This window comes from Cervus canadensis, chromosome 13 (genome assembly GCF_019320065.1).
Source record: "Cervus canadensis isolate Bull #8, Minnesota chromosome 13, ASM1932006v1, whole genome shotgun sequence".
In the NCBI taxonomy this organism is placed as follows: domain Eukaryota; kingdom Metazoa; phylum Chordata; class Mammalia; order Artiodactyla; family Cervidae; genus Cervus; species Cervus canadensis.
This window is the reverse complement of record NC_057398.1, coordinates 71,973,465-72,045,553: the sequence shown is the minus strand read 5'-3', so window position 1 is coordinate 72,045,553 and position 72,089 is coordinate 71,973,465. Positions and strand designations below refer to the sequence as shown.

Genomic DNA, 72,089 nt, shown 5'->3' with positions numbered 1-72,089 from the left:
ATGGAAACCTGTGAAGTAGCTTATATCTCCTTAAGTCATTCATATATTCCTACATTCTAGTTAAACAGTGTTCTCTCTTGACTATTCTTCCTTAAGAGAATAACTTAAGTACAAGATCACATGTGGAACTTTGCCATGAGTAAGTTGGCAAGTAAGTAAATCTGTGAAGAACAATTTTATAGTCTTTGAGCACAAAGACCTGAATGGGACTTGGGGAAACTGACTTCAAGATACCTGCATTTAGAAAGCTTTTGTTTTGCCCATCTACAAAGCTTCACCTGGGAAGGAGGAAATGAGACTATAGGTTAGGGTTAGCCAAAATTTGAGAAATTTAGATTTGATTGAAATGAAAAAGTGTTGATTTGGGGTTTGTTTGAACTCAGGTTGGGAGACTCAGATTTGGATGCATGAGACAAGTGCTCAGGGCTGGTGCACTGGGAAGACCCAGAGGGATGGGGTGGAGAGGGAGGCAGGAAGGGGGATCGGGAAGGGGAACACATGTAAATCCATGGCTGATTCATGTCAATGTATGGCAAAAACCACTACAATATTGTAAAGTAATTAGCCTCCAACTAACAAAAATAAATGGAAAAGAAAAAGATATACTTGAATATTGTTCCTCCAGACTTCAAAGCAGGAGAGGCTTATAAAATGCAACAAGAACAACAACAACACCTGCAAGGTTAGAGTTATCTAATTTGTTTATCAAGAATTATATTAGAGGGACTTCCCTGGTAGTCCAGGGGCTAAGATGCTGTCCTCCTGGTGCAGGGGGCCCAGGTTTGACCCCTGGTCAGGGAACTAGATTCCACATGTCACAACTAAAGAACCCTCATGCTGCAACAAAAACTGAAGATCCTGTGTGCCAAAACTAAGACTCAACACAGCCAAATAAAGAAATTTTTAAAAAGGAATTATAACTGGAGCTGGGAAACAGTCACAGAGTTTGTTAAGGAAGTATTGGTTGGTGTACAAAGTAGTTCCATAGTTGCAAGGGAAGACTTCCAGACCATAAGGTTGCAGCTGTCAGGTGTGGTTCTGAGTATGGCTGCTCGTGTCCTTGGGTCTGGTACAGTTCAAAGCGAGTTCAAATTCTCAGAGGTGAAGAGGTATGTCTGAGATCAGATCTCCAATGGCCCTTTAGACACCATATTGTATGCTTGAAGGACGATTACTCCATTTCAATTTAATTTAATTTAATTTTTTCAATTATACAAGTTTTATTTATTTATTTTTTCCATTTATTTTTATTAGTTGGAGGCTAATTACTTTACAATATTGTAGTGGCTTTTGCCATACATTGACATGAATCCGCCATGGATTTACATGTATTCCCCATCCCAATCCCCCCTCCCACCTCCCTCTCCACCCGATCCCTCTGGGTCTTCCCAGTGCACCAGCCCCGAGCGCTTGTCTCATGCATCCAACCTGGGCTGGTGATCTGTTTCACCCTAGATAATATACATGTTTCGATGCTGTTCTCTCAAAACATCCCACCCTCGCCTTTTTCCACAGAGTCCAAAATTCTGCTCTGTACATCTGTGTCTCTTTTTCTGTTTTGCATATAGGGTTATCATTACCATCTTTCTAAATTCCATATATATGTGTTAGTATACTGTATTGGTCTTTATCTTTCTGGCTTACTTCAGTCTGTATAATCACAGCAGGATCCTCTATGACCCACCTCCCAGAATACTGGAAATAAAAGAAAAAATAAACAAATGGGACCTAATGAAACTTAAAAGCTTTTGCACAACAAAGGAAACTATAAGCAAGGTGAAAAGACAGCCCTCAGATTGGGAGAAAATAATAGCAAACGAAGCAACAGACAAAGGATTAATCTCAAAAATATACAAGCAACTCCTGAAGCTCAATTCCAGAAAAATAAATGACCCAATCAAAAAATGGGCCAAAGAACTAAACAGACATTTCTCCAAAGAAGACATACAGATGGCTAACAAACACATGAAAAGATGCTCAACATCACTCATTATCAGAGAAATGCAAATCAAAACCACAATGAGGTACCATTACACGCCAGTCAGGATGGCTGCTATCCAAAAGTCTACAAGCAAAAATGCTGGAGAGGCTGTGTGGAGAAAAGGGAAACCTCTTACACTGTTGGTGGGAATGCAAACTAGTACAGCCGCTATGGAGAACAGTGTGGAGATTTCTTAAAAAACTGGAAATAGAACTGCCATATGACCCAGCAATCCCACTCCTGGGCATACACACCGAGGAAACCAGATCTGAAAGAGACACTTGCACCCCAATGTTCATCGCAGCACTGTTTATAATAGCCAGGACATGGAAGCAACTTGGATGCCCATCAGCAGATGAATGGATAAGGAAGCTGTGGTACATATACACCATGGACTATTACTCAGCCATTAAAAAGAATACATTTGAATCAGTTCTAATGAAATGGATGAAACTGGAGCCCATTATACAGAGTGAAGTAAGCCAGAAAGATAAAGTCCATTTTAATTTTAATTTATCATCAGTAAGGTGATCATACCATTTATCATCCCAACTGCGACACTTTGAGAATAAAATACAGAACTCATAATAACTATGCACCAAGAAAACAAGTGAAAACTGACTGCCAAGGTGAGTTGGGACGTATAAGTATTATTATTCCTTTTTTATATTTATTCATTTTTGGTTGCTCTGGGTCTTCATTGCTGTGCACGCGCTTTCTTTGGTTGTGGTGAGCCAGGCCTACTCTCCAGTCGCAGCTCATAGGCTTCTCATCGTGGCAGTTTCTCTTGTTGCAGAGCTTGAGCTCTAGATGCATGGGCTCAGTCGTTGTGATGCACAGGCTTAACTGCCCCACAGTTTGTGAAATCTTGCCAGACCAGGCACTGAATCCATGTCCCTTATATTGGCAGGTGGATGCTTAATCACTGGACCACAAGGGAAGTCGTAATTATTCTATTTATAACCAAAAATATTTCACAGATTTAAAAGCCTTAATGTTCAGAGTTTTTCTTTTCTTTACCCTATTCTAGATCACATTTTATAGGAGATTCTCTGAAAATAATTGATATTCAAAGAATGTTAACTATAACTTAGAAAACGTCCCCTTTCCTCATGTCTAGCAAATTGGATCTCTCATCTCTAACTACAAAAATCTCTGAATATTAGCCATTGCACAGTTTTCATGAGCATGAGATAAGAAGTGATATATACGTTGGTTTCTGCTTCTGGTTCCTGCTAACATTTGATCTTTGACTCCAGTTCCTGACATAGGGTTTGTAAAACTCTTGTGATTTCTCAAGTGAGAGAAGCATCTGACGCAGAGGTCCTGATCCCCTTGAACTTCCTGAGTGATAGAAGCATCTTTTATTCTAGAGAGGTAACTCTTGGTGGACTCCTGAATGGGGACTGGTCATCAGAAAGACCAAGTCATAATTAGAAGTTTGGAACTTTTAGTTCCATCCCCCATTCTCCAGAGAGAGGAAAGGACTGGAAATTGGGTTAATGATCAATCATATTTAGGTGTTGAAGCCTCTGTAAAAATCCCTAAAGTGTGGGGTTCGGGCAGCTTCCAGGTTGGTAAACACATCTATGTGTCAGGAGGGTGGTCCACACCAACTCTACAGGGACAGAAACTCTACAGGGCTTGGGCCCTTATAGACCTTGCCTTAAGTATTTCTTCTTCTGTCTATTCATTTTAAAATATCTTTTCTAATAAATTAACAATAGTAAGTAAATCCTTCTCCTGGGTTCTTTGAGCCCCTCTAGTAAAATATTGAACCCAATAAGAGAGGGTCATGGGAACATCAGATTTGTAGCTAAGTCAGATAGAAGCTGCTGAAGGACAGGTAAGCCTGGCGTGCTACAGTCCTTGGGGTTGCAAAGAGTCGGACACGGCTGAGCAACTGAACAACAGAGAGAAGTTGTGGTTAACCACGTCTTAAAATTAGTATCTGAAGGGGTAGGGATAGTCTTTTGTAGCTGAGCCCTTGACCTCTGAATTTTGCATTAACTCCAGGTAGTGTCAGAATTTCTTGGTGTGGAAAACCCACTTATCTGGTGTCAGAAGTGTATGAGTAGAGGAAAACAGTGAGTTTTTGCCATAAAATGAGTCTACTGAATGAACTACCTAGGACTCTAGAATATCATTCTCCAATAGAACTTTATTTAGTGATGGGATGTTCTATAGAACATTTGTCACAATATTGGAGAGCGTCCCTTTCAAAGTGTCAGAGGTGGGAAGATAAATTATATGGTCACCCTACTGATCATAAGCTTTCCATCCAGGAGGAAAATCTAGTACAGTAGCCACTGGCCTTAGGGACTATTGAGGAGTTGAAATGGGTTAGTATGACTGAGAAACTAATTTTAAATGAATTTAAAGGTAAATTTAAGCAACTATATATGGCCAGCAGCTACCATACTGCATAATGCCTCTCTAGATCACTGGGAATAAAAAGGGTAACACATGAATGGTACTAAGATAAACCAGAACATTTTCCATTCTTTCTTTCTATTTTTAAAACCCTGTGTACATACAGCCTGGATCCTAGTAGGCCAAGGTCTCTTTTATTTGACTCTTAACGCAAGAATCAATTTCATCTCTATTAAATGTAAGTAAAACAAAGACCGAAAAAGATATAGAAATCAAGAGCATTTGTAATTCAGAGTGCTGAGTTATATATACGATGTATTTGAAACAGGCTTCTCTGGTGTTTCAGATGGTAAAGAATCCACTTGCAATGTGGGAGACCTCGCTTCCATCCCTGGGTTGGGAAGACCCCCTGGGGAAGGGAACAGCTGCACACTCCAGTATTCTTGCCTGGAGAATTCCTTGGACAGAGGAGCCTGGCAGGTTACAGTCCATGGGGTCACAAAGAGTTGGACACAAGTGAATGAATTTCAATTTCACTTTTCACTTGTGCTTGAAACACTATGGGAAATATTTCTAACTAGTGGAAATAATGAGGAATATAATCATAGGGCTTCATTCTGTCATAAAATATTTTAAGGAAATCCAAATTTCTAAATAAAATCCCATTTCTGCCAGACCCTTCTATAAAAGGATTTTAGCCCCAAATCTCTAACTCTAGCATTTTATTCTTCTTAATGCAAAAAGGACAAAGCTCAAAGAAATTGATTTTAAATCTTCCCAACTCAAAAAATGTGTTTCTTTGTTATGTCTTCTCCTTAAATTATTTGTATCCCCTGTGTGTCTCTTAATACTTTCTGTTATGTATCAGCTGTGCAACAGCAAGAAGTGGATGCCATGGAAGACAGACATTAAAATCTTACCCTGCCTATTGCAGAGTAAGTGCTTTGTGGGCAATGGTTGTATTTACATAGCACCAGGCACAGTTCTTCACACAGAGTGGGTACTCAGGAAATGTCTGTCAGTTCATTCAGAAACATTTTGTGTAGATAACTCAGATTCTATAAAAACTAACTTTCTGGAACATGAAGTGGGATAAGGCAAAATCTTAACATTGACAGTAAGCCTATTGTCAGAGAATTATGGGAACTCAGAGTGCCCCCCCCAATTATTAATACATATATTATAATTGAATATAAATTTGAGAGTGTGGTAAATAAATTTTTAAAGACATTTATTTTAATTTTGGATATCACTATTTTATTGAGATAAAATTGACATATTATACTAGCTTCAAATGTACAAAATAATGATCTGAGGTTTGTATATACTGTGAAATGATAACCACAGTAAGTCTAGTTATATCACCATACATAGTTGCAATTTTTTTGTATGTGCATTGATTTTCCTTTTTTCTCTTTGGGTGGTGAGTTGGTATAATTCTTTTGGAAAGCAATATGAATTTCTATTAGAAGACGTAGATGTAATAATTTTGTATTTGAGACTCATTCTTCCCAAAAATCATTTTAAAACCACTTTATTGAGGTGTGAGTGACATACAAAAAGCTCTATACATTTTATATATACAACTTGATGAGTTTGAGGATAGAATGGCATACACCCATGCAACCATCACCAACACAGTCCATGCTGCTGCTACTGCTAAGTCACTTCAGTCGTGTCCGACTCTGTGCGACCCCATCCCTGGGATTCTCCAGGCAAGAACACTGGAGTGGGTTGCCATTTCTTTCTCCAATGCATAAAAGTGAAAAGTGAAAAGTGAAAGTGAAGTCACTCAGTCAAGTCTGACTCTTCGAGACCCCATGGACTGCAGCCTACCAGGCTCCCTGTCCATGGGATTTTCCAGGCGAGAGTACTGGAGTGGGTGCCACTGCCTTCTCCGAACACAGTCCATAGGGCTGCAAAAAGTTGGACAGTGACTAACACTTTCGCTTTCATATCTTTTTAGAGCAAAACTTTGTTTGTTTTCTGACCCGTATATATATATATATATTTTAAGCGGCCAATATTTGTATAGGATGTACAGCAGAAGGAAAAGAAAATAGCAAGTGGGAGAAAGGGAAGTTTTGGAAAGTCCAGATGTAGTTGTGTAGGTGATATGGTAGTTCTGGCAATCTATTTGGAAATCTGAATTCCCACCAATTCAAAGTTCACTGCACAAAGCTTTGCACATAGTAGACAATCAAGTATTGAACTAATTAAAAGTGTAGGCATTTCAATAACACTGTTGATGGGACTGTAAATTGGTACAGTCACTACAGAGAACAGTATGAAGTTTCCTTAAAAACTAAAAATAGAGCTACTGTATAACCTTGTAATTTCATTCCTGGCATATATTCAGAGAAAAACATGTTCTGAAAGGATCCATGCATCCCATGTCCATTGTAGTACTGTCTCCAATAGCCAAGATATGGAAGCAACTGAAATGTCCCATCAACAGGAATGGATAAAGAAGATGTGGTTTATTTATATAATGGAATATTACTCAGCCATTAAAAGAAGTAAAATAGTGCCACTTTCAGCAACATGGATAGACTTAGAGATTGTCATTCTGAGTGAAGTAAGTCAGACAGAGAAGGAGAAATTTTGTATTACATCACTCATACATGGAATCTGAAAATAAACAATACAAATGGACTTATTTAGAAAATAGAAACAGACTCACAGACTTAGAGAATGAACAACTCATGGTTAACCAGGAGGGGGAAGGATGTGGGAAAGGGGTGGTTAGGGGGTTTGGGGCTGATGTGTACACACTGCTGTATTTTAAATGGATAGCCAAAAAGAACCTACTGTAGAGCACATAGAACTCTGCTCAATGTTATGTGGCCAGGATGGGAGGGGAGTTAGGGGGAGAATGGATATATGAATATGTAGTATGGCTGTGTCCCTCCGCTGTCCAACTGAAACTATCACAGCACTGCTAATTGGCTATACTTCAATTAAAAAAGAAGTTAAAAAAACGCAATAAATAAATAAGTAAATAAAATTTCTCTTGAAAGCAAAAATTTTTTTTTAAATCAATATGATATGAAAAAAAAATGTATAGGGCGTTCATATTTCACCTATCCAGACTATTTGTTCTTTAGGGTTTTCTTCAGGTGAAGTTAGCCTTTTTGCTAACAATATGTAATTTAAAGAGTAGCAGCTAAAAAGAAGTTAAAATTGTAGAAAAATCTGAGAAAGGCATAAACAGTCTTTCCCTGGGGGATTTGCCGTTTAAAACCGCAGTTGTTTTTAGTGCCGGTGTCCTTGGTGGCCAGCACCTCAGGAAAGCACAGAAGCTGCAGGGAGCAGGGTTCACGCGCTCCCTGAGGGCATGGCTGTAGCTTTCCGCTCATTATGGACTCAGACCTTGAGAGTCGGCCGCCGTTCTGAGCCCAATGCCCTGCTCTGCCAGAGAAAGAAGAGCGGTGAGAGGATCTGAAAAGTATAAACTGGAAGACATTTAGACAGTTACCAAATTTAAGAAATCTAATTATTGAAACATGTATGTCTCATTTGGACATGAAGAGAACAGTAGACAAACCAGTAGCTAGGCTGAAGAAAGAGGTCGAATATAAGGCTGACTGAAATTTCCTGTATAGTATCCCTGGAAGTGTAACAAGCATGATAGTTTCCAACTCACTGTTGGTTCACATCACTTTTAACTTAATCAAGTCTGCTTGCATGAAAAGAAAAATCTGGCCCCTCCGCTACCTCCTAATTGTGTGTTCTTGGGAATTTACTTAACCTCTCCGGTTTTCAGTCTTCTTGCGTGGAGAAGGAGGATAAATACTACCCTATTCAAAGAACTGTCCAATAACCCAGTGCCTGGTGCCATAGTAACCACACAGTGAATTTTGGTTGTTCCTATCTGCTCAACAAACAATATATTTCAAGCTCTATATTTACTTACTATATGATATCTACTTAACATATAGGTCCTTGCTTTCCAAATCAAGTTAACATCAAAGGTAGGCAAATGCAATGCAATGAACAAGCCTAGGTAATTGAAAAAAACAACAACAACAGTATATGGCATGACGATCCAAGGGAGAAAGAGATGATAGGGATGAGCCATTCTCAAACCTCTCATTTCATTTGACCCTCAGTGCAATTGTGTTTTGGAGGCAGGGAAGGGATAAATACATTTGTCAGAATGGAAAACTGAAGCACAAGCAAGTCTCAGCTCCATTTCAGCCACTTTGAAATGAACTGATGGATTAAGAAAATTCTGGTTTCTTCTAAGTCTGCATTTCTATTATCCTTTGCCTTTCCTAAAGAAAGACTGCTCATTACTATGCGATTTGATACTAGCACTCACATTTCTTGATTCTAAGCCCGGGACTTTGTGCCTAAGTCAGAAGTAAGTAGGAGAATTTTGCTTCAAAGGAAAATTAAAATTCCACCTGGGCAGAAGTGTCCCTTTTCCTTTTCTATTGACATCATTTTCACATAGGCTTAAAATCTCAATACAGTGGCTCTGGCTATGTGTGTTTAAGTGTGATCACGCCTGAATAACAATTTCCATCTTCAGACATCAAAGTACTTTCACTGTGTTGTAATTATACATTCTTCCTACACGCTTATTGATGTTTGTTCTATTCTTTCAAACTCCTCCAAACTCAAGCTTTCCCCTGTGCCGAAAGAAAAGTTCTCCACCTCTTGGTCTTACTTCCTTTCTTTTTAGTTGTTTACTAAAAATCAATCTTGCTTTCCAAAATAAACATTTACACTGAAGTTCTATTCTTCTGTCAAAAGACAAAATAGACATACCAACAGAAGAAATCCCTACATAGTTAGAATACAAACAGTGGGAATCCAGCATTTATATTGAGAGGGTGCATCAGTGTATGTGAATGAATACTATGCTTCTAATGTACTTTATGGTTGACTTCTTTAGACTCCAATTTAATCTAAAGTCCAAAGTGGCCTCAACTCCCCAAAGACCTTGGGGCATTATTTTGTTCCAAGAGACAATGCCATAGCAATATCATGTTTGCTTGGTTACAGAGACTTCCACAGAGGCCAATATATTCCTGGCAAGGTTTAGCAGACACTGAATTTGAAATAATTATAGCATCTCTATAATTTGGTTCTGACTGCTTTTATTCAATGAGTATGTCAACAAGGATGTATGTAATGCATCCTTACTGTGTGGATAAAGGGAAATATACATGACTTTTTAAATGAATACATTACATTTGCATTAAAGGTAAAAATTGCTTTTGGGTGTGCTATGTCATCTATTACAAAATTAAGCATCTTGAAATGTGAAACTTGCTCTTACTGCCCTCATTGAGGATATAAAATAGAAATTGGTACAGGATGGATGCTACATGTTGTATGATCCACATAAATGTTAAGAGCAACCTAACACTTACTATAGAGTTGAAAAACAAGAGGCCTTGAAGATGTGTTTGGGACCTAGTTTCTTTTAGTTAAAAACTTTGCTAAGGATGTCTGTGAATCTTTGTGCTTCATGGAATCATTTTCTATAGAAAATAAATATATAGATGCTATTAATTAATGAACTAAAATGAATTTAAAAGCATTTCTGTTTCTACTTGTACAGAAAGACAAATATATGATATCACTTATATGTGAAATGTAAAAGATGATTCAAGTGAACTTATTTACAAAACAGAAACAGATCTCACAGATTTGAAAATCAAGCCTATTCTTACCAGAGGGGACGAGGGGGAAGGCACAAATGAAGAGCTTGGGATTAACATGTACACACTACTGCATATTAAATAATCAACAAGAGCCTGTTGTATTACGCAGGGAACTCTGTTCAATAGTCTATAATAACCCATATGAAAGAAGAATCTGGAAAAAATTAGATACATATGTATGTATAGCTGAATCACTCTTCTGTACACCCAAAGCAGACACAACATTGTAAATCAACTATACTCCAATATTAAATAAAATTTTGTAAAAAAACAACAAAAATATTTCTGAATTCATGATAGCTTTTAGAAAATAATTGTATATACTTTTAATCAAGGACACTAAAAAAGCAAAGCTACTATTTACACAAGGATTCAGGTTTTGCTATTGAAAAATGTTTCTTGTATTTGGTTGGAAAACAAATTTTTCAGATTGATAGCAACTGAGGGACTGACATGCTGGCTCAAGAAACTCCTCAATTCAAGTTATGATAGTCCATGTGTTTCCCAATTAATCCAACAGCACACTTTCATAATAACATTCACAAATTATTTGATAACTTCACATAATTATTAATTTAATTAAAAAATCCCCCACCCACGGATAATCTGGAAATAGTGCCAATCAATATTACAACATACAGCAAAACAAACCAGGGTCACATGTGGAATTGAGGTCTTTAAGATGGAAGACAGTCCCCTGAACTTCAGACAAACTGAGGTATGAGAGAGTAAGATAATCAGAAAATAGAGGTGCTGAAAACCCAAAGTCCTGAAGAGAAAACCTTCTTCAAAGAAAACGACTCTCTAATCATTGGTGGGTCTTACAGAGCTGGGCTCAGCTAATTCTTTCGAGCTGAAAAGTTGTTTATCCTTATACAGGTCCTAGTAGGCTGCAGTGAGGGTTTCTGGTCTTGTAGTTACAGCAAGCAGTCAGGGGTCAGAAGTTTTGGTTTCTGTCATAATTTATGAAGCTGTTATCCACTCCTTCTCTCCCTCCTCTGCTAGCTTGGTAAGAGACAGGCAAGGATTGCCGCCCTTCAAAATTTTAAGCTTCTTTAATGAAGATATATTTACATATGACAATTGGGAGGGAGTAACACACAGAAATTATGAGGGACATTAACAATAATTTGATTCCTGTATGTATTAGTTTGGTATTAAATATATGTTTGTAGGTGAATGTCAGGAATACAGCCCTCTATTGTGATGTTAGCATATTAAAAAGCATAGACATTACTTTGCCAACAAAGGTCCGTCTAGTCAAAGCTATGGTTTTCCCAGTAGTCATGTATGGATGTGAGAGTTGGACTGTAAAGAAAGCTGAGTGCAGAAGAACGGATGCTTTTGAACTGTGGTGTTGGAGAAGACTCTTGAGAGTCCCTTGGACTGCATGGAGATCCAACCAGTCCATCCTAAAGGAAATCAGCCCTGAAAATTTATTGGAAGGACTGATGCTGAAACTGAAACTCCAATATTTTGGCCACCTGATGCAAAGAGCTGACTCATTGGAAAAGACCCTGATGCTGGGAAAGATTGAAGGCAGGAGGAGAAAGGGACGATAGAAGATGAGATGGTTGGATGGCATCACTGACTCAATGGACGTGAGTTTGAATAAACTCCGGGAGTTGGTGATGGACAGGGAGGCCTGGCATGCTTTGTGACCCTGTGGGGAGGCAAAGAGTCAGACACGACTGAGTGACTGAACTGACTGAACTGATTGTAATGTTAGATACATGACATAATCCAGACTTATTCTGCTAGTCATAATTAGACCAAGAATTTCAAGTCCAAGAATAAGTGGGCATTATAGAAGATCAACTAGAATGCCAAAGAGGCTATATGAGAGACTAAGAAAAAGGCGATGAAGTCAGAGATTGCCTGAGTTTGTCAGAAGAAAATACAAAACTACCCAATACACAACTTAGGCAAAGTCAATATGAAGATGCTTTTCATTTACATCTTCTTTTCTTTCCTCTATTGCCTCAAATATTTATTGAAATTTTATTATGTCTTGTGTTCTGTGGTAGGTCTTAGATTTCAAGAGCAAGCAAGACAGACACGGCCCCTTCCTTCCTGGACCTGACATTTGCTTCTTCTCATCATTTCCACATACATACTGCCTGGAAGCTGGGGAATGAATCCCACGGCCAGAGCAAAGCCCAAAGGTGGGGAGAGGACTGACCTGCAGCCCTAAAGGTTACAATTATGGTTAGCCAAGAATTTTGGTTGTTACTGTTTTGTTTTCATTTCCTTATCTTTTAAATTTCCCCTTAACCACTAGGATCCCTTTATCTACCACGAGCTTTTCAAAAAATTTGACACATCAGAACAGCTTGGCATGATAAGGTTGCCAAGAATAAATGGAGGAGAAATTTTCTAAGTGTGGCCTGCCCTACATTTATCCCTGTGCTGAAATCCAGCATGACTTTGAACACACATGTCCATGTGTTCCAAGTGGTGACTGGCAGCTAAGAGAGATTTTCTCCTGGTGGGGTTAGGAAAGATAAGGAGAAACAGACGGTGCAGTGAGGCAGCTTCCAAGGGGTCAAGAGCCAAAGTGTTCCTTCTTCACCCTGGTGAAGTGAACTTTAAAGTGTGTTTCCAAAATTAGGGAAAATCCTCTACTGAGAGTTAGAGAGAGATGTGTTGAGTGGAGGGTAGATATTTGAGAAAAGTGGAAAAAGTATGAAGAGGGTGAGATAGAGGACATGAGATGAGATATGATGGAGGACATGAGATAGAGAGATGTGATGGAGAAACACAGTTCAGATGGTTTAGTATCCATTGGGTTGTCTTATCTTCTCTAGTATATTACCTGAGGATTTAGAAATGGGCTGCAAGGGGGTTCACCCCCTTGGTATTTGGTCAAAAATGTACAATACAATGGGAGAACCGAGAAGAAAATTAAAGGCATTGGAAAGGAAAAGGAAGTGAGGAGTCAGAGAATCTCAATCAGAAAAGGAGGGATTGTAAACATGAGCTGAGAGAGAAATAAAAAGTAAAGAAATCTATGAATTGAAAGTCTCACTGAAGACAAAGAATGGTAGACTGAGAGTAATTGATTAAAGGTTATGTTCAGAGTTTGCTCTCTAAACAAATATTTTTAGAGCTGGAACAATTCTAGGTGAAGAGTTCTAGGGTGTGTCTATGCAACTGGGTGGCTGAAATGTCACTGGAAATGAATATATCATGGAAATAAGTGTCTAGGACGGTAAATGTGGTTATGATATCATCCTGAAAATAAGTGGATGTTGGGTGGAGGAGAAGACTGTGAGGATGCCAAAGCCTTCAATGAATCACGAGGTCATTGAATGGAGGTCAGGAGCTGACAGCAAGCAGAAGGCATGGAATAGTATTTGTTCAGTAGAACTGTTTCCATAGAGGCAGGTTACTTTTTAAATAGTGGAAGAGAAAGAATATGAAATTGACAATGTGGAACAAACAAATTATTTACTAATAGAAACCCTGGAATTGGCAAGGATGAGTTGGTATTTTTATCTTTTCCTTTTTGAAACTTTTAAACAGAAAATAAATTAGCATCATGTAAATGACATGCAGTTAGTTCTCTAGCTTGTATATTTTCTTTGTCATGTTTTCTGCCTCTTAAGTTTATCTTAGTTTTTGTCTATCTTAAAACTGATCTGTTCTGCTCTGTGCCTGGTAGAAGAGCTTCCTTGTTTGTACAGCCCTGTGGTATATTGTGACAGAGCATATTATGTACCACACCCAGATCTCTGTGACTTCCCTGTTCTTCACCATCTCCCGGAGCTTGCTCAAACTCATGTCCATTGAGTCGGTGATGCCATCCTACCATCTCATCCTCTGTCACTCCCTTCTTCTTCTGCCCTCAATCTTTCCCAGCATCAGGGTCTTTTCCAAGGAGTTGGCTCTTTGCATCAGGTGGCCCAAGTATTGGAGCTTCAGCTTCAGTATCAGTCCTGCCAAAGTACATTCAGGGTTGATTTCCTTTAGGATTGACTGGTTTGATCTCCATTCTGTCCAAAGGACTCTCAAGAGTTTTCTCTAGCACCATAGTTCAAAGATATCAATTCTTCAGTGCTCAGTCTGTTTTATTGTCCAGCTCTCACATCCGTACATGACTACTGGGAAAACTATTGGAAAGGGTTGAGAGATATTTAACCACTCATTTCCAGCTAAGTGATCTGATATTTTATTATTACAAGACCATGAAAGGTGGCTGCTATATGCACAGCCCTTGAGAAAGAGAGCTAATGAAAGGAAAGAGAATTTAATCAAATCTCTGGTCCTTGGCAGCTTCACTCATTTGCCCATTTATTCACATGTTTGTTGAAGGTATCAGATGTCATACACCACTAAACAAATAGAAAGTTACTTGCAAGAAACATAAAGATGATTAGTTCCTAATCCTTATTCTTGAGAGGCCACAGTCTGGTGGTGTTAGCAAATAGAGCTGGCCATTTAAAAAGATTCGTTTGAACCTTGTGGGTCCACTTATATAGAATTTTTTTCAGTAAATACTACAGTACTAGATGATGGTTGAATCTGGGAATGGTTGAATCTGTAAACCATGGATGTGGAGGGCGAAATATGAGACTTGAACTTTCACAGATTTGGGTATTTGCAGTGGTTCCTGGAACCAATTGTTTATTGTTCAAGAGTCAAGTATAAGTACAGATCACTTAAGTGCTGTAATAGAATACTGAACAAAGCGTTATGAATGTCTGGGTGGGAAGATCGCAAACAAATCACAGCTTACCTGAATCTTAAAATAAGAGAACCTTAGGTAAAGAACCTAGTGGTTGAGGTTACAAAGAGTACAGCACAGAGGAAAGCACATAATTCAACTAGGCTTAAGCATCAGGTGAGTGAGGAAAGAGGCAAGTGATTCAAGGGGAAGGTAGAGAGGGAGCAGATCCTGAAGTGCCTTGAATGCTATGTTCAGAAGTCTGAATCCTAGTCTGTGGAAAGTTAAGGCTATGTAGGATTTTAAATAAATTCCTTTAAGGTGGAAACGCTTGTAGCATGGATTGAAAATAGAGTGGGGGCGAGGGTAGGGTTAACTCAATGCCAGAAGATAACATAACAGATTGTTACAAAAGAAAAAAACTGGTATGGTAAAAGAGAAAAGGAAAAAAAAAAAATAGATGTCTAGAAGGCTGAATTCATAGGACTTGGTGAATGATATATATGTTGAAAATGAAAGAAAAATAGAGGAATTCTAGAATGACTGCTGGAGTCTGGCCCAGGCTGATTGGTATCTTATTGTGCCATTAATTATGATTAGAAGCACTAGAGGAAATGAAATTTTGGTTGAAGAAGAGGTTAGAGTTGCTGGTTGGACACGGGCATGAATGTATAATTTTTACAGGATAGATTTGAGATGGCTTTAAAAATTCCCATTCATGGTCTCTTTACAAAGCAGTTGGTTATGTGAGTCTGGAACTCAGGAGAAAGTTCATATTGAAAGTACAGTTTGGATGTCAGGGTCTAGATTTTCACCAAGATCATGAAAGTAGATCCTAGAAAGTAGGCAGAGAGCATTCAGTCTGAGATGAACTTTGGAGCATCCATGAAACATACACAAACAAAATTATTTTTTCTTTTAATTTCCTTCCTGCTACTTTGAAAATTATCTTTGTTGTAAAGGAAGTATTGTTCCCCTGACAACACGAATAGGATAGAAGAAGGCGCTGCTGGTGCTGGATGGCATCTCTGACTCAATGGACATGAGTCTGAGTAAACTCCGGGAGTTGGTGACGCACAGGGAGGCCTGGGGTGCTGCGATTCATGGGGTCGCGGAGTCGGACACGACTGAGCAACTGAGCTGAACTGAACTGGGGTGCTACTGTAGAGTCTGACAGCCTACAGTCATAACTGGATGAAGGACATGGGGAGTGTGGAGAGCATTCACCAGCCAAAGGAAATAGTCTCCACTCCACCCCGCGTGGCTGTGAGCCTGGGAAGCCACAGACCCGGTGGGGCCTCGTCTGACTTTTCAAGGAGAACATTAAACATGATATTTTATAAGAAATCTTCTGATTGAAAAAAACTTTGTGCATGAATTCATTATTTAACAAATATATGTTGAGCACCTACTGTGTTAAACATGATTGTAGGTTCTGGAGACTTCTCAGTGAATAAAGAAGACAGCAATCTCTTTTCTGGATAAAGTGTAAGTGTGGAGACATATACAATAAACAAAAGAAATGAGCAAATTCCTTGCTTAGTGAGTAGAGAGTCCAGTGCAGCTGAAGCAGTGAGACCTAGAAAGAGTCTGGGGAGAGATGAGGTCAGAGCAGTAAGAAAGAACAGGATCCTACAGGGTCTCGTTGGCCATTGTCAGGGTCTGGGCTTTTATCCTGGTGGAGACAAGAAGCCACTGGTTGCTACCCTGAGAGCCTAGTTCTACAGAGTCAGGACAGACTAGGAGATCTGGGGGGAAGCTACTGCAGGCACCCAAGTCAGAAATGAAGGCTGCTTGTACAAGACTGGAATGGGTGGAGGTGGGGAGATGGAGGAAGACTTGGGATGTACTTTGGAGGTAGAGACAATGGAATTTGCTGAAAGAGTCTATACAAGATGTGTGAAAAAAATGAAGCATCAAATAAGACTCCTAGAATTTTTGACCTAATCTGAAGGAGGTGGTTGTCATTACCAAAATGGGGAAAGCTGTGTTGTTAAGGGTGGGGTGAAAAGAGCTCAGTTTTTTTACCTGGTAGGTTTGAAATGCCCATTAGATTTCCAAGCAGAGTTGTCAAGTAGGCAATTGGGTAGATATGGTTAGAATTCAGGGGAATGATTCAGACTGGACACATAATTTCAGGAATCATAGAATTTGGATTAGATGTTATAGCAGGGAAGTTAAGTGTTGATAGAGAAGGGAAGAGGTCAATGGACTGAGCACTAAAGCACGGTCTTTAGAGTTGGGGGAAATTCAGAGGCGTCAGCAAAGCTAACTGGGAAGACAAAACTAGAGATAAAAAAACAAAAACAAAGAGAATGTTGTATCCAAGAGAGGAAAGTGCATTAAGAAGGAAGTGGTCAGCTGGGCCATGTGCTGCAGTCAGTCCCAAGAAACGACCATTAGCAACATGAGCATCATTAATGATCTGGATAAGAGCAGATTTAGGAAACTGATGAAGGGAGGGGCAAAATCCTAATTGGAATATGTTCAAGAAGGAGGAGAAAAATTAGACCCAGAACTTATTTACAAATGTTTTGAAGAGTCCTAAAGAAAACAAAAAATTGGGCAGTGGCTGAAGGGAGAAGAGAGGACTTCTTTCTTCCTGAAGATCAGAGTAATAACAGTATGTGTGTGTGTGTTTGCAGGAAAGATCCAATTGAGAGAAAAAAACTGATAATACATGCAAAAGGGGAGACATTTGCTGGAAGAATATCCTAGAGTAGGAGAGGTAAGGATGGGATCTGGGGCCCGAGGGAAGGCTTGGAGCCTAGATAAACAATGCATATTGAGGTCTGGGTCCAGCATGCAAGCCACTGGTTTGCAACCTCTGAACATTATATCTGCTTATCCTGAAAATATGTTGGACATTGTGGGTCCTTCACAGTAGAAAAGTCTTCCTTAGGAAACATCAATATTCATCTTCCTCAGTGTAAATATTGCCAAGCTAAATCTGCTGCCCATAATTGGTGGAGCTTTGAGGGAATCAGATACTTTGAAAGTGGTCAGCTGGATTTGGGTTTGGAATGAAGAAATAAAACCTGAGTTTATTTCAAATTTCACTATCCACAATAGAAACTTACATTTCTTTTTAACAGTTTGGTCTCAGCCATGAGAAATAGCTAGCCATACCGTTTCAGCTCCTAGCCCAAAACCACTGACATCTCAAAGAATCTGATTTGTCTTTTAAGTGCATGCTGATATCATCAGAGAAAAAAATAATTAATTTGGGAGCCCCTCTTGGAAGTTTGGACTGGTCACTTATCTGAAATGATGAAAACTATATTTGTCAAACAATACTTCACCTAAAAGTAAAAACAGTAGTGCTCTGTGCACAGATTGAGCATCTGTGACCCTTGGCAACCCTTCTGGATTGGCTCCTTTAGAGAAGGAAGTCTCCCCTTGGGCCAGCATGCCACGCTATTTCATCCATGGGAGGTACTGGTGTCAAATGATCAATAGGCCTACCCCTGGCACAAAGTGGGGGGGGGGGGCACAATGAACAATTGTTAAATTAATGAATAAAACTGTCTACTATCTGGAGTATTGCTATCTCCATTAGACCCTGGGCTTTGAATTAGCATTTTTTCAAGTGGTTTTATTAAGAAATGTGACTAGAGCCTGGAGACTTTCTTTAATGACTCACAAGTTAATTAGCTCTGGGGGGCACATATTAATGTACTTGGTCGCACTTGAGGTAACATTTTGGATAAGAAGAGCCTACTTTCTAAGCCATTTAAAAGGAATTAGCTAATGCACAGTTGCCTTACTTGGTGGATCTTTCTGTCCTAAGAACAAAGAGTTTTCAATTTATGCCTCTTTATTTTTATTGACACATCCAGTATTCTTAAAGTTCCTACCTGGATGCCAAATAAATATTGGCTGATGAAGTCTCTGTTTTTTAGGTGATAATAACATTGCATGAAATAGTTAAGCAGTAAATACACACACACACACACACACACACATATTTCAGCATTCTTGCCTTGAGAACCCCATGAACAGTATGAAAAGGCAAAAAGATATGACACTGAAAGATGAACTCCCCAGGTCAGTAGGTGGTCAACATGCTACCGGAGAAGAGCAAAGAAATAGCTCCAAAAGGAATAAAGAGGCTGAACCAAAGAGGAGACAAAGACCAGCATGGATGTGTATGGTGGTGAAAGTAAAGTCCAACACTCTAAAGAACAATACTGCATAAGAACCTGAAATATGAGGTCCATAGTAGTGTTATTTGCTCAGTCATGTCCAACTCTTTGCAGTCCCGTGGACTGTGGCACATAAAGCTCTTCTGTCCATGGGATTCTCCAGAGAGAACACAGGAGTGGGTTGCTGTGCCCTTCTTCAGGGAATCTTCCCAACCCAGGGATCAAACCTGGGTCTCCTCCCTTTGAGGCAGAATCTTTAGCATCTGAGCTACAGGGAAGGAAGTCATGTAGCTTCCTGTTACATCCATGTAGATTCATGTTAGGTCCATAAATCAAGGTAAATTGGAAGTGGTCAAATAGGAGATGGCAAGAGTGAACATCGACATTTTAGGAATCAGTGAACTAAAATGAACCAGGATGGGTGAATTTAATTCAGATGACCATTATATCTACTATGATAGGCAAGAATTCCTTAGAAGAAATGGAATAGCCCTCATAGTCAACAAAAGAGTCCAAAATGCAGTACCTGGGTGCAATCTCAAAAACAACAGAATGGTCTCTGTTCATTTCCAAGGCAAACCATTCAATATCACAATTATCCAAGTCTATGCCTCAAACCACTAATGCCAAAGCAGCTGAAGTTGAATGATTCTTTGAAGACCTACAAGACCTTCTAGAACTAACATAAAAAAAAGATGCGTTTTTCATCATAGGGGACTGGTATGCAAAAGTAGGAAGTCGAGAGATATCTGGAGTAACATGCAAATTTGGCCTTGGAATACCAAATGAAGCATGGCAAAGGCTAACAGAGTTTTGTCAAGAGAACACTTTTTTTCATAGCAAACACATTCTTCTAACAACACAAGGACATCACCAGATGGTCAATACTGAAATCAGATTGATTATATTCTTTGCAGTCAAAGATGGAGAAGCTCTATACAGTCAGCAGAAACAAGACCAGGAGCTGACTGTGGCTCATGAACTCCTTATGCAAAATTCAAACTTAAATTGAATCAGTACGGAAAACCTCTAGGCCATTCAGGTATGACCTAAAACAAATCCTTAACGATTATATAGACAAAGTGACAAATAGAATTAAGGGATTAGATCTGGTGGAGTGCCTGAAGAATTATGGACAGAGGTTCATAACATTGTACAGGAGGAAGTGATTAAAACCATCCCCAAGAAAAAAAATGCAGAAAGGGAAATGTTTGTCTGAGGAGGCTTTACAAATAGCTGAGAAAAGAAGAGGAGCAAAAGGCAAAGGAGAAAAGGAAAAATATATCCATCTAAATACAGACTTTCAAAGAATAACAAGGAAAGATAAGAAAGCCGTCCAAAATCAACAATGAAAAGAAATAGAGAAAAATAATAGAATGGGAAAGACTAGAGACCTCTTAAAAAGAAAATTAGAGATACCAAGGGAACATTTCATGCAGATGGGCTCAATAAAGGACAGGAATATACGGACCTAACAGAAGCAGAAGACATTAAAAAGAGGTGACAAGAACACACAGAAGAGCTACACAAAAAAGATCTTAATGACCCAGATAATGATTGTGGTATTATCATGCCCCTAGAGCTAGATATCCTGCAGTCTGAAGTCAAGTGGGCCTTGGAAAGCATCACTACGAACAAAGCTAGTGGAGATGGTGGAATTCCAGTTGAGCTATTTCAAATCCTAAAAGATCATGTTGTTAAAGTGCTGCAGTCAATATGGCAGAAAATTTGGAAAAATCAGCAGTGGCTACAGGACTGCCAAAGGTCAGTTTTAAATTCCAACCCCAACGAAAGGCAATGCCAAAGAATGTTCAAACTTCTGCACAATTGTACTCATTTTACATGCTAGCAAAATGCTCAAAATTCTCCAAGCTAGGCTTCAACAGTACATGAATCAAGAACTTCCAGATGTTCAAGCTGGATTTAGAAAAGGCAGAGGAACCATAAATCAAATTGCCAAAATCTGTTGGGTCATAGGAAAAAAAACAAAAGAATTCCATAAAAACATCTGCTTCACTGACTATGCTAAAGCCTTCGACTGTGTGGATCACAGCACACTGTGGAAAATTCTTAAAGAAATGGGAATACCAGACCACCTGACCTGCCTCCTGAGAAATCTGTATGCAGATCAAGAAGCAATAGTTAGAACTGGACATGGAACAGACTGGTTCCAAATTGGGAAAGGAACATGTCAAGACTGTATATTGTCACCCAGCTTATTTAACTTATATGCAGAGTACATCATGAGAAATGCTGGGCTGGAAGAAGCACAAGCTGGAATCAAGATTGCTTGGAGAAATATCAATAACCTCAGATATGCAGATGACACCACCCTTATGGCAGAAAGTGAAGAGAAACTAAAGAGCCTCTTGATGAAGGTAAAAGAGGAGAATGAAAAAGTTGGCTTCAAGCTCAACTTAGTTTCAAAATCATGGCATCTGGTCCCATCACTTCATGGTAACTAGATTGGGAGAAAAAAGGAAATAGTGACAGACTTTAATTTCTTGGTCTCCAAAATCACAATAGATGGTGACCACAATCATGAAATTAAAAGATGCTTGCTCTTTTGAAGGAAAGCTATGACCAACCTAGACAGCGTGTTAAAAAGTAGAGACATTACTTTGCTGACAAAGGGCCATCTAGTTAAAGCTATAGTTTTTCCAGTAGACATGTATGGATGTGAGAGTTGGACTATAAAGAAAGGTGATCATTGAAGAATTGATGCTTTTGAACTGTGGTGTTGGAGAAGACTCTTGAGAGTCCCTTGGTTTTCAAGGAGATCTAACCAGTCAACCCTAAAGGAAATCAATCCTGAATATTCATTGGAAGGACTGATGGCTGAAGTTGAAGATCCAATACTTTGGCCACTTTATGCGTAGAGCCAATTCATGAGAAAAGACCCTGCTGCTGGGAACAATTGAAAGCAGGAGAAGAAAGGGATGACAGAGGATGAGATGCCTGGATGACATCACTGACTCAGTGATGCCTGGTGTGCTGCAGTCCATGGAGCTGCAAACAGTCAGGCACGATTGAGTGACTAAACAACAATAAAAATATACACAATGACTTCTGGTTTATAAAGATGAAAAATGAATATTCATGTTTAGTTTTACTCTTTCTCAAAATGCCACTAAAGTGACAAGAAAGGAATTTTTTAAAAGTTAGAAAAACCCAAAAGAATCACAATGGGCGAGCAGAGGCACACAGGTGTCCCAATAGTAACTGATTTAGCTCAGAGTAGGAGCCTACTGCCTTCTGAGGGAGAAGCCAGTATGTTTATGAAGAACCTTAGAAAAGCTGAGAACTGGAGGCTCCAGGAACCTCTGAACTCACGGGAGTGAGTGCTTGGACTGAAAGTAGAGAGTATGTTCCAAATATATATGAATTATATAGACCCCATGGACCCTCCTTATACCCAGAGTATACAGGTAACTTATCTTTTCAGTAGGAAGTGGGTATTCAAGTGGAAAAATTAACTCACAGTAATTTTCTACTTTAAGATACTACAAAGTGAAAGAAGAGGAGTAGGAAAGGCAAATATTAAGATCCCAGGATGTTAGTAGCCAGGCTTATGCCTCTCTGTTCCATCCAGGCAAGGCTTTGGAGGATTTCTTTCCAGAGAAACAAATGGACCTGCAAGAAATTATTTTCAGACAATAACATATGGAGCTACTTCCTACACACAATAACCCTACAGTCAAGCCATCCAGGAAATCAACCAGGACAACACACACACACACACACAGAAAATTGTACCAACTTTTTGGAGCCTTGTGCTTCAATATTAAATGAAAACTACAAGTTATAAGAGAGTTGAGAAAAGACTCCATCATGAGAAACAGAGGCCAAAACTAAAAAACAGATAAAAACCAAAAGACAAAAAACAATGGAACTCAGAAGACACCTGCAGACAATGCAAATAGCAGAACAGTTACCCACCACCAAACCAAAAGAAAATTTACATAATTAATATTTCAATGAAATTAGAAAAGGATATTGGTAAAAGCAAAAGAATATTCAGAGAATAATTAAGAGATGATGGTAATTGAAAAGTCATAGCAGTAATACAAGTTCAATAGAAGAACCTTTTCAGTAGGAAGTGGGTATTCAAGTGGAAAAATTAACTCACAGTAATTTTCTACTTTAAGATACTACAAAGTGAAAGAAGAGGAGTAGGAAAGGCAAATATTAAGATCCCAGGATGTTAGTAGCCAGGCTTATGCCTCTCTGTTCCATCCAGGCAAGGCTTTGGAGGATTTCTTTCCAGAGAAACAAATGGACCTGCAAGAAATTATTTTCAGACAATAACATATGGAGCTACTTCCTACACACAATAACCCTACAGTCAAGCCATCCAGGAAATCAACCAGGACAACACACACACACACACACAGAAAATTGTACCAACTTTTTGGAGCCTTGTGCTTCAATATTAAATGAAAACTACAAGTTATAAGAGAGTTGAGAAAAGACTCCATCATGAGAAACAGAGGCCAAAACTAAAAAACAGATAAAAACCAAAAGACAAAAAACAATGGAACTCAGAAGACACCTGCAGACAATGCAAATAGCAGAACAGTTACCCACCACCAAACCAAAAGAAAATTTACATAATTAATATTTCAATGAAATTAGAAAAGGATATTGGTAAAAGCAAAAGAATATTCAGAGAATAATTAAGAGATGATGGTAATTGAAAAGTCATAGCAGTAATACAAGTTCAATAGAAGAACCGAATGATAAAACTAAGGACATCTTTGAGAAAATATGACAAAAAGACATTGGGATAAGAGATAAAAAGTTTAGAGAACTAACGGGAATCTCAGGACTAATGATCTAACTAATGGAAGTTCAAGAAAGAGAATACAGAAAAAAAGTTATCAAAATAATAATATGAGAATACTTCCCCAAACTGGAGAACATGAGCTTCTAGGTTGACTTGTCCAGCAGAGTGAATGAAAAAGTATAATATGAGGCATATTGAGATAAAATTTCAGACATCCAAGCTCAAATAAAAGAAAGTATAGCTTTATAGAGAATAAAACTGGACCAAACATAAAGAGATTGGAGTCAGAATGATATCTAAATTCTGAAAGTCAGTAATCCTGAAAATAGAGATGCCTTTCAAAATTCTAAGGGAAAGAAATTTCAATTTAGATTTAAAAAACGTAGACAAGCTTTCTGTCAAGTTTGTAGGTAAAACCAAGATCTTCTCAAACATTAAAAAATTAGGAATAAAACTACGTCCTATCCCCTCCTCCTTGTCCCCCATTCGAGGAAGCTAGCAAAATGAGGAGAAACACAAGACAAGAAGACACAGGTTCAAGAAGAAGGAAATCCAATAACAGTAATAACATAAGAGACAAAGTTAATTCTCCCTTCTGGCAAAAGGAAGTCTCAAGATGACAGAAGTACAGATGGGTAGAAAATAACGAAGGACTACAAAAGTTTGTACTCTAAGAGGAAGAAAAAGTGGAACCCATAGTTTTATTTAATGTCAGACCATATTTTAGGGAATTTTATACTCAGTTGCTCAGTCGTGTCTGACTCTTTGTAACCCCATGAACTGAAGACCACCAGGCTCCTCTGTCTATGGGATTTTCCAGGCAAGAATACTGGAATGGGTTTCCATTTCCTTCTCCAGGGGAATTTTACGGTACTGTGCAGTTAGTGATAGGTACGTAGGAAAAATGAGCAAACAGTAGCATGAGACAATTATCACTGGAAAGAAATATTTTAAAAATTAACACAGAAAATTAATAATGCACTGTATACCAATCTATTAATGTTATAGTAATAATATATAAATATTGAAGATTAATTCAAGTAAAGATTGTTATATAACTATATCAAGAGGCTGAGGGAGACAGAGAAGAAGTATGGGAGGTTGGGGTGTAAGAGAGTTAAATTCTAATATTCCATTATAGGAAGTCAACAGATAAGGTCTAAAATTGATAAAGAAATAGAATAAGTACATGAAGAATGTTAGATTGTACAGAGGTATATACCAGAAGATATGTAATTAAAGTATGCTGAAATTTATTGACTAGCATACTGATTATAGAGAGATAATGGTCAGTCCCAGGTATTTCACATACTGGTTCATCCCCATCCTTCCCAAGAAGTACATGTTTGTATTTTTCAATCTTTTGCATACACACGCTCATAAGGTAAAATTTGAATAAAAAGTCACGTATGAAGCAATGTAGGAGAGAAGATTTATTGTGACTATTTAGATCTTAAACATAATATGTCAAATATAGCATATAATATACTCCAGATTGATCACATATAGATTATTAATAAATTTCTAAGGTTTACTGCAAGGTTGGTAATATTAAAGAAAGTATGATTATCTCAATTATCAAACACTCATTTATGATTAAAACTCTCCAAAAGCAGGAATAGAAGGAACATACCTCAACATAATAAAAGCTATATATGACAAACCCACAGCAAGCATCACCCTCAATGGTGAAAAATTGAAAGCATTTCCCCTGAAATCAGGAACAAGACAAGGGTGCCCACTCTCACCACTACTGTTCAACATAGTAAAATGTTTTTTACTAGGAGTTGCGGATGATAAGAAATATGAAATATACTCCTTACACTAAACTAACAGCCATGACAGCTAATATTTAATTGGTGTAAAATGTATACCAAGCATTGTTCCAAGTACTTTAAATTATCTCACTTAATTCTATGAGATAGATACTATTATTATCTCCATTTTATAGACGAGGCCCAGTAAAATTAAGTAACTTATCCAGGTCATGGGACTTGTAAGAGATGGGGTCAGGCTTCAAACCCAGGCAGAAGGCTTGAGAGCCAGCGCTGTTACCCACTGTGTCACACTGCTCTATAACCTCATTGAGGAAAAGAACAAACAGAACTAAACAACCTTATAAGATCTAAAAGAGTTCAACAAAATGCTGGAAGAGATGTCTCAAATGCATGCAAGCATACTTTTGGGAAAATAAGTGTATTACCGTAGGATTCAGAAGAGGTGGAGAACCCTTTCGGCTGATGGTCAAGGAAGACTTTTCTTGGACCAAGCTGGGCAGGGAGGGCATTCTTTGAGAGAGTCAGAATGTGGAGGTAGGAACTGGATGCCAGAGGTCAGCAAGGAAGGAGGTTTCACCAGGGCATTGCAAATTTAGTTCATTCACACATGAGACCTGTGAGAACAAGGCAGGGAGGACCTATTGTCAAGTTACAAAGGGGCTGGTGTCAGGCTAAGAAGACTGGACTTGATCCTCTGCAAATGGGAGGTCATTGTTGAGCAGATGATACTTTAATCTGGACATGGTACCCATAATTAATGAAGAGGAGGTGGTAAAAACAGGGAAGGGTTTATTGTGACATTCCGGATGAGAGTTTTTGAGATCAGACAGTGGTAAGTGAGAGTGCAAATAAAGGGCTGCATTCTGGATGGGAAGAATTTGACTTGCCAAAAAATGTTGGATTTTGTCTTCTCTACCAAGGAGAAATTTTTTCAAACTAGAAAGGATGGAACTGATATGATTAAAATGGAATTAAGTTGCAAGAAGTTCAAGTAGAATGAATTCAAACCACTGGATTCAAACAAGTTACAGCCAAGAGCGATCCAATCAAATACTGAGCAATTATGATATTGAATCAGATGATAGGATTTCTTTTAAAATAAGAGAAAGATTTCTAGAATTAATAGTAATGTATGTTTAGTAGAGAAAATAAAAACAGAAAGAAGAAAAATCAGTAAGCTTACTCCACAGGTATATACTTAGATGACATTTTGGGTTACTTTTTTCTTTTATGTATAACTTTTTTGCATGTTGATAAATAGTCAAATTGATGATGCTATTATATACAGAACTTATCATCTTTATCATGCTTGAATAACATTGTAATAAAACATTCCATATTCTGTTGCAAATTTATTTGTATATATAATTCTTAATCATTATGTAACATTCAGTAATGTAGGTATACATACTAAAATATATTTAACCAAATATAGTTGGATATTTTAGTATCCTTTTACTTAGTCTTTTCTGAATTGTGAACTGTGTCCATAGACTAGTATTCCAGAGAAAGCTTTTTGGAAAAAACAAGAGAGTATGAGAAGAGCAGCCAGTTTAAACATAATTTCTATTTAGTCGGGGATGAAACAGTTAAACTGGAAAACCTCAGTGAGACAACAGAATGACCGTTTGTTTTAACCACACTGCTGCCCCTGAAGGACAGCTGATAACGACACATGGGAAATAGCATGTAGAAAACATCCAAGGAGGCACAGCTAGGGTCTGATAATTAACTGCAGAAGCACACTCTGGTTAGGGCTACATTTGTGTGCTTTTACATTGCATCTACATTTATTTATATGTATTTCAGGGCCTCTTGGTCTGCACGGAGATCCAACCAGTGCATCCTGAAGGAAATCAGTCCTGAATATTCACTGGAAGGACTGATGCTGAACCTGAAACTCCAATACTTTGGCCACCTGATGTGAAGAACTGACTCACTGGAAAAGACTCTGATGCTGGGAAAGATTGGAGGCAGGAGGAGAAGGACATGACGGAGGATGAGATGATTGGATGGCATCACCGACTCGATGGACATGAGTTTGGGAAAGCTCTGGGAGTTGGTGATGGACAGGGAAGCCTGGCGTGCTGCAGTGCATGGGGTTGCAAGGAGTCAGACATGACTGAGCGCCTGAACTGAACTGATATGTATTTGTTAAGTTAACAGGGAAGAAGGGCATAGTACATTCTTAAGTATGGGTACAATTATCCCCTAATTCATCCTATTGCTGCTTAATCACCCTGAATTCATGGAAATGTTTATGGAAAGTGATATGGAAAAGTTTATGGAAAAGTGATATCTGAGCCAGTTCATAACCCACTGATACTTAAGAGTGAAAACAGCGTGCTTAGAGTGAGCAGACCAAATATACAGCACTCTGGTGTCTGCAGATGTTGTTTCATCTTGCAAGACTGTATATTGTGATGTGTGAGTCGTGTGATGGATCACGTGCAAAATCTTTAGTGCGCTTGATGGATCAAGTGCAATATCTGATCATTAATTTTGTACAACTTTGCGCTAGTTAGGTAATCCTTGAAATTCACTTAGGGGAGGATCATAACACTTATGTTAAGGTGTGGATGGAAGACTGACTGAGGTATCGGTGATGAACACCCCAGAGCATCTGAATTACAGCAGTCGTCACATCTTTCCTCCATATCATGCTAGCACAAGATTTAGCGGGAACTCATAGGATAGGTCGTTGGAGGACAGCCAGAAATCCTCCTCACTAGCTCTGAGAAAACATTACTAGCTCCTCAAATGGAGCAGGGAGAATAAAGAGGTCAAAACTGTATGGATGATGGAACCTCCTAGGTTTTCATTTAATGGGAAGTCACACTTGGAAGTTCCAATGGATGTACTGGTAATAACGAGCCCTCTGATTTGACCATGTGCCTCTCAGACTATAGTAAACAACCAGGGTTATACTATCCAAATCAAAGGGTTTATCCAACATGCTTACAAGTTTTTGTCGTGTGGTCAGTTTTCTCAGGTATATAAAACACAGTTTTTTGGAAGTCAGCAAAGTCACTACTATTGTTCCTTATAGGCTAAGACTCCTGCACAGGCTGATATTATAGCACAAGTAAGGTTAACATTACTTAATTAAATCTGATCTACTAGATGAGGGGGCAAAAAGGAGAAAGATACTTTTGATTATAGGACTTCCTTGGTGGCTCAGCAGTAAAGAACCAGCCTGCGATGTGGGTGACTCAGGTTTGATCCCTGGGTAGGGAAGATCCCCTGGAGAAGAAAATGGCAGCCCACTCCAGTGTTCTTGCCTGGAGAATCCCATGGATGGAGGAGCCTGGTGGGCTACAGTCCATGGAGTCACGAAAGAGCCAGACACCCTTTGGGACTAAACAACAACACATTTGACTGTGCTGTTCTTGATATAATGACTTACTTGGTTCTTTGTTGCTGAAGCCCACTAACTCCAGAGCTGAAAACTGATCTCATTTTTTATCAACTTTATGGGCGTGCAATTTACATAAGCCAAATGGAATCATTTTTGACAAATGCATGCACACATAACTGCCACCCCAACGGATGTTATACAAAGCTTTTTTTGTTGCCCTCAGAATTTCCCCATTGCCCTTTTGCAATCAGTCCTCCTACCTCTTTGGCATGCCCACTTTAGATGGCCACTAATTATATTTTTATCACAGTAAATATTTTGCTTGTTATAGAATCTCACACAAATGAAATCATATAGCATGTACTCTTATGTGTCTAGGTACTCTTGGCCGAGCGTGTTTTTCAGATTCATTCATGCTGTTGATGGTATCACTGCTGCTGCTGCTGCTGCTAAGTCGCTTCAGTCCGGTCCAACTCTGTGCGACCCCACAGACAGCAGCCCACCAGGCTCCTCTGTCCATGGGATTCTCCAGGCAAGAACACTGGAGTAGGTTGCCATTGCCTTCTCCAATGGTATCACTAATCTGTTCCTTTTTAATACTGAGTACATATGGAAGTACCAATGTATGCATGCACTACGATTTTTTAAATCCATTCAGCTGTTGATAGACATTTGAACTGTTTCCATGTGTGGCTATGACGAATAAAGCTTCTAGGAGCATTTATGTGCAAGTCTTTTGTAGATATGTTTTTCTTTTCCCTGGGTCAATACTTAGAATTGGAATTGCTAGGTCATGGGGTCGCAAAGAGTCAGACACAACTGAACCACTAACATAGAAGGTATCCATTGAACTTTTTAAGAAGTGGCCAAAGTGTTTCCCAAAGTGGTTGTACTATGTTACATTCTCACTAGCAATGTACAAGAATTCCAGGTGTTCTTATCCTCACTAATAAAAGGTCTTTTAAAACTTCAGTCTCTCCAATGGAGTGTTTAGTAGTAAACTACTGCTTTTGATTTTTATTTCCTTGATGAATAATGATGTGGAACTTTTCTCCCCATGCTTATTTTGGCCATTTGAATATATTTTTTTTTCCATAAAATGTCTTCAAGTAACAGAGGCAAGAAATGGGAAGGGACCTAGATCTGAATGGATAATGATATTATTCTTTGAATAAAGCAGATTTGAAGTAGAGAGAGAGGGGCTGAAAATTAAAAGAGGCTCACTTTCATGTATGTCTCAAATAAACTCAAAATCGTCCTATATAGGTCTTTTATCCTGGAAAATTCTTTACTCTCTTTTTCACCTATTGAGGTTCTAATCGGATACAGAGGTCATGGAAGATTTATCTAAATTACGGACTATGAGAGAGAAATGGCCAAAGTTGAAATAATGCTTTCAGTCTTTATCGTAGTACATCTGCTGTGCTTATTAAACAAGTTAATAAATTCCAGGGTCATAAGGAAGATAGACTGGTAAATATAACAACCATTTATTCAATACTTACTCTGTGCATGAAATTGCACTAGGGAATAAAAGACAAGATGATAAATTAGACCTTGTAATTACCATAAAGAAGTTCAAACCTTCTTGCAATTTAGAGTTATCCTTCAGTGAGCCCCAAATGTGGCAGAATGTACTAAAAAAGAATCAGCAAGGAGAGGCAAAGTGCTTTGAATCACAAGGATTAGTATGTAGGAGGGAGAAGAAAGGATACTACAGAAGTCTTAGAGGAGGTGGTAAAAAATGGAGACCTCCAGGAAAGAGCATTTTCACCAGTGATTGCAGTCAAGCCTCGTTTGAATTGCCTTCTTTACAGCAGACTGCTTGGCTTTACATGAAAAAGTGCAATTTATTCCAGAGAAATGCTCATCTTTAGGTAATTGGCTTTTATTTGACAATGAAAAGCGAAGTGGTAAGAAAATATTTACCCACTAATGAATCCTTCTGAGAAATATCAAGGAACAGTTATCTTTAATTATGTACCAACAAATATAAAGTAACGTGTAGTGGAAGGATCACAATTTTAAAGCTACTGAGACCTGGATTCAAATCGTGGCTTTGCTATATATATCTCTTGATCCAATCATTTTTTCCTCTGAGCATCTGTGTTATACAAAAATAGATGTAGTAGTCGTTTGCTTGTGGCATTGCCATGATGTCTAAGCAGTGAGTTAGTCCTCAAACTAAGAGTAGCACATGCTATGTGATCCTTAAGTACAAATATCTTTTTTTTCTCCTCACCCTTCTGCAATTATACTGAGCTCAGATTGTAATTTTGCTTTTTAATTTGCAAGGTCATAAATCAAGGCAAACAGAATGCAGATGGGATTACAGGGGAAGTAGGGAGGGAGACAATGTTAAATAAATCTGAATCTTTGTAAATGACTAATTTTGCCAATGGTGAAATTCTACTGGGTGGGGAAGGAAGAAGGCGGATAATGGAATGATCTCAACACTATTAGCATCTCCTTGATACTCCTGTTACAGAGGTTTCAGATTCTCTGTCACGATATATTTTTTCAAATACACGAAAAGTGGGCATGGCCTGGTATATGAAGTGCTCGTTCATGCCTGTCATTGTCATCAATTGTTGGTAATAGTCGTTGAGTATTTACTGTGAGTCACACAAAGTACCAAGTGTCTTACATACATCACTTCACTTATCTTTCACAAAAACCCTATTTGGTAGGCAACATTATCACATCTGAGTTAAAATAAGTGATTTGTGCTACAGTGGTTGGATACCATGCCGCATAGAAAGTAAGGGAGCAACAAAATTAAGACAATATGACTCCCAGACTGCCCCCTCAGTCTTTGTGCTATGTTGCTTCCCATCACACACTCACACATATACACAAATACACATATACTCACACACACGTGAACATACATACACATGCATACCTGCACATACTCACACATTCACATACCTTCAGAAGCACAGCCACATACACATTAATACACACACACGCGCATATAGACACATACTCAAACACACAGATACATACATACACACACACACACCCCCCACACAGGTTTCTGGTTCCTGCCACCACCTCCACTTCGGCAAAAGTTCACTGTCGTCTCACAAAATCAGGGCTTGGCTAGAAACATTTGCTCATGTGAGTCAAGCAAGCATCATGCTTCCGTTCGGCCTCTGAGCCTTTCCTCACAGACAAGGAAGCCGGAGGCAGGGCAGGATGCCACCATGCCAAGTGCAAATATCACATGGTATTAAGTCACTGTTATGGGGTACTGCTAAACCTGCCCCTAGTGGGAAAAAAAAAAAAAAGCTAAATTTGATATAGTACACTGATACCTTGATCAGTGAATTCCTGAAGAGTAAACTCCCCTTAAAAGAAGGAGGGGTCTTCTCTTCAGCTTTCATTAATTTTTAGGAATACACTTATTCTGTGCAGCACGGCTGCCCTGATTTGCAACTGTGCGACAAAATATCTCAGAAAAAAGTTTTGTTTTTCATTGGCCACTTTAAGATTGACTGGGGATAATTCTAGGCTGAGTTATGAATGCAAATACGAAATAGACTGATTTAGAATTGAGGAACTGAAAGATCCTGAAAGGTGGTGGTCCTTTGGTACTGGGTCTGATTGTGAGCAGAGCATTTTGCAGAGGGGGTGTGCTGAGCAGTGCAACAGAGGGGTTAGGGTCCTAAGCCCCAGCTCCGCCCCTCACTGCCCAGTGATCTGGAGGCATTTAACCTCCGTAAACACCAACCGCCTCCCTGACAGCTAGAGTGATAATACCTGGCTTAAGGCTTTGTGTCTCTAGGCTTCCAGGAAATGGCACTTCTTTTCCTTCCACTGTTCCCTCCTTCCCCTTTATCATCTGTACTGTATTGCGGAGGCGAGGGAGTGATGGGGCAAGGCTCAGGCCTCAGGCCTCTGAGTTTCTGTTTACATTCTCCCCCTTGGTTACCACGCCTTCAGCCATATCATCCAAGCTCCAGCTCAACCTCATCTACATTTTCATCTATAGACCTCCACGTGGACACCCTGCCAAGGCATTTTACATTCAACAAGTGCACAGCCAATTTTTTTTCCCCCCAAATTCTTATTTCTTCCCTAAACTAGCTCTTAACTTTGAAACAATTCTTTCAAATAGGACCCCTAGGCTCAAATACCAAAGTGCTGAGTCAGCTTTAACACTTTTTCCCCCTTGTTTCCTTATCTCTGAGTCACCAAATTGTAAGTTCTTCCATTGAAACATATTTGGTAAGAACAATCATAAAAACTCAAATGGCTGTAAAAATTGTGTCAAGGGGTTTTTAGAGTAACAAGATTGTTTCCTTAACATACATTTATTAATTTAAAATTAAAGAAATTTCTGTTCTCCAATCTTAAGTGGCTCGGCCATTGCACAGTGAGCTATAATAAATCGAGTCTTTGCTCAGTCACCCCCATTGCAACATCCTACACACAACTGTGAACTTCACCTCAACTTCCTGCTTAAAATCTTCAACTGTCCTCCAGTGTTTCAGAATAGCACTAAATGCAGAAAAGCCTTGCATTTAAGGTTCCCTCAAATCTATTGCCAGTCTATGTTTCAACCTTTTATTGCTCCAATTCACTTCTACAAGTTCTCCCTAAACAAAACTCCTTACTCCTCTTGGAATAAACTGTGCTTTTCCTGACCCCAAATCTCTGCTCATACCATTCTTATCTATTTTCATATTTTCCCTATTACACTGATATTCATTTGTCATATTTAGTTGAATCACTAGGATGTCAGCCTCCTCTGCCCCAACAGCCATATTCCTTTTTGTCTTTTCTGAACCCTCAGAGCACATTGACTGTGGTATGCTCATGGCACTTATCACATAAAACCTCTCTCTTAGGTTACAGATTCTGAAACACAAATATCGCCACTTTCTTAAGTGCTTCTGAGTACTAAGTGGCCCTCAGTGTATTAAAAACCTTTGATGTAGTCATTGGATGGTGCCTGGGACAGTGGTGGAAGCCATGTTTTCTAACCTTGTTTTTCAACCTAATTATATAAACATTGCTTTGGAATTCCAAAGCTGTGTAGAGACTAATCTTGTCCCAAATATTTCTTGATCAATGGGTACCTGAGTCCCTGAGAATACACAGATGTTTTTTATGGATCAAGTATGAAGGCTCAGGACCACAGATGTCATCAGATGTAGCTGGTCTCAAATCATCTCCCCAAATTGCCTAACTCAGAGCCCTCCACATAGAAGGAAATTTTGCTGCTTAACTCCAACAAAAAGAATGTAGTGTGGTAGAGTAGGGTAGGTAAGTAGAGGTTTGGGAATAAGACAAACTGGATTTATATTCTGGCCTGGTCACTTACTAGCTGCACAGATTTGGGTAAATTGCTTTCCTTCTCAGCTTGCTTCCTCATCTCTAAGATGTGGACAGTTATCTCCACTTTAAGAAGTTGTCATGGCAAAACAGTGTATAATGTCTATATTGGAACACAACAAATTGAAGCCAAAATAATCTAAATTACAAATTTGAATATCTAATTTTTCTTAACCATGCATAGATTTTTATCATAGAACTTTTTTCTAAGTTGAATAAGTGGAAATCTTTTTTTTTTTTTTTCCTTTCTTTTTTCAACATTCTGAGGAAATGTTGTAATTTTGGGAGTGCTGTTACTGAAAGTATTACTAGAGTCTACTCAGTTACTTCTCATAAAAGTTCCTTTAAAAAAAGATGAGTTATTAACTAAGTAGTTTGGAAGGTAAATGCTTAGAGCATTTAGTGTGGTTAAGCTGGGTGATAGACATTTTTTTTTCTACATTTGCAGACTTCAATGTTTTCTTTGAATAAAAAGTTATTACATTCACTTAATAAACTGTTCTAACAGGCCTCATAGATAAGTCTCCTAGCAACTCCATAACTGGCCTTGATCTTCAACTATTTTTTATGATACCACCTTGCCTTTCACACCACTTCTATGAGCTCAAGCAGGGGTGTACACTATCTGCCTATGATGGTGTAGCAAAAGGGAGTGGCAGTTAAAGTCAAGGGAGGCTCTTTGGAAAAATAAATGAAGATCTGGTATAACTTCTAAAACACTCTGAGCCCTTATACACTTTGTGATTTTATGCCAAATATGGACTTAAAAATAAGGTATTTTGATATCAAGGATGAGGACCACATTAGATGGTTTTAAAAGCACTCCCCTCCCCTTCTAAACTCTAAGGTGTTTTAATACCAATTGGCTGCAGTGAAAACCTATAGGACTTCCCTTCCTGGAATAGTTCTAGCACTGGGTAACACACAGTTCCGTTCAGTACAGTAAGCATGAGTCAGAGAAAATACTGTTGTAGAAACTGCTGTTTTCCTCCTTGTAAAGCTCACACTAACCAATAAAGAGTGAGCAGAAAGCATTTAGGAAAGGATAAGAGGCATGGACTCCGCAGCTGGTCCGCGGACCAAGGCATAATTTCAAGTTGGGGATTCCATGTAATCAGGTAAAGTGTCTGGGGGGATAGGAAACCCAGGCTAGGACTCTGCTAACCAGCTCAGTTACCCTATTGAAGGGAAACACGTTCTGAGTTGGTCCCGGTGAGGATGAATAACTGGCCTCTCATCAATGTCCTTTGGTGTTTTCGGCAGGAACAGTCCCCTGACCAGCAGTCCTAGCTCTGTGGTTCTCAAACTGGCAGCAGAGTAGAATTACGTGGACCGCTCTAAACAATCCTGATGTCCTGCGGGTCCCATCTCCAGAGATTCTAATTTAACTCCAGGTGTAGCTTGAACATTTGGATTTTAAAAACATCCCCATGCCATTCTAAGGTGTGGCCACCCTGGCAAACCCCTGGCATATACTTAAGGTTTTTCTAACAAAGCTTCCTCTTAAAATCCACCCTCTTCCTATTTAGCTTTCTAGCGCTCCGTTTTTGTTTTTACAATTTTCTCCCAGCCTACACACGTCTACAGCACAGGACGGTGACTTTCTACTTGGAGTCACACGACAGCAGTCCCTAAGTAGAATCCAAGAGGTGTCCTTGGTTTATAAGGAATACCCCTGGCGATGAAAGCGATTCTCATGCAAACACGCTAAGAACACTGTTCACTCCCTGCTGTTTCTCGACCTGCTTTCTTGGCTGGTTTCCCATTTGCTGTTTTCAGATTACAGAATGCTCAAGGAGACAGCACGCGGTGGTTCTTCCCTCCCATCTTCTTGTTGCCATTTGACAGACCTCCAAGGTGAAGACGCCAGGTCGCTGGGTGCGTCCCGTTTCTCAGCTCCGGGGGCAACCTCCAAGCCCGCCGCACCTACCGCCTAGCTTTGCAGCACTCAAAGGCGCTTCATTTCCACTTAAACTAATCCAGATTCCGGGCCAGGAACGCCTATGCCGCTTAACCAGTCCTCTCGCCTCCTTTCCCCCTATTATTTTGTTTACGTAAGAAAGCATATATTTACATTTCCACTTGGCGGCTCATAGCAGGCCCCACCCTAGCAAAGAGAAAGCAAGAGTCCCAGCGTCTGGCCCCGGCGAGCTGCTTTCCCTGCCCCGGGCCCCTCTTTTTCCTCTTTTTCTGATCCCAAGGGCCCGTGAAGATGGGGCTCCCGCCCTTACCCCGCCCAGCACCTGGTGTGAGAAAAGCCCTCGCCCACTCATCTGGTTCGCAGTCGTTTGGTGATTCACAGCCCCGGCCCCGCCCAGGGCGCTAATCTAACTTGTTGCTCAACTTCAGAGCGCTGCCCAGACTTCAGCTCCCGTTTCCAGCCCGCTGTGTCTTCACCGCGGAGGCCCGCGCCCGGTCCCCGTCCCCGCGCGCGATGAGCCCCGCGCGCCCGCGCGCCCGCGTGCTGCTGAGCCTGCTGGGCAGGCTGGGCCCGCAGCTGCTGCTGCTACTCCTGCGTCCTCCGGCTGCGTCGGGTGAGTGGCGGTCCGGGGCGCAAGCCCACCCCTGCGGTTCAGCCTTCGGGCAGGGTGGAAGGGGTGGAGGTCGTCGGCGCGACAGCCGAGGGGTCCGCGGAGCGCGGCGGGCGAGCCGTGTGGGCATCCCTAATGTTCCCGGAGCCCTCCACCTGTAAGGGTCAGCCCTCTACTGGCAGGATCCCTGGGGACGGAAAGGGCTCTTCGCTGCTCACCTGCCACTAGGAGGTTTACTGTGCTGGACCCCAGCTGGCAGGGTTTTAGGAGGGAGCCATGGAGGGGAGATGGGCAAACGTCGAGAAGCCAAAAAGACAGGCAGAGGTCGAAGGGAGTGAATCCTCAGCATCTCCTTAAGGCTGGGAGGCCAGATCACTGCCCACCACAGGGTCCAGCCGAGCCCAGACTTGGCACTACAAGTTTGCGCGTCGTCTCCTCCAGGTGTAACGTTCCAAGGGGGCATCTGTCTGTATTGTGGGCCTCGAAACAGCATCTCTGTGAAAGTCTAGAGCTCTCTCTGTATGTATATGATAACGAGGGGCAGGAATTTCTTTTAGTTTTGAATTAATTGGCAGACAGGAAGCCTGGCAAGTTCTTGATATGTCAGCTCAGCACTGGATGGAAATATTATGCAGGCATCAAAGGCCTTTGCTGCCTCCCTTATTTGTCTTGGGAAAAGAATGTTGCTGTGAATTGAAAAGTGGTATTTCCTTCAGTTTTGTTTATTCCTTCCTAGGTGACTGTGGCCTTCCCCCAGATGTACCTAATGCCCAAGCAACTTTGGAAAGTTGGAAGTTGGGAACAAGTTTTGCTGAGGGACAGAAAGTAAACTACAAATGTAACAAAGGCTTTGTAAAAGTTCGTGGCAAGGCAGACTCAGTGGTCTGTCAAAATAATAAATGGTCAGAGCTTGCTGAATTTTGTAATCGTAAGTTCTTCATTTCATTTTAGAAAAGTTATGGGAATGGAATGTTTCTTAAGTTTAATTTTATCCCTCTTTGGAATGACTGGTAATTGATAGTTTTCTAGCATTATTAATCACCTGGGTATACCTGTTGGCAATTCACAATCTAGCTAATTGATGGCATTACTTCCTGGAATAGGTCCTGCTCTTCATTAACAGCTTTTTTTTTTTTTTTCCCCCTAACACTGTAACTCTTGAACTGATTAATAGCGAAAATAAACAATAGGTACTGTTTAGGGAGTAAATTACCGATAACTATGTTTGGCAGTTACCTTGAGACACATAACAGAATCCTCTGTAGGACTTGCCCAGTACCACTCTGTGGTGATACTTTTTAAAAATTCTCAATTTTCATTTCAAAATCTATCTTTATAGGCATTTCCCTAGTTTGGCCTTGACATGTACAAGTAAAGATAAAATGTAATTCCTGCATTTGAACAACTTGGAGCAATAGAAGCTACAGTGAGCATAGAAACTGCCACAAGTACTTTTTGAAATCAGGTGTGAAATCAGCTTTAACTTTTTGTTTTTATTTATCCATGATCCAAGGCAGGAGGTTGAAGTATATGTCTTTGCACATGTATCATGTTTTAGTGTTTAGAACTATTCTGCATAGAGTACTTCGTCTAATTCTTCAAACAACTCCCTGAGGATGTTAAGGACTTATTCACATTTTACAGTTGAGAAAGCAGCCCCCAGTTAAACAACTTCCTTGGGCTCGGGAGCTCCTTATGCAGATGAGCCAGCGAGTCTGTTGACGATAGATCTAATGCCCCTTACACTATATGATGCCACTATAAATTCGCATTTGTCTGGATGGTTCCAGTTTTTAAATACTTCCTGTGCTCCATTGGCTCATCTGATCCTTGCCTCCATAGGTTGTCCTGAGGATTCAATGAGTTCATATGTGTAAAACATTTACAAGTACTCAATAAATGTTAGCTGTTATTATTAACTATTATTGTTGTCCAGGACACTAGCCCAGGGATCTGGAAATGCTGGTTCTTACCTATCCCTATGATACATGGGACAGGGTAAGGGAATTGGCATTAATAGAGTCAATGCCAGAATGATGCCAGGCAACTTAAATAAGTTACACTTTCTGAGTTGTGGATGGAGTGACTTTAGTGTACCAAATCTACTTCACAGGGCTCTAGTAACTGGGGAATGAAAATTTACATGTGAATATGCTGATACACTATCAATGCCATAGTGACATTAATATGAATACTAAATGTACAAAGAAATACGAGAAAAAGAGATCTAAGGACCAGATAATTAGACAGAGATTGTAACATCAAGTGATACTCATTTTTTGTTGTTGTTGCTTTTGTTAATACTTTCAGGGAGCTGTGACTTTCCAAGCAGGCTACTTTTTGCATCTCTCAAAAAGTCTTATACCCAACAGAATTATTTCCCAGAAGGTTCCACTGTGGAATATGAGTGCCGTCCAGGATACATAAGGGACCCTTCTCTCTCAGGAAACATAACTTGTCTTCAGAATTTTACGTGGTCCAAACCTGATGGATTTTGTAAAAGTGAGTACAGCTTTAAAGAGTAATCGTAGTCATATGGTGTTTGGGGAAAAAATGTTTCTTCCTTCACTCATAGACGAAGTCTATGTGTACATATTATTATTTAGAACAATTCTTAAATGAACCATTAGAACCAATTTGTTTTAAATTAGGCAAACTAATTACTTGTGAGCTAGAAATATTACTTTGCTCCCTGATTTCACATTTAAGGTTTCAGTTCAGTTCAGTCACTCAGTCGTGTCCAACTCTTTGTGACCCTATGACCCACAGCTCGCCAGGTCTCCCTGTCCATCTCCAACTCCCGGAATCCACCCAAACCCATGTCCATTTAGTTGATGATGCCATCCAACCATCTTATCCTCTGCCATCCCCTTTTGCCCTCAATCTTTCCCAGCACCAGGGTCTTTTCAAATGAGTCAGCTCTTCGCATCAGGTGGCCAAATATTGTAGTTTCAGCTTCAACATCAGTCCTTCCAATGAACACCCTGGACTGATCTCCTTTAGGACTGACTGGTTGGATCTCCTTGTAGTCCAAGGGACTCTCAAGAGTCTTCTCCAACACCACAGTTCAAAAGCATCAATTCTTTGGCGCTCAGCTTTCTTTATAGTCCAACACTCACAAGCATACATGACCACTGTGAAAACCTTTAAGATTAAACCTAGTTTGCTGCTGCTGCTGAGTCACGTCAGTCATGTCTGACTCTGCGCGACCCCATAGATGGGAGCCCACCAGGCTCCCCCATCCCTGGGATTCTCCAAGCAAGAACACTAGAGTGGGTTGCCATTTCCTTCTCCATGTGCATGAAAGTGAAAAGTGAAGTGAAGTTGCTCAGTCGTGTCCAACTCAGCAACCCCATGGACTGCAGCCTGGCAGGCTCCTCCATCTATGGGATTTTCCAGGCAAGAGTACTGGAGTGGGGTGCCTAAAAATGAAATATTGGTAAAGAACTCTCCTGCCAATGCAGGAGACTTAAGAGACAAGAGTTTGATCCCTGGGTCAGGAAGATCCCCGGGAGAAGGAAATGGCCCACTCCAGTATTCTTCCCTGGAGAATCCCATGGACTGAGGAGCCTGGCAGGCTGCAGTCCACAGGGCCGCATGGAGTTGGATGTGACTGAAGCGACTTAACATGGTGCAAAATGACGTAAGTGTATACTTTGAGGAAAGTGAAAGTCGCTCAGTCGTGTTTGACTCTTTGTGACCCCATGGACTAATATGTTGCTTTCTTGAAACTGATCAAATGAAGGTACAATTTAAATAGTTGGATAAGTAATAGCAATGGTTCAGATGGTGAATTTGCATAGATGTGCCTGATAATTTAATGAAAAAAATCAACTTATATTCTTTCCTAGAAAGATCATGTCCTAAGCCTAGAGAAATAGAAAATGGTCATGTCAAGATAACAACTGACATACTATTTGGTGCGGAGATCTATTTTTCATGTAACACAGGGTAAGTTTGAGCATATGAAACACTATATTTAACAACTGGGAAAACAAATTAGGATTTAAGATGGAAACTTTTTGATTTGTGACCAGTGTTTACGAGCAATAAAACTACCCTTCTGCTCAATGATGAACTCATTGCAGTTAAAATTAGTAAAATGGGGCAAAAAAGGAATATTTCTTATAATACCGCCACAATTCTCTCAATTGTTAGATTTCATTATAAAATTTTAACTGTGACTTGTAGAGGAAAAAACTTGTGATAAGTTGATGATCCTTGGAGAAATTAAATCTTTCAGTGTTGAAACCAGTCTTTACCTAAATAATGAGTTTGCATTTGTTTGTTTTCTTTGTATGCAAATAATCTGTTATAAAATATCAAGGGTGAAAAACAATCATTCTTAGTGTAAAAATACCCTTCTGACCTAAGATCTTTTGTAAGTTCTCTATATATGGGAAAGGGGTATTGTCATTGAGGATTATAAGTGTTTCAAGTGCTACTAAAAACTTTATATTCATTTTCTCATTTAATATCTGTAAATTGAACTATGATATTTTATTCTGTGTGTGTGTATCTGTGTTCTTTATAAAGCTACCAGTATCATTTGTCTCCTGTACTAAACACAGATATTTGGATCATTAATAACAAATCTGGGGATACTTTGAACCCTTTAAATATAAGTACATTCTGTTATTCTATGGAATCTATATTGATCTTTGAGAACTCAGAAATAGAAAAGATTTAAGCATCTGTATTCAACATATGCCTTACCCAAATAAAAAATATTTTGCTTATCTTACACTTTTTTATCTTTGATGTCACCCTTTTAGATATAAGTTTTTCTTTTCCTTTAAACTGCCAAATGAGCCTTTATCAACTGTTGTTTTGTCTCTATCTACTGGTGTAATAAATATTGTAAGGTGCTATTCTGAAGGAGTTAAGGGAAGTCAAATATGTGTGAATGGAACTTAATGTTTTTTTCTTCCCTTATTATTTTAGGTACAAATTAGTTGGTGCAGCTTATAGTTACTGTGCTGCTATGGGAAATACTGTTGGGTGGGCTGATGAATTTCCAGAATGTCAAGGTAAGACTGAAAAATTCTAAGCACTCTGCTATGGGACTGAATAATCAATGATAAATTGCTTTTTGGTCTTTAAAATTACCCTCAGTATATATTTGTAGTACCCTCACCTTCCAATGTGTGAATGTTTTGCCTAGTTTATATAACTCTATTAGTAATGCTTCTTAATTTATTAACCATGAGGATAAAGGATTAAAAATTAACTAAGGTTTATATTGTGCTTGGTCATTTTTATCTTATCATTCCTTCTAACAGTCAAATAAAATAGATTTGGGATGTTTTTCCCCCTCCTTCATAATTTTTAATTTTTGGTGGTTAAAATACTATTCATTAGAAGGTCTCTATGACTTGACCCTATATGCCAAAATAAGTGGCCAAAGTAGGCACTGAACCCAGACCTCTTGATTTTAAACCCGTCATTCTTCTAAGACCTAGTGTTACTTACACTAGACCCCTTTAAGGATTGTTAACTGAGCTAATTATGTTGAAGTGTTTTAAACCGTGATATACTTTTATCTTTAGAGAAAGAAGCATTCATAGTAATGAAGAAATATCTGCACTTGAAAATTCTATCTTCTCAAGAGGGAAGAGGGCACAGAGATTAATTTCCTAAAAGGGTATATCAAGTTAGATGTATGTGCATTAGCGACATATGTCTCCTGAAAACAGAGGAGTAGATACGTGCAGTGTTTTAAAAAGTAGGTTTTATTTCTCTCATCCTCGTTGAAATTATTGCTCATTTCAAGTTTTGGTGTTATTAAGAGCAGGAAACGTGAGTAGATATAGTATAATTTAACAAGCATCACACTCTTTGGTAGGGAAAGTGTGGGGTCAGCTGATAAGAAGACAAATGAAATGAGGCCTTGCCAACCAGGAGTTTGCTCTTGCCACACCCCCCTTGGACCCCACCTCCTATATCTACTATTTCTTCCTCTTTTTCATTATTATTTTCAAGTATCCATCCTTACTACCTGCCATCACCTTTCCTATTTCCATCATCCAGTCAGGCATTCTGTAAATGATACTAAAGCAAACATGGAAAGCAAGCAGGAGCTGCAGTTACTGCTGCTAAGTCTCTTCAATCGTGTCCGACTCTGTTCGACCCCATAGACAGAAGCCCACCAGGCTCCCCTGTCCCTGGGATTCTCCAGGCAAGAACACTGGAGTGGGTTGCCATTTCCTTCTCCAATGCATGAAAGTGAAAATTGAAACGGAAGTCACTCAGTCATGTCTGACTCTTAGCGACCCCATGGACTGCAGCCTACCAGGCTCCTCCGTCCATGGGATTTTCCAGGCAAGAGCAATGGAGTGGGTTGCCATTGCCTTCTCCAAAGCAGGAGCTAGACCATATCTTTTTTGCTGACAGAGGCAACAGCTTATCACAAAGTCTGGACAAGCAGTCTCCCAGCTGAGGCCAACATATTTACAAGCAACTGCTGTCATGAATTTCACAGAAATGTGTACACCAAGCGTGTGTTCCAGCACAGAAGAGCTTTTGCGCTGCAAACCCCGTTTCTCTTTGTGTTTGCCTATAGCTAGTCCAGATCTTGCTCTCGGTCTAACATCTTCAACTCCGTGGTAAAAACCCTGATGTCCATATTTTCAGCTCTGACTGTCTTACCTGGCTCTGCAACTCTGCAATCACTGACATCTGTATTCTGTGGGAAAGAGCCCTTTTCATTCAGCAACCCCATGTCTTCAACTATCCCTATTAAAGCCCTACTTCTCCTAGTGTAGACTTTCCATTAAAAACTTCAAGTGGAAAGTATAAACTCTTAAGCAATGAGGTTTTTGACCTTGCCTGAGCACACAGCATATCTCAAGTATGCAGTCTGGGCCTTTATCAACACATGAGGCAGCATTGGTGTCCCTGTATGGATGTGGATATGGAGGTGTGGATCCAAAGAAGGAAGGAACAATGGGCATATTCAGAACTTTTCCTTGGTCATACATCAATCAGAGGTGACACTTGTTCACCTCTGAAGAAAGCCTCAGTGTCAGAAACACCTGTTTTCCTACCTTTCTGCCAGTATTTTCTTTTCAACAATAATTTTAGTTGACGGCTAGTACACACTAGCCTAGAATCAGTCGCTGCTATATAATATCTGTCATTCCAGGCTCCTCTCATTATCTTAACCTCTCACTTGTAATCACCAAATATTATTTCCTTTATCTCTTAATGTATTTCTCAAACCTGTATTTTATCTTCTATATATAACACTTTTAATATGGCTTACTAGCCTTCATTTCGACTTTTCAATAAGGGCTATTCCTAACATTTTCAGGGCCTAGGACAAGAGTATAAATGGAGGTCCCAGGGCCTCTGTGGTAGCATCTGACTACAATGCGGGAGACCCAGGTTTGATCCCTGGGTCACAAGATCCCCTGGAGAAGGAAATGGCAACCCACTCCAGTATTCTTGCCTGGAAAATCCCGTGGGCTGAGAATCCTGGTAGGCTACAGTCTGTGGGGTCACAAGGAGTCGGACAGGACTGAGTGACTTCACTCACTCACTCAGTCTAAGATTCAGCCTTTCTCAAGCTGGTGCCCCCTTCTCACACTGTGAGGGGTCTCTGATGCCTGTAAATGGATAGCTCAACCTACACACCCAAATCATATCCCCTGTAACCCTTAGCCCCACTCCGTTGAACTCTGGCCTAAAAGTGGACACCTCAGCAGTACAGACTATTGTCAAGAATATGGACGAGGAAAAGCCCTGAAAGGAGTGTTGGCCCAGGGAGTTCTGGGCACCAGTTCCTGGAGCATGATTTAGACGGGGTGGGGACGAGCTCACATTGAGCCTACTGTCTCAGCCCTGCAGTTCCCCATCCAGCAGAGAGAGGCACACCCAGAGGAGGGCAAGAGCATGGCCTTTCACGAGGTGGGAGCTAGGCAGGAGTTCCACTTGCTCAAGTGACGCAGACTGCAATGGCCTCCAGCCTGCATCTCAGACACCTTCAGTGTTTTATCCAGCCTCAACCCAGTCATCCACCTGAAACACAAACGTGACTTGTCTCTTTCCTTCTTGAGAGAGACTTGATAGTATCTCCTCATCATTTACAATGTACAAACCCCTTCCTATAGTGTACAAGTCTAGCCATAGTCTATCCAATTCTCCACACGTTATGTCTTGCCCTCCTCCTTCAGAAACTGCTGAGGTTGTCTGGATACCTCAGACTTCTTCATGTCCCCACATCATTCCTATGATGCTGCCTTTGCCGGGAAATCCCTTCAGTGCCCCCACCCCTTTTATTTTGTTTCTTAAGAGTTTGCTCTGGAATTTCTCCTCGCAGCTTTCCCTGACTGTACCCACAGTCCCAGGCTGGTTAGCTGTTCTTTCTTTCCATACCACTGTACACGCTTCTGTGATAATCCTCACCATTTTGTATGGACATGATCTCTTTGAATGTCTCCTTCTACTATAGTTTAAGACAGAAGAACTGTATCTTACTTGGTTATACTTCTATTTATAGAACAATGCCCAGTACGTATTAGGTGCTTGGAAACTGTTGGGACTGATCTGATGGTAATGTGTGTTGTCAATACCCACTCAGCCCAGTGTCAATCAGATTAGCTTGTTTTTGTTCCCTGCTTTGATCAGTGGCCTAAAAGTAATTCATAAATAGCTAGTATTGTCTGGGTACTTAAGAGTATTTGATGTAATATAATTTGACATCTACATGTGATCACATTGCTTTCCTGCTTAAAAAAAAAGACAAGAAGAACAGCTTCATGTCTCTAGAGAATGTGGACCCATCAAATTTTTTATTAGGGAAGCTGCCAGGGAGAGGCTTCTTTTTATAATATGACAATCAATACTTTGCTTGTATTTGTTTTACAAATTCCGCTGCTCAGTAAGATTTACTTCAAATAAAAGGCCAAGAGTCAACACATGCTTTAAAAATTTTATCCTGAAAATTATAGTCTAATTTTGACTTTTAAAATCTTTTGCTCTATCCAAAATTTCTGTTTCCCATGCATGCCACTTACATTCCCAGCTCCTTTCATTCAGTATTGTTTCTCCCTGGAATCAAAAGCAGAGCCCTCTCCTCTGCTCTAAGGAGGGTACATCTTAGGTTTAAACTCGAGTCCTTTTACTCCTTAAATGGAAGTCTCTGCCTTGCTTTCTCTGAGATGAAATGTTCAATTTAGAAGAATGGTATATTTTAATTTTTTTAAATAAAATATTTAACCTATTTTAATCTTGTTTATAAAAATATCTTGGGGATTTAATTTGTTAACATATGTTATGATGTTTTAAAAGAAATTTTATGTCCAGAACCACCAAAAGTTGACCATGGGATGATTCAAGAGAAACAAAACAGTTATGCATACGGACAATCTGTAACATATAAATGTATGGAAGGCTTCACCCTACATGGAGAGAGCTCTATCTATTGTACGGTAGAAGATGACCAAGGAGCGTGGAGTGGCCCCCTACCTCAATGCAGAGGTAATCAGTTTGCGAAGTTACATTTCTGTTTATCCTTACCCTTGGGTCTGTATATGGGCTTCAGAGAGTATACAAACTCCCTGAGAAATGAATGTAAAATGTTGTACATATGCATATTTGCATTTTTCTGGGGAACAGACTCTACGAGGGGGTCTATGACTTCCAAAAAGGAAGAAGCACCGATGTGGAGAACATATGTTGTTGCTGCTGTTGTTTAGTTGCTTAGTCGTGTCTTAGTCTATGTGACCCCATGGACCGTAGCCTGCCAGACTCCTCTGTCCATGGGCTCCTCCAGGCAAGAATACTGGAATGGGTTGCCATTTGCTTCTCCAGGGGATCTTCCCAACCCAGGAATCAAACTTGAGTCTCCACTTCTCCTGCATTACAGGCAGATTCCTTTGCTGCTGAGCCACCGTATGGTAAAATACAAATAATACACACATGACCTCTGTGAGTATATGCATTTGTGTAATAGTGCAGGTGTATGCATACTCAGTCATGTCGGACTCTTTGTGACCCTATGGATTACAGCCCACCAGGCTCCTCTGTCCATGGAATTCTCTAGGCAAGAATACTGGAGTGGGTTGCCATTTCCTGTTCCAGGGGATCTTCCTGACCCAAGGATCAAAGCCAGGTCTCCTGTGTCTCCTGCATTGCAGGTGGATTCTTTACTGCTTGAACCACAGAGAAGGATGGTGATGTATTTTATATACATATATATATATATACACACACACATATATATTTATATGCACACACGTATGTCTCGTGTTTTTAGTGAATTAGGTTATATTTGCTGATTCTTACCATGTTACTTTCAATGAGTTAATATAGATATATTCTTGTTTATAAAAAAAGTGTATAAATTGGTTTATTTAATTGAGAGGAAATCTTAGATTGAGCTGGAGGATCTAAATAATGATCTTATATGTTGTGACAACAAAGAGAAACTCTTGCCTACCTCTTGACTTCATTGAATTGTACTGTTTTCTGCCTCCAGAATTTCTCTCTTATTGACAATGCTCTCTTCTTTACATTTCTAGAACTTTCCTAGGAGGTGGCATTTATTTAAGCAGTATCATATTCAAATGCCAGTATAACTCAAAGAAATGCTGCTTTTATAATTATACTTGAATTTTATTAGCATGGTTTTTAAATAGCATTGCTTATTAATAGTAATTTTTTCATATAAGTGATATACATGAATATTATGAAGCAGTGTTAAAACTAGGCTTCCCAGGTAGCTCATCTGGTGAAGAATCTACCTGCAATGCAGAAGACCTCAGTTTGATTCCTGGGTTGGGAAGTTCCCCTGGAGAAGGGATAGGCTACCCACTCCAGTATTCTTGGGCTTCCCTGGTAGCTCAGACAGTAAGGAATCCACCTGCAATGCAGGAGACCTGGGTTTGATCCCTGGATTGGGAAGATCCTATGGAGGAGGGCATGGCAACCCACTCCAGTATTCTTGTCTGGTGAATCCCCATGGACAGAGGATCCTGGCGGGCTACAGTCCATGGGGTCACAGAGAGTCGGACATGACTGAGTGATTAAGCACAGCACAATGTTTAAACCATGTTGATGATTATATAAAATGAGAAGCAAAAGTCTCTTCTAGTCCTACCCTCAGAAGTAGCCACTCTTTACAAATTTTTGTTATTTATTCTAGGAAATAAATATACATACACATATTTCTTTTTAAAATCATATTAATTATATGGATATATTATTTACTTAACCAGTCTCCTGTTGAAGGGAATTTAGTATCTGTTCTAGTTTTTAAAAAATTATTTTACAAAAGTTCTACAGTAAATATTATTCTGTTCCTTATATCTGTGCAAGTACATTTTTTACAATAAATTCCTTGCAGTGTAATTACAATATCAAAGATATATGCATTTAAACTTTTGATAGATGTTACCAATATTGTTTCAAAAGAAACTGTACCAATTTACTGTCCCAGTAATATTGCATATTTGTTCTCTGTATCATTAATGATAACAGTTATTATGATGTGGAGATGTGATAGTTAAAGGATGGAAATTTCATTTAGTTGTTTGAATTCATTTAAAGTGAGTGAATTTTGATATTTTAAAATTTAGCCATATGAGCCACTTCATATTTATTTCCCCTATTTTATTAAATACTCAGCTATTTAGAATTTATAATTCTGTGGTAATGCTCAAGGATGTCATGGCAGGCCAATGCTGGCATGACAATAACTACAAAACCTGGGTAGATTATTTTTAAAAACCATATTTTAAAGGCAAAAATTGTTCCCTCAGGGGAATAAGTAGGGCTGAATGAGCTAAAATTCCAAGTGAAGGCAAACGATTCTGATGTGCACGTAGGCTGAGGATCTGTCTTGAGCCAGATAAAAGACCATTGCTCTTGGTCGTTGTGGTTAGCTAGGATAACACACTAGAAACTGGAAATCCTCAAATGCTGACCCAGTTTTTCCTAAGAGCCATTTGCCGATTTCTAGGAATGCAGATGAGACTGGGGAGCTAGACCCCAAGCTGCCAAAGTACAAAATGAGATCTTCCTGACCCTTATGGTATTTGGACAACAGACCCATCACAAGAACAGGCTTGTATCAAGCATACAGCCAGCGTCCTTCTTATAACATTTAAGCTCATTTGGAAGCTTTGTGGAGAGAGAGGTTGTGTTGCTAGAGAGAGCACTGCTGAAGCATTGACTTGGATCGCCCACAGTCTCTCGGGGCTGAGGAAGAAAGATCCACTTCCAAGAAGCAGCGGCAAGAGCAGAAGTAGGCTGTGTCATATGGGAAAACTGTAACCCAGCTCGGTCCTCATGGGTCAGGATGTGGTCACCGCAAACCAATCTGCCTATCAGAAGAGGGTACTCTCCCTTTGGAAGATCATATCATCTGAATTTTATACAATGTATTGCATATAATAAAAATTATGAGATGTGGAGAGATGTAAGAAATTATAACCAAATTAGGAGAAATGAAAAGCAAATAAGAAAAATCTAGATAATTGAGTTAGCAGATAAGGACTTTAAGTGATTAATATATTCAAGATACTAACAGAAAAGATAGAGAACTTCAGCAGAGATTTGGAGTCTATAAAATGGAGTAAAATAGACATTCTTCAATAGGAAAATATAGTAGCTGAGCAGCACAGTAGACAGGTTTAACAGCAATTTGGACATAGCAGGAGATGGTAGATGGAAGAAAGGTTAATTAAAACTGAAAGACAAAAAGAAAAATAAAGTAAAATACAGACCAAATTTGAGGACATTTGAGATATGACTGTTCTAATTATGATAAAAAAAAAAATAGGGGAGAGAAAGAGAGAGAGGGAGAGAAGTGTAAGAAATATACTAAGAGATAATGACTGAAAAATTTCCCAAAGTGATGAAGTATATCAACCAAGAGATTCCAAAAACCTTCAGGACTCTAAGCAGAATAAAAACAAAATCATCTCCAGGCACCTCATAGCAAAACTTTTTGGAAACTCATTCATTTTACAGATGAGAAAACTGAAGCTTAGAGAAGTTGACAGCAGTCTCTAATATGTGGTCAAACAGGCTTACACACTGCTCAGTACTGCCTTATGAGGGAGATTGGATCAGCAATCCAAAATCAAATAGACCTAAAATTTTAATGTTAGTGGTGACTCTCAGAATAGGGTCTTCACTAAATTTGCACTTCAGATATTTGTTATCTCACCTAAAATCCAAAGAGGAACTAAACTATTTTTCTATGTAAAGTTGGTAACCAACACAGGAGGAGAAAAGGGATTTACTGTAGTCTGACTGAATTTATTGCTTTAAAAGAGAAGTGAAACAAAACAAGTTCCCAAGGTCACTAACATGTCCTGACTGCTTTGGAAAAAGTGACTATGTTGTGCTTATCTTTGTTGGTTCAAGGTTGCATCCTGTTCTTCTTTGGTCTTGGCATGAGGGAAAGAGGACAATTTATGAGAAAAACTCTTTATTTGAGGGGTTTTAAGAATGAGATCACTGCCAGTTCTGACTTTGATTTCCTTTTTCAAATAGAAAACAGTTTTAGGAATCTCAATATTACTTTGGTGTTGCCTATAGGTACAACTTATTTCAAAGCAAAGATAATATATAGCATTTCAGTTCCTTGGGAAAGACATGAGAATACTTGGTTTCCTAAAAGTCTTACTTAGATATTTGTGGGGAAAGAGAAGAGTCAGAGCAAACAGTTGGTTCCTAAATCTTAACTTGGACAGCATTATTTACCTAATTTTATTATAACATTTTTCTTCTACAGAAACTTTTTACAATGCCATACCAAAAGTTCCGAAACCCACTGAAGTAAATGTTCCAGGTACCAAAGTCTTATCAACTCCTCAGAAACCCACCACTGTAAATGTTTCAGCTACAGAAACCCCACCAACTCCTCAGAAACCCACCACTGTAAATGTTCCAGCTACAGAAATCTCACCAACTCCTCAGAAACCCACCACTGTAAATATTTCAGCTACAGAAACCCCACCAACTCCTCAGAAACCCACCACTGTAAATGTTCCAGCCACAGAAACCTCACCAACTCCTCAGAAACCCACCACGGTAAATGTTCCAGCTACAGAAACCTCACCGACTCCTCAGAAACCCACCACTGTAAATATTTCAGCTACAGAAACCCCACCAGCTCCTCAGAAACCCACCACTGTAAATGTTCCAGCCACAGAAACCTCACCAACTCCTCAGAAACCCACCACTATAAATGTTCCAGCTACAGAAACCTCACCAACTCCTCAGAAACTCATCACAATAAATTCTTCAGCTACAAAGCCCACACTAGTTTCTCAGACATACACCACTGTAAATGTTCCAGCTACAAAGGTCCCATCACCTTCTCAGAAACCTTCCACAGCCAATGATTCCGCCATGACAGCCTGGAATTCCCCAATATCAAACACTGTCTCTACAGCAGCTCAGAATCCCATCATGGCAAATGCTTCTACAACCACACCAACAACCCAAAGATTCACCCCAGCAAAATCTGTACTTACACAGAATCTTAAAGCTACACAGAAGTCCACTTCTATACATACGACCGAGGGTCTCCGTATAACACAAAGACTGACCTCTGCTCATGTTACAGCAGTAAAAAGCACAGCTGTTCCCAGGACAAGCCCGCGTTTTCATACAACAAGCACACCTAAAGGAAGAGGAAGCGCTCCTTCAGGTCAGTTGACTCAGTTCAGGTTTCCACATATGGCTTTTATGTGCCATGGTAGAAATTTCACATTCATCAGGGTTAAAAAAATTTAAGTAGTCTCTGGTTTATTGTAGGGAGAGTTTCTTCATAGCAATGTTCTGACTTTCTACAGAGGCTAACTTTGGATTGTGCTAGAGCATACCTTTAAGAAAGAAATATTTTTGCAATGATACAGAAAAAGGTTGTGGTGTCATAAAAGCAATTCTAAATTAAGGTCAGTAAAAAAATGCTGCTTTTCATGTTAGCTTTAGGGAGTCACTGAATTCCTCATGATCCTTCAAAGAACCAAGTATGTATAATCCTTTAGGTTGATTTCTAGGTCTGATTCAGTGACAGCGACCCATCCCTCAAGCATGCTAAAGGAACTCTCCAGATTCCCTAGAGTTGCTGATTTGGTTAAGTACCTTAATAGTATCTTCTGAGTAATTAAAAACACAGAGTTCTTTGAAATCTTTCAGGTTAACTCTTTAAATGACAGTTTTTATGAAAGCAGAGTAACATATGCTTTAGATTTAAGGAAAACTTACTGAGTGAATGAAACCCATCTAACTAATGCTTTTTCAGACCACCAGGATATCTTCTTATTTTACAACTTGCTTAATGAATAGCCATTTTTATAGACACTTTTGTTCTCTAATAGAGATATGTGGATTTTTGGTTGTTTTTATCCATTAAAAATATACATAAAGGCTTAATAACTTTCCTAAAGCAAATATCAGTGTAACTACCACATATGTCAAGAAATAGAGCAGCATCAGCCCCTCAATTTCCAGATGCTCTGTCGATTCTGAACTCTGTTCTCTGACTTCTCCAGCCAGTGGAACTGTGGCTTTCCACTCTCTGTGCCAAGTGGCCTAGGGATTTCTCCCTGCTGCATGCAGGCAGATCCCACTCCTTGCAGCTCATCTGCTGCCTGAGCTCTCTCAGTTTTGATTTATTTCTTCCTGAGTTAGTTTGTTCTTCCGTGTCTTCAGATAGTTATCATTGTTGATTTTTCAGTACGTTGTCCAGATTTCATAAATTGCCATACTCAAGCTCATTTGGCCATTAGCCACAATCTTTAAGAACTTTAAACATTATAGATATTATTGTTGAAATTTCATTTGTATGTTTCTTTATTCCTTTAGGTAAAAGGTCAAATACACAAAATCTCACTCCAATTAGTTCCCCTTTTTAAAAAGCGAACTTCAATTCCTGCCTGCTTCTTTAAAAAAAATTTTTTATCAAAGTATAGTTGATTTACAATGTTGTGTTCATTTCTTCCATACGGCAAAGTGACTCAGCTTGTATGTATAAATCCCAACCTTCTAATTTCTCTCTCCCTCCAACCTTTCCCCTTTGGTAACCATAAATTTTGTGTTCTAAGTCTGTGAGTCTGTTTCTGTTTTGTAAATAAGTTCATTTGTGTCTTTTTTTTTTAGATTTCACAATACATGCTGTCACATGATAGTTCTCTTTGTCTGACTTACTTCACTCAGTGTGACAATCTAAAGGTTCATCCATTTTGCTGCAAATGACATTATTTCATTCTTTTTATGGCTGAGTAATATTCCCTTGTATACATGTACCACATCTTCTTTATCCATCCCTCTGCCGATGGACATTTAGGCTGCCTCCATGGACAGAGCAGCCTGGCAGGAGTCCATGGGTCGCAGAGTCGGGCACGACTGAGCGACTAAGCGCACACACAGCAACACTATTCTAGGTTTTTTAAGGACCCTCCATGGTGGCTGTATCAATTTGCATTCCCTCCAACAGTGTGGAATGGTTCCCTTTTCTCCACACCCTCTTCAGCATTTACTGTTTGTAGACTTTTTGATGATGGCCATTCTGACCAGTGTGAGATAGTACCTCATTGTGTAAGCTTCCTCTCTGTGTTTTTATTCTTATGCTACATTACTGCTTTGCATGTTTTTTATAATTTATGTAAACAGTATGTCATATGTTTCATTACCTAACTTGACCTTTTGCACTCAACATTGCTTTTTTGGCTTATATTGATCCAGTTAGATTCAGTTCATTAATTTTAACATTTATATGTGGTTACTGACTTCTTAAAATTTTATAACATCTCTGGCCTTAAAAATTTTTGGTTGAACATATAGGTTTAATAGGGCAAAGTGAAGAGAAACAAGTTCACTTAGTATAAATTTGTTATAGAGCTAACTGTGTTGCAATACTTTTTTTCTGCATGAATATAAGATAATTTAACAAATTAACTTAAACTTCTCAATTATTTTAAATGATTATAATAAAAATACAGTGAACATTTGGGATCGAATTTCTCTCTTATATACAATTAATTTACCCTTTAAATATTGTATGCCTTTTCTGCTCTTATTGAAAAAATAGTAGTAGCTACTACTGAGTGTGATCCAGAGTGGCATGTACCATGCACCTTCCATTTGTCAGTGTTAGTCCTTACAGTAACCTTGATTTGCCATCAAGTCATATAACCAAATTTACATAGTGTTTATTTCAGTATTCAATAGCTCTTTAATCACATTTTATGTTTCTATTGTTGGCTGACTTTGTTTAATAGAAAGAAAAGAAAGTGAAGTCGCTCAGTCGTGTCTGACTCTTTGCGACCCCATGGACTGCAGCGTACCAGGATCCTCAGTCCATGGGATTTTCCAGGCAAGAATACTGGAGTGGGTTGCCATTTCCTTCTCCAGGGGATCTTCCTGACCCAGAGATCGAACACCGGTCTCCCGCATTGTAGGCAGACGCTTTACCGTCTGAGCTACCAGAGAAGCCCTTGTTTAATAGAGATAGATACTGATGTGTGTTACTTGATTGTTAGTAATATGATTGCTTTCATTAATTTATTTATAATTGTTTCTTTTAGTTACTTTTGAACTTTAAGTACAGTTGATTGATAAACATATATTTATTAAATTGCTAGCAAATCAATGACTTTAAAGCATTTTACTTTTGTAATTCTTTCCTTTTTTCCTTCTTTAGTTGCTAGCATCATTGCATCGGGTAAGTGTGTCTTTCTGAGAGTTCGCAGAATTTGTCGTCGCTTTTGGATATATAATTCCTGGAAAAGAATGTGGTTTTTTTACTGTCTTTGTTGTCACTAAGGCGTGACCAACTCTTTGTGATCCCATGGACTGTAGCATGTCAAGCTCCTCTGCCCTCCACTATCTCCCAGAGTTTGGTCAAATTCATGTCCATTGAGTTGGTGATATTGTCTTAGGGATACTATCAGAATATAGTATGTGTGGGTGCCAAAGAGAAAACAGGTAAAGGCATCTTATTGACATGTTTGCGGGCACCATTAGGTACTCAGTATGTTAGAGTACTCAGTATGTTAACATTTCCCACCATGTTCTTGTTCCAGGGTAATTTTAGGACAACTTCAAATCATTTGGCCAATCAGTCAAGTATTATTGCTTGTCTAGTGGCTCACTGCATCTCCTTCTAGTGCCTAAGAATCACAAAAGGAGAGAGTTATCAATACAGTTTCTATCCTCAAGTGTTTTATAATTAATCATAAACTACTCACTGACTATTTCTAGATTTGTCCTATCTCAAGTAAAACAAAGAATGTTACTTTTGGTTATATCGTCTTCCTTTTCCCTTCCCTGTCAGTGGTTTAAAGTAAAGTTTCTCCAAAAAATACTCTGTTGTGGGCATGAGACCAAAAACATACCTGTTGCAATTTCTTCTATCATTCGGTCCAGTCCTTTTTTGTTTGTAAATATATCATCTGATGTTATGTATTAACAAGATTAATGAGATGGTGAAAGAAATGTCTGTTAAGAAGCAATACAGCTAAATTGGCATATTGATAAGTAATGTCTAATGGAAAATACACATAAAAATTTTTAAAAAGCACTTTGATTTATGTGTTTATAAGCTAAAAGCTCATCTTATGCATGCATGAATTAGCCATATGACTATGAAACTGAAAGTAATACTTGCTTTTATTATTTTCATTGTTACTTATTACAGTTTTTATGTTTTAGGCAAACCTCTTTTAAGCTAAAAGATTTATTTTGAAAGATTCCAACAGTTGCAATTCACTTTGTCCTTTCTATATTTTAAATAAAGATAAATACATTCTAAGTGAAAATCTCATGATCTAATGGCTTAATGACATTTTTAATAGATGAACTTAAAATTTAATAGATAAGCTTTTTCTTACCAGCTCAGTGACATTCAGTGAAGATTTGAGGTGCTTATTATTTTCTCTAAAATTCTTTAAGTATATATTGTGTGATTTTCCAGAAACTTTCCCTTAGGGTTAGTTGTAATTCCAACCTGTGCTCAAAAATAAAGAGGAATTCCTTCCCTCTTATATCAGACATATGGTAATATTTTTCTTTGGGATCTTATACTTGTAAAACATAAACCTGAAAATTATCTTTACTTCTTAAATAGTCTGTGAATGAGGTCACTTTTCTCATTTTAAAGATAAACTCTACAACAAGGAAATTGCTTTTATTGATTCTACTGCAAAGGACATGAGTGACACAAATGATATTAGAACTTTGCATTTGAATGCAAAAACTTTGAATATTTTCCTGTTTAATTTTGCCAAGAAGTAGAGACTGACTGCTCATCTCAGAGCTTTGTCTGCTGTGTCAGTGAAGCCTGCCTTGTGGTTTTCTTCAAACATTTTATTTGTTTATTTGTTTTTGACTGTGTCAGGCCTCAGTTGCCACCTGTGAGAGCTTCGTTGTGGTGCGAAGGCTTTACAGTTCGCTGCCCATGGGCATCTGACTGAGGCCTAGTTGCCCCAAAGCATGTGGGATCTTTAGTTCCCTGTCCTGGGATCAAACCCGCATTCCCTGCTTTGGAAGGCAGGTTCTTAACCACTGGACCTCTAGCGATATCCCTGCGAGATGATTTGTAAAGCTGTTCTCTGCTGTGTACTAGTGTATTTTCCAAAAACAATTTTTTTTTCCTTTTTTTTTCATTATTACCCTCTCCCCCTCAAAGATCTTTTTTCCCCTAATCATCCCTATAAAATATTAATACTACAGATATAATATAAATCTATTTATGTACTGTATGCACATCTGTACTTTATATGTAAAAAAGTCAAAAAAACACTTTTTCCCCTTTAGGGATGATACCAGCCCCACTGAGAATACATGCTGTATATAATTGTGGGGTTTTCTGTCTGTGTTTGTTGACAGTATTTTATAGACAGACTACTTGTGCTTTGGAATCAGTCAGACCTTGGTTTCAATCCTGTTTTGGATTTTTTTTTTCTTTCCATTTAGTAATTATTCAACCCAAGTGATTTACTTAATCTCTCTGAGTCTCAATTTTCTCATTTATGAGATGGTGATTATGATTCGTTTAAAGTCTTGGAAGCTTAATGAAATAATGGTTGTGAAAACTACTTGGCATAGTGCTAAAAACTGGGTAAATCTCAGCTTTAAGAACTCTTTTTTATTTTGTCACTATCATCTTTCTGAGACGGATGTCTGACAATTTTATCGCTCCCTCTGGCCACACCAAAGAAGCAGATAGTCCCTTATTAGAGTGACATGTGCATGTTGGGTCGTGGTGAGGACTGCACAGAGACACGCCTGTGTGTTATTTCACTTACTTCTCACACCAGTCCTGTAGTGTAGCTGTGTCCCACCTTGTAACTGAGAGAACTGCGGCTGTGCAAGATTCTTAACTTGCTCAAGGTCACACGGCCATTCGGCACGTGAATAGAGGGAGGTGATTAGTTTCTTCAGCACTCAGCGCTTGAAAGGGCAGAAAAATTCTTTTCCTAGAGCTGTACAGCTCAAGTTTAACAATTAAGATAGTCCTGATTATTTATAAGTGTTGCTTTTATTCTCTTCAATAAAGCAGAAATAGCTGTTTTTCTGGAACTCTCTCGCTTTTTCCATGATCCAGCGGATGTTGGCAATTTGATCTCTGGTTCCACTGCCTTTTCTAAAACCAGGTTGAACATCTGTAAGTTCATGGTTCATGTATTGCTGAAGCCTGGCTTGAAGACTTTTGAGCATTACTTTACTAGCGTGTGAGATGAGTGCAATTGTGTGGTAGTTTGAGCATTCTTTGGCATTGACCTGTCTCTTGAGAAACCTGTATGCAGGTCAGGAAGCAACAATTAGAACTGGACATGGAACAACAGACTGGTTCCAAATAGGAAAAGGAGTACGTCAAGGCTGTATATTGTCACCCTGCTTATTTAACTTATATGCAGAGTACATCATGAGAAATGCTGGGCTGGAGGAAGCACAAGCTGGAATCAAGATTGCTGGGAGAAATATCAATAACCTCAGATATGCAGATGACACCACCCTTATGGCAGAAAGTGAAGAGGAACTAAAAAGCCTCTTGATGAAAGTGAAGGAGGAAAGTGAAAAAGTTGGCTTAAAGCTCAACATTCTGAAAACTAAGATCATGGCATCTGTTCCCATCACTTCATGGGAAATAGGTGGAGAAAGAGTAGAAACAGTGTCAGACTTTATTTTTGGGGGCTCCAAAATCACTGCAGATGGTGATTGCAGCCATGAAATTAAAAGATGCTTACTCCTTGGAAGGAAAGTTATGACCAACGTAGACTGCATATTAAAAAGCAGAGACATTACTTTGCCAACAAAGGTCTATCTAGTCAATGCTATGGTTTTTCCAGTGGTCATGTATGGATGTGAGAGTTGGACTGTGAGGAAAGCTGAGCACAGAAGAATTGATGCTTTTCAACTCTGGTATTGGAGAAGACTCTTGAGAGTTTTCCCTTGGACTGCAAGGAGATCCAGCCAGTCCATCCTAAAGGAGATCAGTCCTGGGTGTTCATTGGAAGGACTTAAGCTGAAGCTGAAACTCCAATACTTTGGCCACGTCATGTGAAGAGTTGACTCATTAGAAAAGACCCTGATGCTGGGAGGGATTGTGGGCAGGAGGAGAAGGGGACGACAGAGGATGAGATGGTTGGATGGCATCACTGACTCGATGGACATGGGTTTGGGTGGACTCTGGGAGTTGGTGATGGACAGGGAGGCCTGGCGTGCTGTGGTTCATGGAGTCGCAAAGAGTCAGACACGACTGAGCTACTGACCTAACCTGACCTTTATTCCCTTCATTGCTGAAATCCTATGTTGTGACACTCATAAGCCGCTTGTAGCAATTAGCAACAGTAAAGAAAAAAAAAATTAAGAGAATGCTCAGTGAAATATCTAAAGTACTTATTCTTTTAAACATCACATGCTTATTTACTTATGCTTTTATGTCAAATAGGATTATAAGGAAGAACACAACCTGCTCACAGCTTTCTTAGTTTTTCACAGTATAAAGAGTGCATTTCCACTTCATGGCATGTGTATAATTGAGGCCTTTTGAAATGACTGGGTGAATCCACATTTCTTCTGGAAAGGAGGCAAGCCTCATTCTGATTTGGGTTGTTCAGGAATGGAGATAATACTCTATATATTAATATAATACCCATCTAATACAAATTTAGTTTGAGTAATCTCAGGTATTTTTATTGAGAATATTATGAACAGTTAAAATCATGCATTTTTACTATTTATAAGTACCATGCCAGTTATTGGAGATAATGTGCTAATATGTGAGAAACTGCTTTGCACTGTTTTAAGTACCAGGTAAATATATTTCTACATAATGGGGAACATTACTAAAATACTCCTTTTACTTAAAGAAAAACATTTCTAAAATTATGTGATTTTCCTACCCAAAAGCTCTTTAATGACACTGGAATCATAATCTTAATTTCATTTATAATATTATAGTTTCATTTATCCCAGGTTGTTGTTGTTTAGTTGCTCCTACTCTTTGCTACTCCATGGACTTTGGTTTGCTGAAGTTCACCTCTATTTAGTCAGTGATGCTATCTAACCAAGTTGGCCTAAATTGTTTTAGTCTTAAATTAGTACTCATTCACCTTTGGGTGAATTTTAGATCATAAACTATTGACTTTATAAAGTTTTCTTTGTTTTCATTTGCAAAATAGTATTCTCATTAATTATTAATCGAGGAATTATTTATTTAGAATTATACTTCTCATATTTCTGTAGTTTGCATTGGTTTTCTGTTAAAACATAAACCTTCACACTTTCTTTTAGAATCACATATATGTACTGACCAGTGTTCTAAGAATATTCCCACTTTTGTCACCCAGACATTTGGGATCACTTTAAAATTTTTCGATCTTCATCTATCATTCAAATTGAAAATGGGATTTTTCTGCAACATTTGAAAATGGTGGGGTTAATGGGAAGTGGTAAAACAAAAAGAAACCCCAGGTTTCACAGGAGCCATGATCTATTAGTGCAGCCTTTCAAACTAATGCTGTGGTGCTAAGGAATCAAATAAATTGGGTAAAATGCTGTAAATTCTGTGGTAGAAACAGCGGTTTTTAAAGTTATGTATCCACATGACAGCTCAGTTATGCGACATCGTATTTTGCTGATTTGAAACTGGACACACTTGTTAGTCACATTAGCTTCAGTTGCTTTTCTAGTATCATTTATGCTTTTCTTTGTAGTACAGATCAAAAAAATAGAGTTCAAGGATTTGGGAGGGTGTAGTGGGGAAGAAAAGGGATACGCAGGGTGGTGAGGAGAAAGAGCACTGATTGGTTTTAAGAAGAAAGTTTATGTGTAAAAATCAAGGTATAAAAATATTTTTTTTACTGTTGATCAAATTATTTCATCAATTATTTGTTGTTGTTCAACTCAAAATAGTGCATTTAATATTGAAAGTAAATACCAGTTTCCCTAAATGAAATTTTATCTGCAGTAGACCAAACACTGGAAAGCATTTCTGTAGTTTGACTCTCCATGCCCAGGTACTGATGCCTTTCCTATGATGGAGAAAGGCCTACATCTCTGTTACCTTTACTATGAACTGAGTAAATGGCCTTGCCATTAGCCACATACGGCAGCTTCACCTTTCTGAGACTCAATTTAATTATCTACAAAATAAACGTGAACTCCAAGACATCTTCTAGTGCTGAAATTGCACATAGTACAGTCAATATGTTTAAATAATCAGTGATCAAATAATTTAAAATTAAGCATGGTGGGGTTGAAACATTTTAGAATCCTCTCAAATCTGTAAGATTTTATTTGAGCATTGTGATACTTCGTTTTAAATATTTAATTTTCCCTTGGAAGAAAATAAGATAAATAACACGTAGATCTTACTGTCAAACTTGTGACATAAGCAAGCAAGCAAAGTATAATTCATGTCTCCTGTTTTGTCTTTAACTTACCTGATGATCAGTATGTTTGTCATTGTGAATTACACTGTATATGTAATTGCTCATTTCTATATTGATTGACTTACCATTTTTTCCCCCTCAAGGATGTGTTCCTGTTACTGTAATAATTTGTATCATAATTCTAGTCAAAATTTTCCGAGACAGTGGAAAATCAGGGTGAGCAAAAATTTTGATGCTTTTTAAAAATTTGTTCTTAGCTTCTTTCCAGTAAAACTTGACACTATAGCAGTAGATAACTTTCTAAGCTTAATTGTATTTTTTGTCATGCTATATCTTTATTCCTTTTGTCTGTATTTACTATCTTGAATGAATAGCCTGTGTCTTTAAAAAAAAATTTAGAAATCTGAGTATATACAAGAACATTAGGTGATTTGAAAGCCAAAGTCTCATTGCAATCTATTGATCAACTCATCTTTTTTCTCTACTCAGTACAATTTATGAATATCTCTGTGTTGTACACAAGTGAAAATGTCTAGAAAAAGAAACTCTAATGTATTGTTAAATTGCATGTGACTAGGCCTATGAATAAATTGGATTTACTAATAGACGCCAATCTAGCCAAAGTCAGCCCAGTGCTTAAGAGGGCAAGTTCTAGAACCTGGTTGCTTGATTCCAATTCAGGGTCTACGGTTTACATGCCATTTGACTGTGAGGAGCTTAACCTCTCTATGCCTCAATTTTCTCATTTGTAAAATGGGGGAAATAATAGTACCCACTTCATGGAATTGTAGTATCTTTTTTGTGGGATCAAATGAATCATCACCTGTAAAGGGGTTAGGATCTCACTTCGCACACAGTAAGCACTCAGGTGATAAAACAACACAGGAAGAAAAAGAAAATCAGTACCTGAAACGTCTGGTCTGCATTGAATATACATGTGTTAAATATAAAGTCATGGTTGGCTCTGATATATTCTGTAGACAGAGTAATATTTAAATTGACCTTCTGTTTTGTAGATTTTATCATTCAGAAGACTAATTGTGGAGTTCACATAAACTGAATTCTTTCTGAAATGCCCTAATGCCTGTCTATTTTTTCGTTGCTGAAGAACAATTATATTTTAATGCTGTTACTAATTGCCTTTTCAATTCTTTGGATGATGTATCTCCTTTTTAGCCTTCATGGCTCTTTCCCTTCTCTTTAAGTGAGCAATGTTATTTAAGCCTTTTATAAGGTAAAGTATGAAAACATTCTTTAAATCACTAAGCAGTTCAGTCTTTTGTTAAAAGCGTTTGGTCACTAGGTCCTATTTTTTCTTTTTTGGCAGGATTTATAGATATTTCTTTACTGCCAATAAAATATTCTAGATGCTTTAAGAGCAAATGTAGTAAAATATGACTTCTTCAGATTTTTCTGAAACTTTTAAAGAATGTGGTTTAGAGCTCAGTATAAATAACAGAATTCTAAGTCATATAAAGTGAGTTAAGTTGGTACAGATGCCTCCTCAAGACTATTTTGGAAAAAAGAATAAAAATTTTTTTTCTGTACTTCCTTACATATAGTCTAGTTCTGCTTTTGAATTGAAGCATTATCAGTATAATTCTCAAGCCAATATTCCAGGGCTTGTTAGGTTGAGGGGGATGGAATGGAATGAGTTTGCTGGGGGCTTTCTCTTGGCTATCATCAGTTTCTTTAGATGTTTTGGTAAAATAATTAACCATGATATTTTTAATAGAATGAAAAGTGCTGAAATGTAGAAGGAGGGAATATTTATGTTTTATTGGGATTTTGCAGTAAACCTAATTCTTCTATGTCTGAATCAGAGAAAATTCATTCAAACCCCTGAGAAAGAATTTGCCTTTTTTTTATGTCCACTTAAAAACACTCCACTTGCCTTATTTTGGAAGTATAAGCTGTTGAGTGTAAGAGGTAACTTTATACATTCCTTGTTATTTTCTCAATTTTATGCTGATTTAATTAAAATTTGATTTTTAATGAGACAGGGGAAAGAGTAAATGAGTGTGAAGGTGTCTCATACCTTCACCTGTTGATATTTTGTGTTTGCCTATCCAAGGATTTATTTACATCTTTTAGAAGTGTTGGTATATATGATAAATTTTAGTGTATAAAAAGAATGTGATTGTAAACAAATGCTCATGTTGCTTTTTGATTGAGCTTTAAACTTTCATAATTCAATCACTATTTTCCTTCTCCACTATTCAGCTCTTACTACACGCGTGAGGACAAAGCACATAGGTGTCGTGATAACTATAACTGGTGATGCTGCAGAAGTAAGACCTTTGGTAATTTACAAAAGGTATATGGTTCAGTAAAATCACATTTCTCTGTCTTGAAAAATGTCCATTAACACAATTGGCTTGGTATCTATCTGTGACTATTAAAGGACAATAGAGGTTTAAACCTCTATTATTGTTAGAATTGTTTTTCTTTGTTGAATGATTGACTAACACATTGAACCTTTGTTAACGTGACATGTTTTCAGCCCTCCACTCTTCAGCAGTATACCTATTGTATCATTCTGTGTTTTGTACTCAGTTTATTGAAATGTTTGGATGTTCGCAATCCTATAAATAATCTGGAAAAAGCAAAAGATTGATACATTAGGGCTTACAAATAGGAATGCCTTCATTGTGACTATTTGCAGCATGAGATGGTTGACTCATACTATATTTGCTTCTCTCATTTGTAATGTTTAAGAAATACCAAATCTATTTTAAAGAGTCTTTTATAAGTCATGTTTATAGATCTTATCTCTGTTCAGTTGTGAGTCAAAATTATCAAACAAAACTGACTTAATATATATGTATGTGTGAAACTTTCTAGGTGTCTTCTTCTTTTGATTAAGCTTTCTTCCATTCCAGGGAGTTTTCATCGATTTTTAATCTGAAGTATCTTAGTTGAATCTAACTTGGCAATTTATCACAAGAAACTAAAAACTCAAGTGTCATATTTTAGTTGGTGTTGCTTAAAGAATCCACGTACAGTACAGGAGACCTGGGTTTGATCCCTGAGCTGGGAAGAACCCCTGGAGAAGGGAATGGCTACCCACTCCAGTATTCTTGCCTGGAAAATCACATGGACAGAGGAGTCTGGCAGGCTGTAGTCCATGGAGTCACAAAGAGATGGATATGGCTGAGTGACTAACACACTTTCATATCTGCTGCTGCTGCCTAGTCGCTTCAGTCGTGTCCAACTCTGTGCAATCCTATGGACTGTAGCCCACGGGGTTCCTCTACCCATGAAATTCTCCAGGCAAGAATACTGGAGTGGGTTGCCATGCCCTCCTCCAGGGGATCTTTCCAACCCAGGGATTGAACCCAGGTCTCGGGCACTGCAGGCAGATCCTTTACCACTCAGCCACCAGGGAACTGTACTGGGTGGGATGGTCCATGCTGTATAACTTACTAACTTTGCATTTTTTTTGTACCCCAAATTAACCAACTATTCTATTTCATGATTTATCACATAGTAATTAAAAATGAATATATATCACCAGTAAGTAAAGCTATTTTGGTTTTAATTTTTTTTTTCTCTTACTTTCAGGACATATGTGTATAACATTGACAATTTTGCTTATGATGCTAGTAACCGTTGGCTAACTGAGCCAAAGAAGTTGAGAAGAAAGTGTTTTGCATGTTATCTTGTTTTTAAGATGCGTAGGAATGTCCACGAAGCAAGGAAAGATGAATCTGTCCTGGAATCACAGTCTCAACACTCCTAAGACCCTTGAAAATAGAACAATTTGTAAGATTAAGAGTGATTACTTTCATAAAAGTGTGGGAAAGTGGAGAGATTTGTTCATGTTTAGAATGTGAGAAAAAAAAAATGAATTTTTTTTACCAAATATGTAATGTTATTTTTATTTATAAAAACACAAAAAATTAAAACAATTGGATATTGAAAACAAATGAACCAGTCTCTTATAAGGAAAATTGTCAAAGAGATAAAACACTTTATACAATGATCTTCCTTGACTAAAGGGCATTTTCGCTTTTCTTATTCTATTAAAATGAGCCAGAATTAGTTGGCAAATTTTTTTAAAGGAAAAACATGCTGATGATCCAAGAGTGTTGAGTTTCTTGGGTTCGTTGGTGACAAAGGAGGAATAAAGAATGAAGGAATAATTCTTCCTTTTTCATACAAGCACAGATAGTGAATTAACCCCTTATTTGTAAGATAGATCAGCTATGATTTTGTTCTTAGAACAATTTTTTCTTTTTGAAAAAGAGCCCCCATGAAAGAGTGAAAGTTGTCTTAGATTTACTTAATGTCTTTAAAACTCTGTAGAGATATTATAATATTAATATAAGAAAAGATTCTATATTTCTGAAGTGAGATGTTCATATTCAAATTGTAAATCTTATTCTTTTGTAACATTAAGTTTAATTTATATTTATTTATGTTTTACATGTATATCAGAAAAAGTTCAAGGAGATATGTAAAGAAAAATTTATCTTCCCTAAATAGAAATAACCACATTTTTGTCTCATGTGGTATCTGGCATTTATTTTCTTGTGTAAATTATTTATAAATAAGGGAGTCCCTTACTGCCTTTCATAAGAGTTTAGAATGCTGTCCTTTGGCTTAGTGGGAATCACTTTTACTGTATTACTTGTTATTGATTTACCTAAAGGCAATCACATCAGTTCCCAGATTCTTAATATGTTCTTGTCATCTTGCCAGTTACATGTTAAGTGTTGGAATAGACTAGAATATATACATAAATAAATTTCACAATAATTATTTTGTCACATTGCTTCATTGACTTTGTTGTTCAGTTCAGTTCAATTCAGTCGCTCAGTCGACTGAATCTGAATCTTTGCGACCCCATGAGTCATGTCCCCTCTTTGCCAGGCCTCCCTGTCCATCACCAACTCCTGGAGTTTACCCAAACTCATGTCCATCGAGTCGGTGATGCCATCTAACCATCTCATCCTCTGTCATCCCCTCCTCCTGCCCTCAATCTTTCCCAGCATCAGGGTCTTTTCCAATGAGTCAACTCTTCGTATGAGGTGGCCAAAGTATTGGAGTTTCAGCTTCAGCATCAGTCCTTCCAATGAACACCCAGGACTGATCTCCTTTAGGATGGACTGGTTGGATCTCCTTGCAGTCCAAGGGACTCTCAGGAGTCTTCTCCAACAGCACAGTTCAAAAGCATGAATTCTCTGGTGCTCAGCTTTCTTTATTAGTCCTACTCTCACATCCATATATAACTACTGGAAAGACCATAGCCTTGATAGATGGACCTTTGTTGACAAAGTAATGTGTCTGCTTTTTAATATGCTGTCTAGGTTGGTCATAACTTTCCTTCCAAGGAGTAAGTGTCTTAATTTCATGGCTGCAATCACCATCTGTAGTGATTTTAGAGCCCCCCAAAATACAGTTTGTCACTGTTTCCATTGTTTCCCCATTTGTTGTTAAAGTGTTTTAAAATAAATTCCATAAGCATCATGACATTTCACTATAAATATTTAAATATGTATTTCCAACAATAAAGACTTTTTTCCTAACTAGCCACATCATCACAACTAACAAGATTAATGGTAATTTCCTAATAGTTTCTAATATTAGGAAATTCTTTTAACTTCCTAAAAAGTTCTGCAAATAGGCCAATGTCTATCTACTAATTCATTCATTTGTTAAATAGGAGGACCTACTCTATCTGCTGTGATAGTCTGTGCTTCCTGGTGTAGCAGCAAGGATAATACTGATTTAGTTACTCAGAAAAATCCATAAGAGCCTACTACATGCAGGTTATCACGTGTTAGGTGCTGCAGCTACCAAATGACTGCACAGTATCTACCCACTTATCTACTTAGAAGAAGACCAAAGCCATACACTTATTGAGAGAAAGAATGTAGAGTTATAAGTGTTACACTTGTACGGAATATAAGGAGTTCTTAAGCCATTTTTGCTAAGTGGTGGGCTGGGATCATTCAAGACTGTGCAAACTGAGAAAGGACAAATAGATGAGATTCACCTGGCAGGATTGGGGGCTGCAAATAGTGTAGCAAGCTCAAAGTAGGAAAGGCTTGGAGAGAGGACTATGGTGTGTCATGTGTAGTGTAAAATAATAAATTCTGGATAGTTTCTTTTGATGTGATTAACTTAAAAGTCGAAATCAATGGTCACAAGTTTATAGTAGCAAGAGTTTTAGATATTGGGAAACATTAAACTTTGGCAATAAATTATACTGAGTCTTTACATCTTATTACTTAGGTAAGGGTATAAGCTGAAAAACATCTAACAACCAGTTACATGAAGAAAATAATTATAGAAATAAGTATTTTAAGTATAATGGGATTTTCCTGTATGACTTATAATATTTATCCTGTAATCATGAAGCTGAATAGTTTTATATTTTCCCAAGGTAAGCTCTTCTATAATATTATACTTTAATTGCCAAGATTGTACTATTGCTTTTACCTTGAGACTGGTGCTTATTTGTTGTAGGAAATTATACTTGCTCACCACAGAAAGTTGTGTTTTATAGTATTTAACCTACAATTGTTATCAAATTTCTTGGAACATTTGAACATTAATTGTTTTTGTCTTATCACACCTTGGCACTGATTTTTTAGTCAATGCCCAAAGTGGAAATGCCTTATCTTCCACACCCCCACTATAAGTGTTCCCTTCACCCCCTTGCCCGAGTTAAAAACTGCCTCCTCCCTAAGGTTGGTGCTTCCTTTGCAGCCCACTCCAGTGGTGGCTGATTTATTTTCAGACTGCAGATCCTTCAGTGTTCAGAGGTGGTGGTGTTTTCCTTGCTTCCCCTTGCCACTACTTCCATCTCAGGTCTCCCATATATTATTTAAAAAATTATTCTTTTTACTCTAGTTGGGTAATTAACTAAAATGTTAATTTTTTTACCTGTAGTTTTTCCTCTCCCAATTTCAAACAGCTAGCCAAATTTCAGTCTTCCTTGCCACAGGGAACAACATGGAAGCAGAAAATTTAAAGAAGCTTAAAGACAGTTCTCTTCCTTGTTTTGTTTTTTCTCTGAAATTCTGTGCTCACGTCATAGACTAAGTTGTGTGAAGGAAGGTAGACTCAGAACCAGGAAGAGAGAGGATCCATGTAAACAGCAAAGAAGACAGATGTTGCTCACAATCTAAAAGTTTCGAATCTAAGCATCCTGATGGTTTCTGGGGTGGGGAGGTAAGGGATGGGAAGTGAATCTTTTGAAGTTGGATATTTTGAAAGGTTAGCAGAATTTGTTAAAGGATTAGGTGTGCAGTTGGAAAAAAAAAAAAAAAAAAAGGAGTCAAGGATGACACCAAGATTTTTAACCTGAGCAACAGAAAGGAGGAGGTTGCCACTTACAGAGCAAGGGAAGACTTTTGTAACAGAAAGATCAGGAGTTTGTTTTTATACATGTGAAGTTTGAGATGCCTTTCAGACATCAAAGTGGACATGCATGAGTAGTCAAAAATACAAATCTGGAGCTCAGGGGAGGTGACCAAGCTTGATATGTTTGGGAGTCATCAATAGAACATATGTCAGGGAACTCAAAAAAGCAAAATAAAGATTAATAGTCAACTTTTGGGTTGACAATACACAGGCTATTGGTGGCCTTGTCCAAAATTCTTCCAGTACAGTTGTTGTGGGTAAAAGCCTGATTGAAAGAGAAACCTGACAGATACCACATTAGTCAACAGATCAAAGTCACATCACCGATCATGGGACAAGTAACATGAGTTGCTCCTGACAGATCACCTTGAGAAGAGCTCGGTATCATCTGCGTGGTTTAAAAATGCGAAATCTAGATCAGTTTATGAGAAAGCATCAGAAAAAAGCAGTTTGAGGAACATTCTACAAAATAGCTAGCCCATACTCTTCCAGAGTGTCTAGGTCATGAAAATCAAATACTGCCCTCCGCCCCCCGCAGATAATAAAGTACAAAAATCTTTGAGATGGAATAGCAAAAAGCAATAGGAAAAAAACAATGAAATCAAAAGTTAGGTCTTAAACAATACAACTGACAAAATTCCATTTTGACTGATAGAGAATAAAGAATAAAAGGAGAAGACAAGAATTACCAGTATCACAGTATCAGAATGTATCACCCTATAGAGCCTGGTCGTTAAAAGAAAAATAAGATAATACTAATTTCATGCCAATAAATTCAACATTATACCAATAAGTTCAACAAAAAATTAGGTAAAATGAATAAATTATTTGAAAACACAAATTATATAAAGTCTGACTCAATAAGAATACACAACTTGAATAGCCCTATGTTTAAAAAAAGTTTTCAGTTAGAAATCTTTCCAAAAAGAAAATTTAGGCCCAGATGGTTTCACTGGTAAATTGTAACATTTAAGGAAGAAATTAGACCAATGTTACACAAATTCTTTTAGAAAATAGAGGAAGAGAGACTATTCTTAAACTCATTTTATGAGGCCAAAGACATTAGAAAAGAAAATTATGAGCCAAGATCCCTCATGAAAATAAACACAAATAGCCTCAACAAAATTTTAACAAAACAAACCTAACAATATGTAAAGAAAATGGTGTATCATAATCAAATCAGTTTTTAAAGGTTGATTTAATATCCAAAAATCAATCAGTATAATTCACCATATTAATAAAGAAAAAAAATGATCAGTTCAATGGATGCAGAAGAAGTTTGATAAAGTCTAATATCAATTCATGATAAAATCTCTCAGGAAACTAAGAAAAGGGAAATTTGTTAACCTAATTAAGAGCATCTTTAACAAACCCACTTTCATTGTGCTAAACGGTAAAAGGCTCAATGCTTTCTACCTAAGGAAAGGAAGAAAGCAAGGATATACTACTTCTATTCAGTATTTTATATGAAGTTTTAACCAGTGCCATAGGCAAGAAAAAAAAGTGAAAGTCAATGAATTGAAAAGGTAAAAGCAAAGCTGTCTTCATGAGCAAATGGTATGATTATGTATATAGAAAAGACTCTACTAGAATAAATGAATTTAGTAAGGTCACAGGATACAGTGTTAATATACAAACAATTATAATTTTATAATTCATATACCAGTAATGAATTATCAGAAAAAGAAAATTTAAACACAATCCCATTTCCAGTAGCATACAAAACATGAAGTATTGAGAGATACATTTTCCAAAAATGTGAAAGAACTCTATGAAGAAAACTATAAAACTTTGCTGAAAGAAATTATACATCTAAACAAATGATATATCGTTTTCATGAGTTGGAAGAGTTAGGGAGATTAAAATGGAGGAAACCTTGTTCAAGTTTCCTAAGCAGGAGAAGAGGCCTCTAACCTTGCTTCTGACCTACCTGGACACTGCAGATTCCGTGCATGTCCACTAGTGAAGATAATCAGGCAACACTTTAGATAAGAAAGGGAGTGGTTCTTTGAATTCTTGAGCCCCTGGAGGTCTGGCCAACTGCACCCAGGGTTTAGTGAAATACTATGACTCACAAGATAAACCAAATTTTACACCATTGTAAATATGTTAAAGTAAAACCAGAGCTGCATTTTTGCATGCAAACTGATGATGATATCTGTCTGCAGCCTGGAATTATAAGTGGGAATCCCTGAAACTGCAATTTGAAATCTCACTCATGAAGTAGACACACTGCCTGGGAACTTTTCCAAACTCAGACTCCATATTACTCTTAACAAGGGACTTCCCAGTGTGTTGTTTAAGTCTGGATATTAGTCAGCCCAATTTGATGATGTTTGTGTTGTTACTCTTTTTTTTTATTGTTTCTATTTTTCTTTTCTTTTAATGTTTGCATATTGAAATTAAGTTAAAGAATCGTCTATTAAATATTTTATTTATTTATTTTGTTTGTGATGATTTTTTTTTTATTGGTTAATAAATCCTTCAAACCTAAAATGAAAGTAAAAACTTCAACAAAACATAAATTGGTGCTATGAGCAGGATTCGTGAATAAAATGCCACTCTGTAAAAAGAAAGAAGTTAAGACTAACCAAGTTTTTATTCCTGGATGAGAAGGTTTGCCTTACTGCTGGTTAGCTACTGAAAGGGACATATCACTGGATTGTGTGAGAACTGGGACCCCCAAATTAAAGTGGGCCAAACCTTTACAAGTTATGGAATGGTTGTGGCTCATGCCAATTGAGAAAGAACAAGACTACCTCACTGGGTACAAGAGACTGGATCCTTTTCTCTGCCTAATGTAAGATATATGAAACCAAATTAAAATTGCTTGAAGATAAATTAAAATTAGAGAAAGAGTTATGTGATTTGAAAGGATGATTGTTCATGTTACAAAGTCAAAATTGCATTTTAGCTGACTGAATCTGCATCAGTCAATAGCCAAAAAGGCCTCTCTGTAAAGATTGCACAAGTTAAATATGGAAAGCAGTGTGGCAAGGTTAGCAAAAAGAGGGGGAAAAAAACCCCAAAACTGAAAGAAAATTCATCTGGCAATAGCTAAAGTAGAGGTAGATTGGAACCCCAATGCTTGGGATGGGAGATCAATCCCTCCAAAATCCAGGGACCTGCCCAAACTGTAAAGTTTTGGGGAACAAAATGGGCTAAAAGGACACAGAGAGATTTTACCTAAGGCAAAACAAAAGATAAGGAAATTTACAACTCAACAGGCAAGAAGGGAGGCTCAAAAATTTCTAGGCCTATTTGGTTTCTGGCAACAGCATATTCTACATTTGAACCAGGTACTGAGTCCACGTTAGAAAGGAACTCAATATTATCTTTTAAGGAAAGAAAATGTAAGTAAGAGCTTTTCAGTTCAGTTCAGTTGCTCAGTCATGTCCGACACTTTGTGACCCCATGGCCTGCAGCACACCAGGCCTCCCTGTCTATCACCATCACCCAGAGCTTGCTCAAACTCATGTCCACTGAGTTGGTGATGCCATCCAACCATCTCATTCTCTGTCGTCCCTTTCTTCTCCTGCCTTCAATCTTTGCTGGCATCGGACTTTTCCAGTGAGTCAGTTCTTCGCATCAGGTGGCCAAAGTATTGGAGTTTCAGCTTCAGCACCAGTCCTTACAATGAATATTCAGGACTGATTTCCTTCAAGACTGACTGGTTTGATCTCCTTGCTGTCCAAGGGACTCTCAAGAGTCTTCTCCAACACCACAGTTCAAAAGCATCAATTCTTCTAAACATCCAAGCATCTAAGAGATTTTAGATAACTATTAAGAATAATTATGCTTTAGGAATGTCTACCTAAAATAGTTTCTGCAAACGTTGGTAACTTAAATTGCTAGGGCTGTGCTAAATTAAGTGATGAAAGTTTATTGAATAGCTAAGCCACTCCCATATAAGATACTGAAACTAATTGCCGAACACTGGCTTCCTCTTACATTAAAACTATCAGTGAATGTTTGGTACCATCCTGAGATGTTCTCTATAAGAAAGCAAATATTTTAAAAATTATCACTGGTATTTATGTTCACCAATCTACAGAATGCTAATATAAAGGACAGTTCATTGTTGCTTAAGGGAAGTAGGATGCGTGCTTTTAGTAAAGAAAGTATGAGGAATAAAATTGCATTTAGTTAAGAGAAAAGGAAGTAGGTCTTACTTATAGGTGTCTGTTTCTGAATGGGAAAATAAAATAATGAATATAA

The 72,089-nt window shown here is 38.4% G+C and overlaps 1 protein-coding gene across 7 annotated transcripts; it reads left to right on the top strand.

Annotated features, from left to right (window-relative positions):
• Window positions 1-35,161: 35,161 nt before the first annotated feature.
• On the top strand, window positions 35,162-65,269 carry CD55 (CD55 molecule (Cromer blood group)). Of its 7 annotated transcripts, XM_043486351.1 has the most exons (12): window positions 36,242-36,642; window positions 37,376-37,567; window positions 38,950-39,141; window positions 40,491-40,590; window positions 41,584-41,669; window positions 45,931-46,119; window positions 50,384-50,440; window positions 51,221-51,304; window positions 54,302-54,322; window positions 60,641-60,713; window positions 62,721-62,814; window positions 64,062-64,198. In XM_043486351.1, the coding sequence occupies exons 1-11, from the start codon at window positions 36,543-36,545 to the stop codon at window positions 62,776-62,778; spliced, it is 1,152 nt and encodes a 383-aa protein (XP_043342286.1). In that variant the 5' UTR covers window positions 36,242-36,542; the 3' UTR covers window positions 62,779-62,814; window positions 64,062-64,198. The 7 variants fall into 7 exon arrangements, with proteins under 7 accessions (XP_043342281.1, XP_043342282.1, XP_043342283.1 ...); XM_043486347.1 differs by having other exon boundaries at window positions 36,237-36,642; window positions 50,384-51,304; XM_043486346.1 differs by lacking the exons at window positions 54,302-54,322; window positions 60,641-60,713 and adding an exon at window positions 35,162-35,226 and having other exon boundaries at window positions 36,458-36,642; window positions 50,384-51,304; window positions 64,062-65,269.
• The last annotated feature ends 6,820 nt before the right edge of the window (window positions 65,270-72,089 follow it).

Coding starts and splice junctions, on each gene's coding strand:
- CD55 (XM_043486346.1), top strand. CDS start 36,543: ATGAGCCCCGCGCGCCCGCGCGCCCGCGTGCTGCTGAGCCTGCTGGGC. Junction 39,142..40,490: donor ACCTGATGGATTTTGTAAAA/GTGAGTACAGCT, acceptor ATTCTTTCCTAG/AAAGATCATGTCCTAAGCCT. Junction 51,305..62,720: donor AAGAGGAAGCGCTCCTTCAG/GTCAGTTGACTC, acceptor TCCACTATTCAG/CTCTTACTACACGCGTGAGG.